Source organism: Schistocerca nitens, chromosome 2, assembly GCF_023898315.1.
Source record: "Schistocerca nitens isolate TAMUIC-IGC-003100 chromosome 2, iqSchNite1.1, whole genome shotgun sequence".
In the NCBI taxonomy this organism is placed as follows: Eukaryota; Metazoa; Arthropoda; class Insecta; order Orthoptera; family Acrididae; genus Schistocerca; species Schistocerca nitens.
Window position 1 is genome coordinate 1,161,071,347 of NC_064615.1, and position 72,089 is coordinate 1,161,143,435.

Below are 72,089 nucleotides of genomic sequence, written 5' to 3' on the forward strand. Positions count from 1 at the left end.
GTATCCAGAAATGGAAAGACGGACGGCGACAGCTTGGAAGGAACTGTTTAAGGGGATTGGGTGATAATGGAGAGTATCATGGAGATGAATCATGAGTCCTCCATGGGCTGGAGTGCCTTCAACAGAGGGGAGGTCATATAGGACGGACTGAAAATGAGGGAGAACAAAGCGGTCATGGGGACGCAGCTTTGTTTCTGGAAGACAGAAGATGACCGGCGAGTAGGATCGTAAGAGGACCGACAATTCGTCCCGATTGGCTCGAATGCCGCGGATATTCCAGTGGATAGTGGACATAGGGTGAACAGAAAATGGAGGAATGTGAGCAAGGGTGCTGTCAACTCAACGACTGCTCAGAGCTTGCGACTGACAGCATGGAATGGCATTCAGCTGAAGGCAGAAGATCCTGATCCATAGGTTGGTCAGTAGCAGCCCCTGCCACCAGCGATCGGCCGGTTGACCGGCAACCAGCAGTGCGCCTCGGCGACACAGAAGACGGCCGATGGCGATTTCCCCCAGGGGGTGCTGTAGATGGGAATCGCCTTGGTGGAGAAGGAGAGGAACTGTGTTTCTTTGTAGCCTTCTTGGAAGTATGATGTTTAGATGGATGAACCGATGGTTGTGAAGTTGCGGTACGTAAAAACTCTTCATGAGTATGCTCTTTTTTCGAAGACTTGGTGTCTGACTTTTGGGCTCGAGATTTAGCAGAACCCGATGAAGGGTGAGCCATAGAGTGGGCAGGCGAAAGTGGTGAGGTTGAACGGGCGATCTTTGCGCTGGCCAATCTGACGACCGTGGTACTGAAGGTGAGGTCGCAAGTCTGCATGGCCGCCTCCTTTGTTGGCCGAGGAGAAGCAAGGACAGTGCTGTATTTTCCTGTCTGAGGCACGGTGGGCTGTCGACTGGCGAACAATTTTCGAGCAGCAAAGGTCGACACCTTTTCCTTCACTCTTATTTCCTGGATGAGCTTTTCGTCCTTAAAAACGGGGCAATCTCGAGAGGAAGCAGCGTGGTCACCAATACAGTTGATGCAGCGAGGGGATGGAGGTGGACAAGCACCCTCATGGGCATCCTTGCCACACGTAACACATTTGGCCGGATTGGAACAGGACTGGCTGGTGTGATTGAACCGCTGACATCGATAGCAACGCGTAGGGTTCGGGACGTAAGGGCGAACGGAAATTATCTCATAGCCTGCTTTGATTTTCGATGGGAGTTGAACTTTGTCAAATGTCAAGTAGACAGTGAGGGTTGGAATGATGTTCGTGTCAACCCTTTTCATAACCCTATGAACAGCCGTTACGCCCTGGTCAGACAGGTAGTGCTGAATTTCTTCGTCAGACAATCCATCGAGGGAGCGTGTATAAACGACTCCATGCGAGGAATTTAAGGTACGGTGCGGTTCCACCCGGACAGGGAAGGTGTGGAGCAGAGAAGTACGCAGCAATTTTTGTGCCTGGAGCGCACTGACTGTTTCTAACAACAGGTTGCCATTCCGTAATCGGGAACAAGACTTTACAGGACTTGCAACTGCGTCGACACCTTTCTGAGCAATGAAAGAGATGACCGTGGAGAAGTCGTGACCTTCATCAGACTGAGAAACAACAAGTAACTGTGGCAATGATGGAAGAACCGTCTGTGGCTGAGACTCAGTGAACTTACGTTTGTGAGCAGACATAGTGGAAAGTGAGGAAACCATTGCGGAAGAATCCCCCATGATTACCGGCGTCTCCGATGGCGCGCTCCTCCCTTGTGGGGGCCCTCATTGAGGGCACTCCCGCCTTAGGTGATTGTTCACACCTCAGGTCACACCTCCCGACAAACTGACGGAGGGACGAATCGGCACTTTCGGAAGGTATCAGCTCGGGTAATCACCCCTCCCTGGGCCTGGCCGTTACCAGGGGGTACGTACGTGTCCTACCTGTCTACCCGGGGTGGGGAATTACGCGTTACCCCGTCACCGGCTACACATGGAAGTGCGTGGGTTGGCCTTCAGACACGCACACTGAGGAAAAAAGAGAAAGGGAAAGGGAAAGGAAAGAAGAGGGGGTCTCAAACGCCGCAGCGGAGAAGAGGGCAAAGAGAAGGACGGAGGAAGGACGAGGACTTGCGAGTGTAGAAAGCAAGGAATTTGGAATAATTTTGGGCGTCCGTCTCCAGACGTAGGCACAAACCATACTCCCAGAGGGGGAGAAAGGGAAGGAAAAAGCCAGTGGTGAGGGGGGGGGGGGGGCGAAGATGGGGGATGGGGAAGGATGCGGATAGGGAAGGTATGCAGCCCGGAAAGGAAGGAGGGCCACATTAGCTCGGGGTCCCGTGCTCGCTACGCATGTGTCCACAAAAGAGTTGTGGACCCCCTGGGGGGGATCGAAAGAGTCGTCAAAGAAGCAAAAATATGATGGGTGGTCGGGCATTGACATCAGTCAGCAGGCGTACCGACAAAGCAACATATCGTGCCGGTAGTTAAGTGCTAATTCAGGAGCTTTGGCATTCAGACTCTCAAAAGGGCTGTTGTAGAATGCTCCAGTCACCAGACTTAACCCCCGATGGTGGATAGAGTTTAGACGGTGTAAGATGGACAGCCGAGCAGAAGAGTAGACAATGCTCCCATAATCCACCTTTGATCGGACAATGGACTGATATAAGCAAAGCAGAACCACTCGATCTGCTCCCCATGACGTACCACTGAGAATACGGAGGACATTTAGGGAATGGGTACAACGAGCAGCCAAATAAGGCCCATGTGGAGACCAGCAAAGTTTCCTGTCAAATGTAAGACCTAAAAATTTTTTTGTCTCCACGAATGGGAGAGCAACACGACTGAGATGTAAGAATGGTGGAAGAAACTGTTTGTAATGCCGGAAGTTCATACACACCATTTTCTCACCAGAAAAACGAAAACCGTTAGCGACAGTCCAGGAATGTAGACGGTTTAGACAATGCTGAAGACAGCGCTCCAGGAGACATGTTCTCAAAGCGCTGCAGTAGATTGTAAAGTCATCCACGAAATGGGAGCCCGAAACCTCAGCTGGAAGGCAATCCATTAATGGATTGATAGCTATGGCAAAAAGGGCCACACTCAAAACGGAGCCCTGTGGCATCCCATTCTACTGGCGAAAGGCATGTGACAGAACAGAACCCACATGTACCCTTACTATTTGATCCATTAAAAATGCATTAATAAAAAGAGGGAGGCAACTGCGAAGGCCCGAAATGTACATGGTGTGGAGAATTCCTGCCCTCAAACAGGTGTCATAAGACTTCTCCAAATCAAAGAAAACAGCCACCTTCTGGCGCTTACGCAAGAAGTTGTTCATAATGAAGGTTGACAAGGTAGCTAGGTGGTCAACAGCAGAGCAGCGCCTACGAAAGCCACATTGGACATTGGTAAGGAGGCGTCAAGATTCACGGAGCCAAACCAATCGAGAATTTACCATGTGCTCCATCACCTTGCAGACGCAGCTGGTAAGGGAGATGGGGTGATAACTGGAAGGAAGGTGATTGTCCTTTCCTGGTTTGGGTATGGGAACAACAACTGCTTCACGCCAGTGTGTGGGAACATGACCTTCAGTCCAGATGCGATTATAGGCGTGAAGAAGACAGCCTTTACCTGCGCGAGAAAGGTTCTTCAGCATCTGAATACGGATACCATCGGGCCCCGGAGCAGAGGATCGGGACCAGGCGAGTGCACTTTCGAGTTACCGCACGGTGAAGGTGGCATTGTAACTTTCATGATTCAAAGACTGGAAAGAAGGAGGCCGTGCATCCACTGCTGGTTTTCAGGGGAAGAAGGCTGGGTGGTAATGGGCAGAGCTTGAAACCTCCATGAAAAAGCGGCTGAAGGCATTTGAGACATCTTCAGCGTCCACAAGGACTTCATTCACTACAGTCAGGCCAGAAATCAGGGAGTGGACCTTGGTGCCAGACAGCCGACACAGGCCACCCCAGACTGCTGAAGAAAAGGTAAAACTGTTGGATGAGCTGGTGAAAGACACCCAGCAAGCCTTTTTGCTTTCTTTGATAACACGATGACATTGTGCACGGAGTCGTTTGTAACTGATACAGATTGCCAACTTAGGGTGGCACTGTGCGTAAAGCATGTCGCCGAGCATGAATAGCATTGCTGCATGTGGTAGTCCACCAGGGGACTGGGACTCGATGTGGAGAAAAGGAAGTATGAGGGGTGGAATATTCAGCAGCAGTGAGAATAACGTCCATGAAGTATGCGACCAGACTATCACAGCTGGAGAAGTTTTGATCATGGAAGGTCGCCAGGGAGGTTGACAAGCCCCCCAGTCAGCTTTGGAGATGTTCCAGCTAGTGGTATGTGGAGAAAAGGTGTCATGCAGGAGATGGATTATGCAGGGGAAATGGTCGCTCGAGTATGTGTCAGACAGAGCATACCATTCCAACCGACATGCAAGTTGGATTGTGGATGTTGAGAGGTCCAGGTGGGAATAGGTATGCGTTGTGTCCGAAAGGAAGGTAGGTGCACCGGTATTTAAGCAGAGAAAATTGAGATGGTTGAAAAGGTCTGCCAAGAGGGAGCCTCTCAGGCAGGATGCTGGAGAGCCCTAAAGGGGATGGTGGGCATTAAAGTCTCCAATCAACAAAAATGGTGTAGGAAGCTGAGTAATCAGTTGTATCATGTCTGCCCTAGTGAAAGCAGACAATGATGAAGTGTAAACAGCAAGAATGGAGAATGTGAAAGTGGAGAGAGTAATCCGGAAGGCAACTACCTACAGATCTGTGTGCAATGTGATTGGATTATAGTAGACCTCATCAAGAACCAGCAACATGATCCCTCCATGAGCCTGAATACATGCCACAGGGAGTAGGTCAAAATGCATGGAGGTATAGTGTGTCAGGTCAATACGATCGCATGGGCGTAACTTCGTTTCTTGGAGACCTACGACAAGCAGGCATAAACTCAACAATTGCGTCTGCCCCCTTCCTGAGCTGGTCGGGAGTGGTGGCTTCCTCCGCCGGTTAAAGGCCAGATGATCGGCTACCAGTGGTGCGGCCTGGCGAAACTGAAGATGGCCGGGGACGGGAATTTGCGCCTCTGCAGACATGGAGAACTCTTTTTTTTCTATGAGCCTTCATTGCAGAACTACGTTTTGCCGATAGAACAGTTGATTTCTGTGAAGTTTGTGTACACAAGAAACCTTCGCGTGTCAGTTCTTTTTTGAAGGTCTGAGCCCCTGATTTAGAGGTCCTTGTCTTAGGAGTAGCTGATGAAGATGTTTGAGAGTTAGGGTTGGTGGGAGGAAGAGGAGACATTGATCAGGTGATCTTAGCACTGGCTGATCTGATGATCAAATTGCTAAATGTTAGATCACATGTCTGTGTAGCCACCTCCCTGGTAGGCCAAGGAGAGCCGAGAATGATACTGTATTTGCCTGAAGGAAGCACAGTGGGCTTCCTGCTAATGAATAACTTGCAAGCAGCTGACGTCGACACCTTCTCGTTCACTCGAATTTCCTGTATACTTTTTTTATCTTTGTAGAGGGGGCAGTCACGAGAGGAGGCAGCATGGTTGCCCATGCAGTTGATACAATGAGGGGATGGAGGTGGACAGTCACCCTCATGGGCATCCCTGCCACAGGTAATGCATTTAGCTGCACTTTATCAAGAATGCCATGTGTGGTTAAACCACTAACATTGGTAACACTTTGTAGGGCTGGGTACATTCAGCCGAACAGAAATGACCTCGTAACCCGCTATAATTCGTGAAGGCAAGTGCACATTGTCGAATGTCAGGAATATTTTTTGGGTCAGTATGTGGTCCTTGTCAACCCTTTTTATGACCCGATGGACGGCTGTCACTCCCTGATCAAAGAGGATAGACAATCTCCTCATCAGTTAGTCTGTCAGGTGACCTGGTATACAACATGCCACGCGACAAATTCAAGGTGTGGTGGGCCTCCACACCTACAGGATCTATGTGTAAGGGAGGGGCTAGAAGTAATTTTTGGGCCTGGAAGGTGCTCTGTCTCCAACAGCAAGGTACCGCTGCACAACTGAGTACATGATTTCACTGGTCCTGCAATCGCATCTACACCATTCTGAATGACGAAAGGGTTGACTGTTGAGAAATCGTGACCGCCAGATCTTGTGACAACAAGAACCTTCAGTGCTGGTGGTAGAATTTTCGGAACAGGAGTTTCATCTAGCTTTCTTTTTTGGACAGAAGACAGAAGACAGAAGAAGAAGAAGAAGAAGAGAAATCCATTGCAGACGGACGAATCCCTCATGATTGCCAGCATCTCCGATGGCGTGCTCCTACCTCGTCGGGGCCCTCTCAGACGGCACTCCCGCCTTAGGTGATTGTGCACACCTGAGGTCATACCTCTCAAGAAACAGAGGGACTAATCAGCACGTTCGGAAGGTACAGCTCAGGCAATCACCCCTCCCTGAGCCTGGCCTTTACCAGCGGTACATGAGTGCCTTACTTGTCTAACCAGGGCGGGGAATTACGTGTTACCCCGCATCACCGGCTATGCGTGTGAACGCATTGGCCTTCAGACATGCACATGGTAGAAAGAAGAGAGGAAAGAGAGAGAGGGATAGAAGAAAGAATCTCAAACACCGAAGCCGAGAATAAGACATGGAAAAGAAGGCAAGGAGAATGAGGAAGAGAGAGAAGTAAGGGCATGAAAACAAGGAGAAGAGTGAACGTAGGGAAACACCAATAGAGGAAGAAAGTGTGGGGATGGAGAAAAACAAAGGAAACAGGATCCCGGATTTTTCAAACATCCATGTCCGGGCGAAGGCTCGATACATTACTCCCAAAAAGAGAGAGTGGGAACGAGGCGGCGTGGGGTAGGGGGGTAGGGCAGACAGGAAAGGAAGGAGAACTGCACTAGCTCGGGGCCCTGTGCTCGCCACGCACATATCCAAAAAAAGAGTTGTGGACCACCCTGGGAGCATAGCCATGTCGAGATGAACCGGAGTACAAAGATTGGGGAAGGAGGGGGCAACTGGGAGTCGGCAAGGATAGGGAGGGAGGGCAGGGTGACAAATGTGGCCAGTAAGGAAGAATTGGCTGCAATAGCTCAGAGTCCCACGTGCGCCATGTGTGAACTCATGAAAGAAGAAAGAATTGCAAGCCCCCTGCAGGAGGAGGGGGTTCTGACTTGAGGGCATCAGAGTGTACCATAAAGTTGCCCACCATAAAACTTCCATCATTCAAATGTGATGTAAAGCGGTTCAGGCATCATTTGTGAGTCTTGTGGTAAATGACGAGGAATTAGAGGACACTGCTAAATAACCACTTGCTTAGTTCAGTAACATGTGCAGCTCACTGCCAATCTTCTTGTGACTACCACCAATTTTAATGTAGCTTTTGATACAGCTTGCAACACATACAATAATCCTAGGCTGATTGCATCAGCACATCTGAAGAATGATGTTAATGTTCCTGTCAGTGACCGGGGAAAGTGCAAATGAACTTCGTGCACTACTTCAAGCAATGTTCATTTGCTGATTGGATTACAACTAAATGTATCCTTTCAAGACTTAATTATATCACTGTTCTTTATAGAAAATGTTGACCTGTCTGTAGGAACAGAATTTAAAATCTGCCTGAGTTTCAATAGCTTTCTGACATTAGAATATAGATGTGCTTTACTCACAAATAAATGCAAATCCAAAATCGTTAAGGCTACAGTACTATCAAGACACAGCACATATTGGAACAAACAGCAGATCACCTGCAACGCCAAGCACATTGGGCATTTGAGATGAATCTAGTCCCTGCTAGTGCTGCATTGGTCAAGTGCAGCAAATTAAGGCAAGCCACAAGTAGCAAACACAAACCTATAGTGATGCCCAACAAACTGATCAACAACTGTCCCAAGGGTGATCGTAGGGCTTCTAGTTGCACATCTGTATGCTGTCATGCTTGTTGAAAATGGCACCACACACTGCTACAGACAGAAATAAAACAACAATGATGGAACAAGGAAGGACTGTCCTAGTGACATGAAACACAAAAACAATGGTATACATTCATCAAATACATTGCGTTATTGCTCACTTAAAGTCATCAGAGACAACCAAATGCTGCTTACGACAGTGACAACACAGTTGACAGATAGCAGTGGCACATGGCAAACTTATGCTCCCTTAGTTTCTGACTCACAGTCATGATTTATATCTGAAGCATGTGCACAGTGCCTCTCACTTCACAGATGGCACAGTAAAGTATACATGCAAGGAACAGGTGGAATCATATCAGAAACGAAAAAGCACATCTCGGTTCAAGTTGAATCCTGTATAAACATCTTCATTTCACCTTCTGTCTGGGATCAAGACAAGATGTCAGTTACCTTCAGCAAAATTAAACAGTGTGTTGGATTTGACACGTATAAAACTAATCGATCTAGAATTTTGGTCACCTGCCAAGATCGACAAGTTGCTGGGAGCAAAAGTTTCTCTGTACATTCAGAAGGCAAGGACTATCTCCATAAGAACTTATCATCCAGTGCTTTAAGAGACAGAACTGTGTTGGGTTATGTATGTCAAAGGAGTATCAAATGGTAGAACACAAAATTTTGTCAAGGTGGCCATTCATGTTATGCTTTGTGAAAACTGACACCGACTTTCTTGAACAAACTGTGGAAGACAGAAGGATTAAATCATGTCTGAGCCATAGCAACATTTGCACGTGTGTGTTGGTTTGGTGGGGCCTGGAGAACAGTTGGCTGTAGGGAATGTGGCTGGCAAGTTGTTGCTTTTGGCAGACTTCCACTGTCCGGTGCAGGTCCTGAGATGCCGCTGAAGGTTGAATCAGTCAGGGCGAGCTCGGTTGGCTCACATAAGGCCAGATAGCTGTGAGCTGCATGAAGACATACAGACATTGCATGCAACCTGATTGGCAAGTTACTGTCTTACTCTACAAGCTTCAATTTTGTGTCTCCTCAATGATCACCTGAGTGTGTAGGATGCAATAATATCCTGGCTCGAATCCTGCAATGCACGGGCCCTTCACAACTGAGTGGAGTAAAGTGTTGTTCTTTTATATTTGAGTGAGGTCATGTCTGTGTTATCTAAAATTGCATCTGTTATATTAATGCACCTATGAGTGACTGAGTGCATGATCATCAGTCAGTGTTATTAATTGCAATTTGTGTTCCAGGTAATATGTCACACAAGTGTAAGAGTATTCCCTGTTAAAGTCTCAGGAAGAGAATCAATTGTAACATGATCTATGTCAGAGGCAAAGTGATCTTGGTACATGGGTACACTTGAGTTATTTAATCAGCAGGTGCTGATATTTTCAATTCTGAATAACAGAAATTTTGAACAGTGTTAATTACATTGCTAGACACTTGTGCCATTTGTTCACATTTTCTACTTCCTGCACCTTCTTGTGTGAAGCTTCATTTATGCAGAATTCTGTTCCCATTGGTGTGTGTTGGCAGGGTAGCTTTGGCAGGAAATGATGTGTTCTTGTTCCCTGTGCCCAGAGCAGAGGCATGTTTGCCTTTTGCCATGGTGGCACCTCTGTCGTCGCACGGCGTCTGAGTTGACTGGCAGTCTGCTGCCCCTACCAGTCACTCGAGTGAAGCGGAGTTGCTCATCTGACATGTTCCATGGCAGTGTGTCACAGTTTGGGCAGGAACCAGTAGTCTGCTCTATTCGGTGAATTTATTTAGCTCAGAAGGCTAAGGTACATTTACCAAGCCTGAGGTTCCTCCTCCTAATAACTAACTACTCACTTAAATGTTGCACCCTTATTAACAATTCTCAATACGTTAAGTTTAAAACCTGTTAGTTATCAGTGTAAACTGTCGATCTTTACCTTGGTGCATAATCATTAGTCCACTTGGGGAATTTAGCTGCTCATTCTTTGTTGACTGTGATAGCTCTCTCCTGTAGCTCGCGATCTGCTCTGAATTTTTGACAACTGTACGTTTATTAAATGTCAGTTTTAATGTTTGTTTGCAATGCATGGTTTGGGATTCATACTTAAAATTCATACCTTCCCATGGCATCTCTGGTATGAGGCACTGTGTATTTTACTGCTTACTGGTTTTCCTTTCTTTTTGTTATGTGTTGTACATTACTAAGAGGCCTTCCAGCAAATACAATCAGTGGTGTGGCTTGCGAATCTTCCTGTATTTTGATGAATGTTTTTCAATTGTGCAACAGTAACTTAAGTTTGCAAATTGTTAATGCATCTAATGTCAGTCACTGCAATTAATTTGATTGATAAAATTGTTTGTTGAACCTGCCCAATTCGTGTGACCTTTCCTTGTTTTGTAAAATGTGTACTTCCAATGTCATGCCCTTTTCATAATGGTACAATTGCCAAAATATGGATTCTAATTAATTAAGCCTGCTAAAGTTTTTACTGCGAGGCTCATGACTGTTTTAATACGCTTTTAAATTGTAATAATATGGATGTTGTTAAGTAATAAATTGTATTACATAAAACAACAAATGAAAAAATATGTGAGTCCACATTCCACTTCTTTTGCTTAAAGCTGTCCAAACACTAGTTGTGTGGTATCAATGACTTAATGATGGAAGAAGAGCAGCAATGTGACTCGCACTTCGTGGAACACACAACTAAAGATTCAACAGATAGGTTCATAGTTCATCTTCCATTTCAGGAAGAGCAAAGTTTGTTATGCAATTCTTTCCACAATGCAGCAAAATGCTTCTCTCGGACTGAACAGAAACTAACAAGACAATCAAAGTTTGTGGAAAGCTACACAGAGTTTATGAGGAAGTATGAAGGTTTACGACACACGGTAGTAGTAGTCATGACAGAAGCCATTTCATAGTACATGCCACTTCAGCTCAACTACTAAATAAGAGCAGCATTTGATTGTCTTGCCAAATCAAACACAAATTTGTCACTAAACAGTCTTCCAATGATATGACCAACCATTCAACATTATTTGTAATCCATAACATTATGCTTCCACATACATCACATTGCCTTCACAGTAGACATGGAGAATATGCATTGACAAGTTCTGGTAGTAGATGAAGATTGCACTTTCCAAAGAATATTGTGGAGGAGTGACAGATCTGCACCACCTCTGGGATACCAATGAAAGACAATCACATACAGAATGACTTGTGCGCCCTTTCTTGCAGCCAGTGGTCTGTTAAAGTTAGCTCACAAAGAGAGTGAGCAGAGTGAGGCAGCAAACAATCTCACTAATCATTTCAATATCGACCATTGTATCTCAGGATGCAATACAGTAAGGGGTGAAATCAAGCTCCAGTAAGATCTCATTAAGATATTGATAAGAGGTGGAGCTTCACTATGGAAATGGTACAGCAACACAGACGAACTATTCAAAAATATCCCCTCAGTGGTGCAAGAAACACAACTACTTTTACTGCTTGATAATGATGAGGATGTTAGAATTTGAGGTTTATTCTAGCATCCAGCTGCTCAACATTTTGAAAGTGTGAACAATTTCAAACCAGCACCTAATATCTACAGCTTCACAAAATGCACTGTACTGTGTGCCACATCATACATATTTGATCCATTTGGATTAATTAGTCCCATTGTGATCACATTTAAGATATTTTTGCAATGTCTATGGCAGCATAAGTTAATGTGGAATGGGCCCTTGTCCTCAGAGTTGCACACCTTGTGGCAGACACTATACATTGAGATTCATATGACAGACAGCATGCGTGTTGATCATATGGTCACTGCAGGAGGGACAGCTACCTGTATACAGGAGTCAGTACAAGATCTGGTTGATCATCCAAAGGTTGATCATTTGATTCTGTTTCATGTATCAGAGACATACCTGAATATTACTGGAAGCAAATCCCAAACAGCGAGCATAGCTACAGAACGTAGCTACACAGTTACTTTTACTTCACACAGCACAACCGGTGATAGATGAGCTACCAAACATGAAGTTAGATTTATTGAATTACTATGCAACCCAAGATAAAGTTGTGATACCCAAAGACAAGAAGACCTCTCTATGAAGTGCACGAGAAATCAATTTAATGACCATGATAATATTCTAAAAAGGGTTTTTTCAAGTTCGTCTGGCTATGATAATAGCAAAAAGAGTGACTCCATTACCATTTTAAAAATGGTGAATGACGTATAATTGCAATAACTAAATATTTTAGACAACTGTAGGTGGTAAATATCATGTTTAATGAATATCAAATGTGGTGTAACCTAGCTCTGGGGTAAAGTTACATATTTTGCGATGTCTATAGTACCAATGAATGATGGTCGCTGCCATAAAGTCACATTCTAGTTCAAATAATGGGTTTAAACTTTTATTCACTTCAGGAATTTTTTCTCTTGCGCATGAAATCTGCTGCAAATGTGTGAAGAGTTTCTGCAGAGTGGGACAGCAATAGTTGCTTCATCAGGCTTCACTGTACTTGCTGATTTGAGTGTTTTATTCCATGCTGTCTCATTCTCATTCAGTGAAGTGCCTTGCCCTAGATCTGTTGCACTGTCACAACGCCATTACATCAGGAGACAAAATATGAAGTTACGATGTCATTAGCCAGTATGCGAGTATTCTTTGATATATTTTTGTAATTGTTCAGTAGGTAATTACATTGTAATATAAGACTTGAGACAACACTTCACTTACCAGTGCAAATGAAGTTGTAAAGGTTGTGGTGTCAGGAAAGATTGGAGTGCAAAAAATAATAAGCATGAAGTGAAGATGAATAGGATATGTAGAAAGGTGTTGATTAATTAAAATCGGGTGTGCAGGGCAGCCCACAGAAGGGCTAAAAACCATGGGCTAATGAAATTTGTTAGCACCCTGGAAGGAGGCTAGGAAACAGTGGGGGGGTTCATTACATGCCACAAAGCCAAACTTCCTTTGCTGCTGGTGAAACTCACCATCTCTCTGTCAGTCTCAGTGGTGCTGCCTCTACTTTCACTCACCTGAGCAATAGGACGCGGGGCTTCCCCCACAACAGGGCCTGATTGACAAAAAAGGAAATTGTGTGTTAATATAAAAAATACTTAATCTGCAAAAGTCAAACAAACAGTTGATAAATGAAGACTGTTTCAATATGACATTATAAAGAACAGAATCAATTATTTCAATCTTTTAGAGACCCTAGTGATCAGCGAATAACTGAGCATCTAATCTAGTCATTTATGTACAACAGTGAACATTACTAACCGAGTTCCATAAAGTCAGAACTTTATTCCAGTTGCAAGCTGGCTATCTGAATACCACCAGGGGCAAATAAACTTTTACTGTCAACATTTCAAATAATAATTAACCAAATTCTATTATTTAAAATCCTGTAGTAATCTGCTTATTAAAACATACAATTTTATGTTACAGGGTTAATTTAACAATTGGGAACTGAGTGTATGACTGTATATGCAGCCTCACTCACTGCAAGCATATGCTGACATTTTATTCATCCAGTATTTGACAATGAGAGCACTTGGTGACTTGCAGAAAACTTCACCAAGAATTTCAAATTATCATTAACTTTTATCAGGGATACCCCACAGAAAGTAATAGCAAGAATGTTATCACTTACCACATTTTTGTTGTTCATGCAGTAAAACTGCACATCAAACAAATACTATGTAATCCTCCTTTCTTTACTTACAGATGATACACATAGCCAGGAGACGGTGTAGCAGATTATCCGGGGTATTTCTCAGGTGCATTCTTTGTAGAGTTGAGGTAGGATGAAATTTGTTGGGTATGGGAACAGGGTGGAGTAGAAGACATAATAGGAATGAGGTGGAAGTGTGTGGTGTACCATATGACTGGTACCTTACAATGCTGTCTTGAGACATTCAACAGAGTGCTGCCTGTTGCTGGCATGTTAATAAATCTGAAACAAACTCAGAGCAGCTCATCTTGCCCATGACAGACATTGTATAGTTTCTGTATAGGGACCACATGACACTGGACAATTTTCCGGTATTCCTGTGCTCTTCACAGCCTTCACAGACCACTGCACAATGGCTCACCAGCCAACCCAAGTCCCAGACTTGACATCCACAATCCACTTCCGAGTGCCATGACTATATTAATAAGAATGTAGCCCACAATATTGACATCACTAGTGCAAACTACTCTTTAGATACCTAGAGCAGTGCCTCTCAGTTGTTACACACAGAGTGCTGAACTGGAGCTTCAAGAATAGTTATCATGTTATCAGATATCTTGTAGTGGATCAGGTCATTCTCTACCTTGCCTTAAATAGAAATCTGTTTCCTTTGCTGCATGTTGTTACATACAATCTGTGTTTCTATGAAGCCCTATTCCTCTTGGCTACTTAGAAACACCTCTCTTTTTGTGGTTTTTTCATTACTACCTTGTCTCTGGAAACTAATTACCAGTGTCTTGTATTCCATTGGGCAGCCTTCATCTCTGTGTTCAAGTGCTTCTATGCTTCTACACAGGGTTTGAATGGTTTTGCTCCATGTTCAAAAAACACTCTTACCATTTCCTTTGAGTTGGATAGTACTCTACACCTTTGTATTGTGATGTTCTCTGATTGATTGTCTTCTTATTACATGTTTTATCTTGCATCTGTTTTCATCCCTCCTTGATGATGATGTGGCCTGGTATTTTTCTTTCAGAACCGTACATCCTGGATGGCACTGCCATCTCCTCCATGGGGATGACAGTTGTCATATTTTTGGCTGCTGTAACAGTCACAACTATTCCTCTGAGCACTACAATATTGGAATATAGGAAATTACCAGTGCTGCTTGCAGTGCTCAGCTTAGCTCATATTAGTGACAACCTTACAGCGTAACAGGACTATTGTTATGTTTTTTTGCACTAGGAAGCCATTTAACATGCCCAACATTATAATGTGCCTTCTGTGTTGCAATGAAGTTCTAATGTTCATGACAACCTGAGCACATTTCTCACCTTGTGCATGGATCATCCACAATAGGTGGGATGAATGACCATGAGAGTGGGTGGCAGATGGGGCAATGCAGCTCCCTACTGGACTCCCTGTAGAGAGGTGAGGCAGGAAGACAAACACATTGGTCTGGGAACAGACTGTAGTGAAAGTCTGAATGGGAAATATATTAAGAGCAAAGGGACAGTGATACTGTACGTACATTATCTTCGGATACTTATTAGAAATTCTCTCCAAACGTGTGTGCACATTTCTCCTATGTGTTTCAGTTGTTTCTACTACACTATTTACTCCTAGCCTCTTCATTTCAGAGGTAATCAGCTCTCATGTGTCATAAAGTAAAGCATAGAAACCTTATTCTTGCTGACTCTATTCATCATAAATCCCCCTCTCCCCCAGTATTCAAAACACATATCCATAAATAATTGTAAACACTTAAATTATGCCAAGAAACTACTAAGACAGCCAAGACAAAATAAGCAAAACAATGCAATTGTTTCCAGTACACTATCTCATGAGGAGGAGGAAAAAGAGTACATCAAAAAACAGTATCTGTACATTTGTGATGGTTAATCTCCAACTACAGTCAGGATTTTGACAGGGTCAGGATTAGTCGATACATGCATTAATTAGCAAAGTTGTTTTGTAAGCTCTATTACTGCAATGCCAGACATGTCATCCAGCCATAGATACTTAGCCTTAGCTGTGGTAGGTATTATAAATGTAAAAACGTAGCTTTGAATATAAAAGGAGTGATCAAAACACTAATTTTTCTGGACACACTAGTTACAACACACAGACATCACTTCTCTTCAAGAATAAGTTATCAGTGAAAATATATGTCTAATAGTATATACCTAGCAAATAATGTAATAAAGATAAATAATATCTTCACTGACTTTGCCACCCACAAAAAAGCAAAATCCTGGAAGTTATTTCTACAAAAGTAGTTAAGAAGCCTTCTTGTGTTGGTGATATGAGGGCTATGTAGCACTGGAATGGAGACAGGGAAGGGTCTAAATGGATGAGAGAACTGACTAATTAAGGTTGAAGTCAGGAGGGTTACAGGAACATAGGATATACTGCAGGGAGAGATCCCACTTGTGCAATTCAGAAAGCTGGGGTTGGTCAGAAGGATCCATATGGCATGGGCTGTCAAACAGTCATTGAAATTAAGGATGTCATGTTGGGCAGCATGCTCAGCAACAGGGTGGTCCACTTGTTTCCTGGCCACAGTTTATCAGTGGTCATTCATGCAGAAAGACAGCTTGTTTCTTGTCATTCCCATGCAGAAAGCAGCACATTGGTTGCAGCTCAGCTTGAATATCACATGACTGGTTTCCCACATATCCCTGCCTTTGGTGGGATATATGATGTTTGTGACCAGACTGGAGTAGATGGTGGTGGAAGGATGTATGGGACAGGTCTTGCATTTAGTTCTATTACAGCGATATGAGCCATTAAGTAAGGGTTGGGAGAGGGGATTGTGCTGGTTTGGACGAGTATATTGTGCAGGTTTGGTGGACGGAGGAATACCACTGTGGGACAGGTGTGAAGGATAGTAGGCAGGACATTTCTGATTTCAGAGCACAATGATAGTCAGAACACTGGCAGAGGATGTAATTCAGTTCTTCCAGTCCTCAGTGGCACCGAGTTATGAGGAGAATGCTCCTCTGTGGCCAGATGGTGAGAATTTGGGGGTAGTGGAGAACTGCAAAGATAAGACACACAAGATTTGTTCTTGTACAAGGTTTGGAGGATAATTATTGTCTGAACACTTCATTGAAACCCCCGGTATATTTCGAGGAGGACCCCTCATCACTGCAGATGTGACAACCGTGGGTGGATAGGCTGTATGGGAGGGACTTCTTGGTATGGACTGGGTAGCAGTTGTCAAAATGGAGATATTACTTGTAGTTAGTAGGTTGGATATGGACAGAGGCAGTGATGTAGTCGTCTTTGAAGTGGAGATCAACACCTAGGAATGTGGCTTGCTGGCTTGAGAAGGTCCTGGTGAGACAAAGGAGGAGAAGCTGCTGAGGTTCTTGAGGAATGTGGTAGGACATCCTCATTCTCGATCCAGATCACAAAGATGTCTTCAATGAATCTGAACGAGAGGAGGGGGTTTAGGATTCTTTGTGTTTAGGAAGGAATTTTAACCTATAACCTCATCAGTTGTATCCCTGTAAAAGACTTAGGTGCAAAACCTGTCCCATACATCCTACCACCACCACCACCACCACCACCACCACCACCACCACCACCACCTTCTTCTCCAGTCTGGTCACAAATATCACCTATCCAATTGAAGGCAGTGCTACCTGTGAAACCAGTCAAGTGCTATATAAGCTAAGATGCAGCTATTGTGCTGCATTATATGTGGGCATGACAAGAAACAAACTGACTGTCCACATAAATGGCCACCTACAAACTGTGGCAAGAAACAAGTTGATACCCTGCTGCGAAGCATGCTGCCCAACACGACATCCTTCATTTTAAGTCTACTATATAGTGAGTAGCAACTTTCTGTATCATAATATTCTTTATTTCAATTCACTTCTTAAGTTTTATGAGTCACACACACACACACACACACACACACACACACACACACACACACACACGCTATCCAATTAAATTACACTGTTCGACAAGAGTTCTATTTCTGATATTAAACTCTGTGCTTCTAACCCAGATTACCAAGGGAAATTGTAATATGTAAACAAAATATCATTCTCAGGGATATGTTTTATGTAGTATGTATGTATATTTACATATCCACAATTCACGGTAAACATAGGGAGATTATAGAGAAATACGGGTATGTTGCCACATCCATTAGTGATGGAACATAATTTCTTGTTCAACAGCAGATGGGAAGAATCAGATGTCATTCATTTTTTGTTTTTTTGTTTTGGTTTTAGGGCGCAAAACTGCTATGGTCATTAGCGCCCGGAGATGTCATTGAGTTATCCCCCTCCACATGTACGTCACTGAGACCACCTGCAATAGCCCATTATCTCTAACATTGACAGCCGATTGATGCATCAAAAACAAGTCTCAGGGGTGTTTTGCTGCATAAAGGAAATGAAGTTCCCTCTGTGCCAGTAGCTTATGCCAACTTGACCAAAGAGAATTACCAATTAGTAGAATGGGTGTTAAATTCATTACTATACCATTGATACAAATGGAAAATATTTGCAGATTTCAAAGTAATTGCGATGGTACAGAGAATGTAACAAAGGTACGTGGAGTATGCCTGTTTTCTTTGTGAATGGGATAGTTGAGACAGAAATTGTCACTACAAGATAAAGAAAGGGCCTAGGCAGAGATGGAAAGTGGCCGAAAAGAATGTACAACATTAATGTCAGGTAGCTCCTGAAGATACGCTACTTCCACTGCTTCACGTCAAACTTGGCCTAATGAAACAATTTGTATAGGCCATGGATTAAACAAGCATTGGACTGGCATATCTAGCTACCAGATTCCCTCATCTTTCAGATGCATAAGCAAATGAAGGTGTATTTGTGGGCCCGCAAATAAAGGATCTACAGAAAGACGCAAATTTTGGAGCATTTTTAAATGACACAGAAAAGACAGCATGGGTTTGATTCAAAAGGGTTTCAGAGAACTTCCTCAGAAGAAGAAAGGCTATTAATTACAAAGCAATGGTGAATGATGTGATCAAAGCATATCAAGATCGGGGGTGCAGTATGTCTTTGAAGATACATATGATGGACTGTAATCTGGACTACTTCATAGAGAGTTGTAGTGGTGTATTAAACAAACATGGCGAAAAATACCATAAAGACATTTCTACCATAGAAAGGCATTATGAAGGGAAGTGGGTACCTTCTATATTAGCAGATTATTGCTAGAATATCATTCAAGAGAAGAAAGATTCACAATACAAGAGAAGAAAGTGATGTGCATTAGAATAGAGTGGTTCATTTTCTTGTCGATTTCCTTTTATTTCTCTTATCAAATAAATGCTACAAGGTGTATCCAAAAATATTTCTGTGTTATATGTTAGAACTCACCCTCCATTAATGTGATGAAATTATAACATCATAAATATGTGAATTTCTCTATTGAATTTCACCTCATGTTTGCTGCAATATATCAGAAACAGAAGAGAAAAAGAAAATTGTGATTATTCATAAACAATCCCTGACAGAAAAAAACTAAGAACAGTTTTTAATTCAGCTATCGAAGTACAAAGAGGATCACAATGTATTTTTTTAGAAATACAAAAGAAGTTATCTTTGTAGAATAGTGTTATTTTGGCAAAGTTGTTGTATTAATTGTTATATTATTCTATTTCTTCTTTAAATATTGTGCACTAAATCCACATTGTGATGGAATTAAACAAATGCTTTCTTCAAATATTCTTGTAAATTCTATCACATTTCCCCAACAAATGTACACATTGGCAGATGTAAAACAACATTACGATTAGGTAGGCTTGCCAACAAAATACAGATCATTGAACAGAGAGCAGAAAGGATTAAATCTGAGGGTGAAATGTCAGGTGAAAAAGTGGGTGCTGATTGACATCCCAACCCAGTTGTTGTATAGTATTTCTTGCAAGTGTAGCAGAATGCCGGTTGCTGTTATTGTGGAATATCATCACTTCACACAGTCTTCCTGGTTGTTGTTCTGGGATTTCATCTGGAAGATATCTGTTGACGACAATAAATGCCAACAGGATAGTTACACCTCATGCGAGCTACTCTTTCTACACCACATATCCACTGTTCCACCAGATGTCCGACACTATCTTATGTGGATGCATCCAAGTCTTCCTTTTGGGGTGAAAATACATGTTGAACATGGCTCAATAAGTTCTTTGCTACAGAACCACATGATTTTTACAGTTATGGATTTAGAAAGTTACCCCAACATTTGCAGATTTCAGTGATCAGTGAAGCAGATTATATTATTTATGACGACTTTAGTCTCCATTATGTATAGTGTGTGTTTTTTGTACTTATAGAAAACATTACAGCCTTATGCACCAGCCTAAGATGTTCTGTTGGTCATAAAAGGGTTAATGTAGAAATAAACAATCAAAGGCTAAGTCTGGAATAACATTTGCCACAGTCTGTCCCTCTGTCAGTCACATAAATTTTTTTAAACCTGCAGGCCAACTGCATGAGGAGTTGTGGTGGACTGATTGATTGAGAATGTCAGTGAGGGGATGGGTTGGAACAGGGTATAATGTAAGAGGCACAGGGGCAGATACAGGGATATGGATGGAGTTACTGCATGGGATAGGGCAGCATAGGGGTAACGAGTACTAAGGTAAGGAGGATTGTGGAACTTAAGGATGAGTTAAGAGGAACTCCCATATGTTTAAATTAGGGAAGTTGATATGGAAGTGGACGGGGTGACAGAATTGGAGATGGGTCTCGAGAATGTAGTACACTGGTTGTGAAGCTATGACCAAGTCAGGCATCTTGTACTCAGTAGCATGTTGTAAATTGCGTAGTCAATTACCCTCTTGGCAGGCGAGGGATAACCATGGCACCCAGGCTACTTCACACGTAAGTCAGGTGGCGAAATACAGCTTTGTGAAACAAGAGGGATTACAGGGACAATATTCTTCATTTCAAGACATGATGATGAGTTTTCAAATCACTGCCCATGCATGTGGTTAACTTGATCCAGTCCCCGATAACATAGGCAATTTTTCTCTTTAAGAAGCTCAACTATGCTGAATAATAGTTGTATATGTAAATATATTTATCTCAAGATGATGATTTTAATATGAGCCACGACTACAGAATAAGGGAACTGTGATCTAAACATTACTACTTATCGTAGTGAGCCAATTTTTAATGTTAGCTCAGCTTTAAAATGACTTATTTTTAAATATCAATTTGGTAGTTAAAAATTTGTCTTCTTACTCTTTCGTCATGTTTCCCTCACACTCTACCAAAGTATACATTTTAAACATAACTGCACATTTGTGACCAACCTTTTTTAGTTACAAAGGCACTGCCAATTTTCAGTATGAATTATGTACCATGTAATTAACATCCAGTGCCAAGTTCAAGTATAAGTAAAAAATTTTGAACAACTGTTTCACTAAAATAGTTTAGCAAGAAAAATATGGAAAGAATACCAAATAATAAAATATTAAAGTGATAACTTTAACATGTAATTAAGCTACTGAAGAAAGCAAAAATCTCACCTGCCAGTACCTCCTCTGTGTGTACCTCTTCCTGCTCCTGCAATTAAATAAAAAAGCTGAATAACTTTACAAGAACTGAATTTAAGCATAAATCAAACACCTTCAAATGTGTCAGTGATATGTTATCTCACTGCACATGCTCATCTCAGTGTTAGTAAGTTGGTAAATTATATAATGACAGATTACGAATCAGGTGCGGTGACAAGTAAATACATGTGAAATTTTATTTTAGTGCAATTGACGAAAACTGCATAATAATACAAATGAAGAATCACAAAATATTTCTATTTCAATTGAGCCTAACTGTCTGAATTCACTAGAGTTGCCAGCTGCCACTTACAGCCACTGCCACAGAGCAGGACAAAGAAGCCCACAAAACACAAGTCAACATGGTGGATATGTAAACTACAGCTGCTAGATCCATGAAGGCTGGTGCAAGGATAATGCCAGTGACTGAAATAGAAGTACAGCATAGTTTGCTGGAAAGAACACCCCTCAAATATGACCTAGTGGAGTAGTCTGAAGGATCATGGAAGGGGAAATGAATAACAGACCATTACAAAATTACAGTTCATAGAGATAGTGATAGGGTTTATTATGCCTATATCTGCTGCTACCAGGGCAGAAATTTGAAATTGATTCTTGGTCCCAGAGAGCCATCTGAGGTTGGCCCACACAACAGAAGAGGGAGTGGAACAGTTAAGAGAGCTAGTAAATGGACATTTGAAAATTGGTGTCAGATGCAGCTTCATCATGTCCGCACTTGCTTAGAGACCTGTGGGAGCCACTTTGGACAGGTTCTCTATCGGTTGTCTAGCTGCAGCATGTTGAGTGCTGTAATGTACTGTACAGGATTTCCGGCCTTGAGTCTGTACGATCCTCTTTGCTCATTATTCTCTAAGGGGTAGTTTGCTGCAGTTTCTTCCCTTCTTCTTCTTCTTCTACTACTACTTCTTTTTCACTTTATGAGTCATGGATTCTTGCCCACTCTGGTTTTACAGTTGTCTCCACAATCTCCTGGGCTGTCCTCCATCTCTTCTGCCGCTCAGCGTGTACTCCTACATTACCTGTGTAAATGTCTGGTTTTGTATCTTTTTAAATGTTTTATTATGTATTGATCCTATATTTAGTGTTTCCTAATATCTTCATTTCGGATTGTATCCACCCTCACACCACCATTAATACTCCTTTAGGATCTCATTTCTGCCGCCTGTATTTTTCTCAGTTGGTTTTGAGTTGACACCCACATTTTATAAAGCAGTGTGGCTATAGCCATTACTTTCTAATTTCATTTTCATTTCTTTTCCAGTTTTATTTTTAATCATTCTTTGAATGGTGCCACATACAGCTTGAAATTGTCTAAATTTCTGATCGATGTCATTTTCATTTTATAAACTTGTGCCACAGCCAAGATATTTGAGATTTGATAGTTGATCTAAAATGTTGTTTTCTGGTACAAATTTTGATCTGGCTGGATCCTTTGCTCAAAAATACATAATTTTCATTTTATTAACTACAGTTTTACAATTATATGATTTCTGTAGGTTACTTACAACATTAATGGGTATGTGTGTCTCATTCACCTTAATCATTATTTGATCATCTTCAAAAGGAAAAGTATTTAACTGAACACTATCTGACAGCCCTATTTCAGGTTCTACTAGCAATTTCAGTTTCTTCATACTGTCATCAATACAGGTATTAAAAAGACAATCCGCTCACTTCTTTTAATTCCTGTATCTATGGTAAAGGCAGTAGTTCTATGGCGACTCATTTCTATCAAAATTAGGTGCATATAGGGTAGTCCCTATTTTCTAGCATTTGCCATAATTTCATTCGATTACACTAACAAACGCCTCCTGAAAAATCTATGAAAGTGAAATTTGCTTCCAAATCACTTTCTCTTGTTTGTACCATTATTTGCCTAATGGTGAAGACATTACTGATGCATGATCCCCCTTTCATACGGCCCACTTTACTCTTCTCGTAACAGACAATTTGCAATAGTTTCTCTGCAATTAGCAAATTCACACATTATAACATCTGAAGTAGTCCTATGTAGGTCAAATATACACAGTTGTCAGAAGCAGTGTGAAAAGACTGTAATTGGGTTGAAGGGTAAGCTGTGCTGAGAAAGAGTTTGAAGAAAAAGATAAGATACGTTGGGCCATTCCCAAGTTACTTAGCATTGACGTTAGCTTATCGGGCTGTTGCATGCACAAATTCAAGCGGTCCGCCACTTATATTTAGAGTCAGTTGTTCCCATGGCATAGATATTAGTGCTGGGGACTGCTCAGCCTTTGAGTCAGTTTCGATCCGTACTACAGTCCCATCTTCAATTTCGCTAAAACTTATGGGCAAGCTGGGCAGTGGAGAACAAGAGTGGTGATGATGATGAGTTGGGTTGAGGTGGTGCTCGACATCACGGTCATCATCACCCTGACAAAAAGTCAACATGAAATCTCATGGGTGGTGACAATGGCTGTCCACACAATCAGAGCAGTTTATAGCGTACTAAAGTCTGCCGCCCTCCCCACCAGTTTAGGGATGAGGCCTAACAGTTCGCAACGTATCACCACTCTGTTTACACTTGTATCTGTATCTGCGAGTATGGTGGGCAGATCTCCAAGAGACCAAGGGGTGGAATAATAACAGTATACAGAACACACATAACCACAATATGCTGAACTGGAAGTGGCAGAAAAACTTCACAGAGAGGTGGAACCTCACGCTGGAAGAGGAAGCCATGTGTGAAAGGGCTATGCCCGACGTGCAGTCTGATAAGCAAAACATCCTTCCAGCAGCGAGGCTGACACAAAGTCTGCCAAGCTTTTGTGGTCTGTTTCAGTGACTGCAGTTAGTTGTCCAACATCTGCTACCATTCAGTCTCCCAATGACGTATGATGCATCTGTCAGAAAGTGAGATAATGGCATGCAATGGGATGAGTCATTGATGGACAGCACCATCCCAACATGCTTCCTCGGTAGCTTTACCAGCCGTGTTGTTTCCGTGTATCCCAACATGGACAGGTACCCAGCAAAAGATCACCACCTTGCCACGACATTCGAGCCACAGTAAGCAGTCATGGATGAGCTGAATCAGTGGGTCTATCAGATGCATTTGAAAGAACAAGAGGTCCGAGTGGGAATCGGTGTGTATGGTGACTGAAAGGAACATTGATGTTGTTGTACTAAGGCAGATGAGGTTGAGTGGATTTAGAAGGTCACTCAAGAGGGAACCTATCTGACAGGTTTTCAAAGAGCTCCAAATGAGATGGTGGACATTAAAGCCACTGAACAGGAGAAGAGGGGCGAGGGAGCTGACCACTATGCCTGAAATTGTGACAGCTAATGATGGAAGGATGTAGACCTTGCTAAGAGAAAAGGTGAAATAAGGAAGGAAAATGTGGACTGCAACAGCTTGCTCCTGAGTGTTCAATGGGAGTGTTTCTTCTGGTCTTTCTGGCCTACCAGTTGGGTAGAAATTGATTTTGCTGCCAGGAGTGAAGATTTGGTGGATTGCTGCACAGCTCTGGGTGAAGGAGATGGGGACACTACCATGATACCAGGCAATTTCAGAAGAGCAGTGCTAAATTAGAGGTTGCAAGTCTGTATGGCCATGTCCTCTGGGGAGCGACACCTAGCAAGAGAAACCCTGTAAGTGCCAATTGGTAAAATGCAGGGCTTATGACTAGCCAACAACTTGTAGCAATGGGGTCAAATACTTTTTCCTTCTCCTGGGTATCCAAAACAGCCCTTTCATTGAGATACATGGGACACTTGTGGGATGAGGTGGCATCATTGTCATTTCAATTGATACAGATGGGAGGAGGAGGTGGCAAATGAACTTCTGAGTATCTCTACCACAAGTAACACATTTGCCTGTGTATCAAGAGGACATGCAAGTGTGGTTACGATGCAGTGGTTTTAGAATGTACAGTCAAACTGTGATAACTCCATAGCTCATTTTAATCTTTGATAGAAGCACTAATTGAGAAAATGTGAGAAAAAGAGAGCATGTAGGCAGTAAATTTGCTTTGACCTCTCATTACCCAAAGGTGTGCACTGGTGCTTTGAGCAGAGAGATAATGTTGGATCCCCCACACACCAGTTTATGAAGCAGCCAGTTGTAAATAACACTGTATGTAGAATTCTTTGCACAATGAGCCTTGATATAAATGGGTCTGCTGTGGGAGAGTGAGGTTGTACGCAGTTGTTGGGCTCGAAAAATCACAGCTGGTCTCCAAAGGCAAAGTGCATGAGAGCAGGCATTTCTGAGTAGTTAATGAATGAACTGTAGCTGAATGTTGTCTTTCAGTACATGACACAAGGAATGGAGGTGCAGATGGGAGACATACTGGATCCATTTACATTTACTAGATATGGACTGAAGGCAAGATGACTGGCCCACTGCAAGAAAACCTGCCTTGATTGGTAGCATATCCAATGGTGCACACCCTTTGGAGGCCTCTCACGGGGACTCAGCCACCTTAGGTAACTGTTTATACCTCAGGTCATGCGTCAAACTCCAGGCTGAGGGACCAATTGGCAATTGGGATCGTAAGAGCTCTTGCAATCACCCCTCCTAGGGTCTGGCCTATACCATGGGGTATGTGCAAACCCTACCTGTTAACCTTGGGCAGGGAATTGCACATTACCTGATATGTGCCATGTACATCGACTGGCCTTCAGAAGCATGCACGGAGGAAGAAGAAAGAAAGTCGTCAAATGCTCAAGTTGAGGGAGGGGAAGAGACAGTGAACATAGAACAGAGGAAAATAACAGATGGCAGACTGAAACTTCCTGGCAGATTAAAACTGTGTGCTGGACTGAGACTCGACTTGAGTCTCGGTCTGACAAACAGTTTTAATCTGCCAGGAAGTTTCATATCAGTGCACACTCCGCTGGAGAGTGAAAATCTCATTCTAGATGGAGGACTGTTCTGATGCCGGACTACCAAAACTTCAGAACACAATTTCAAAAGTAGCAGAGACATGTTGCCCAAGGGAGGGAAAAAAGTTAATAAATATTGGACTTAGCAGACTGTCTTGATCCATAGCTTTCATGGTGGTGTTGAGGAGGAACATACACTACATTTCACAGGACTAATGTTCTCAGATTTCTTACTGGCGTCATTAAAGTTCATTCTGTCTAAGACACCTTAGTATGAGCTAACACAACAGATTTCTGCAATGCTGTAGTGTGTCTGACCACCTTTTACAACTGACTGGAATTTCTTTGACATTTGTGAAACATCTTTCAATAAAATTTAGTTACAGTAGCCATTGAAAGCATCAAACATTAATCTTTTGGCAGCCATCCACAGCAATCTGACATCTCTATATCAATAGATCTATGCTTTGATATATACCTATTATGCACAAGTCTGTTTCTTTGTAAGTTCCTCTACAGATCGTATACTGAAGGCTTTCATGACCGGATGTCTTAGCTGTTAGTACACCTTCTGGGTTGTAAGGTCATGGCACACAAAACTTTTGTTCATAATATTTCATCAAGCATTGCACAGGACACCTTTGGATGTGCTTGTGAAGCTGCTTTACAATTCAGTCTTGGGGTAATGTTTAAAAAAGCATTAACTTGTGAACTGAGGCAAAACACCGCACACTCTCGAGGCTGTATCAAGTTCTCGCAACAGGTGTTCTAATGTCCACAGAACTAAACCAACTAAAACTTTACGCAGTCCATAAACACCTGAAGTACACTTAACTTGTCAAGAGTGCAAACCAAGGAGAGATTCCCCAAGGAAGCAACCATTCATGTGTGGCAAAATATCAGTCTGGTTTCTAAGCTCATGAATACAAAATTACAGAGTGTCAGTGGTCTTGCCTTAGACAGCAGAGGCTTTTTTTCAATACACACAGCCAGGATGCACCATGTCGGGAGCCACCACAATCAGTTCGTTGTATTCCAGCATCACTAGTTCCATGTTCTTTATTGCTATTCCATGATCTGCAGGTGTGGATGACCAACCCCTCCTCCGTTAATGGAGATATAAAGCCAAAGATGGCCATACCTCTGTCTTAAGTATTTGGCAGGCGGGGGTTGAGGGGGAGAGAGAGAGATTTGCCAGAAGCCCAGTCAACATTTCTGTCTGGACGTCAGTATAATCAGATGTAGCTGCTGCCCCAAAATGCAGCTTCGAATGTGACAACTCTTATTTGCCTGGATCAGTGGGTTGCTGATGTGGCAACAGAGGTAGCAAAGCAAATGCTGTCAGTTGCAATTACTGCACCGTGTACAATGAATGCTGCTGTGACATTAAGTAATAATTGTGGTGTGGGGTCCAGGTCCCATAGCCCAATACACTAAAATGAAATACCAACATTCTCTGTACAGGTTGTAGGCCCTAGAGTTAGCTAAGGTAGCAGTTGGCAATGCTTGTGTCACTGTTGTAATGGGTTCCTGTGTATTTTACACCTACTGTCTGCAACAGTGTGCCACAGAGTGGCAGATTTGTGATAGCAAGCATCTTTGACATTTGGGGTGGTGCTATACTGGGCCAGAAACTGGAGCTAGATTCACAGAGTGGAAATCTGCGTAAGTTGGCATGAGGAGACAGCAGGTTGCTTCTGGGCATGCTCATAATCGTTGGAGCTTGGGAGAGATCGGTGTTTATTCAGATTTCCAGGTGAGGTATGTGTATGGAGATACCTTACGACTGTGGCCTGAGATGCAGGTGGTTGGATTTTGTATGACAGTAGACTGCTGGGTGACATATGGACAGCACAGGATAAAGGAATTACCTCTAACAGTGTGTTCTACACCTATATTACTACCGTACAACATATGTCTACATTTCTGGTTATGCAGCCTACATGTATACTAGTGGTGACAACTCAGCATTCTGTCATCATTTTGCTGCTAACTGTTGTGATTCCGTAACAAAATTTACCCTTTTTAGGAACAGGTGTAATTCTTATGTTACATCGAGCTTTTTCTCAATTCACCATGACCTTTCTCATTATATGGTTGGTTGGTTGGTTGGTTGTTTGTTTGAGGTTTAAGGGACCAAACAGCAAGGTCATCAGTCCCTTGTTTCAAATATGCTCCATTCTGCTAATGGGACATCGCAGTAACGTCAGAACATTGAAACAGAAAAAGGGAAAAATGTAAAAGGGCAGTCATGTTGTCATTGGTAAAAACAAAATGAGGGCAGTTGGCAAGAGAACGAAGCCAATACTATGCTGAAGCAGCATAGACAAGACCACCTGTGACTTAAAAGGTACAACTGCTATAATGTAGAAAGTACGTATGGGAATAGAAAGACTAACCAACCCTAAAAAAAAAAAAAGCGGGTAGAAACAGAGTAAAAGGGGAAGAAAAGAGGATTTTGGTCAGGGAGGTGAATCGGGAATCTCCCAACACTGCTTACAGTGGGAGACACCCAAACACTCACCGCCCTGCCCCAACACCAGAGAGAGATTAAAAACCTTAAAACTGAGAATATAAAACACTTTCCCAGAGGAAACCGAGAACCGGAGAGACCATCCGGGAATCGTCAGCCAACATCAAAGGTAAAGTGTGGGGGAGTCTACACTTAGCATGCAGATCCAAAAGGAGGGGGCATTCAACCAAAATGTAGGCTACTGACTGGAAGGCTCCACAACCACATAGTGGGGGTGGCTCATCACGCAAAAGAAAACCATGGGTCAGCCTGGTATGGCCAATGCGGAGACGACACAGTGTCGTCAAGTCCTTTCGGGAGAGGCGAAAGGAAGAACTCCACGGGCCTGGTGTCACCTTAATTGCACGAAGTTTATTAGACAAGGGAGTAGCCTCGCAAGAATTGGCCCATGACTGTGTGAAGTGGGATTTGATGTGAAGCCGTAAATCCGCTGCAGGAGGGGTTACAGAAAACGGGGGGTAAGTAACTGCTCCCCCAGTCAAAAGATCAGCGAGCTCATTACCTGGGATACCCACATGGCCAGGGACCCAAAGGAAGTCAATGGAACAAGCAACATGGTGAATATCAGCGAGATGGTCATGGATGGCAGAGACCAGGGGATGGTGCGAAAAACACTGGTCAATAGCAAGAAGGCCACTCATCGAGTCCGTACATAACGAAACGCAGTTGCGTTGGGATTGTTTAATAAAGGTAAGGGCCCGGGAAATTGCCATCAATTCCGCAGGAAACACCCAACATGTAGGTGGCAGCAGATGACTTTCCGTTCCAACAGAGGATGTGAAGGCTTACCCAACATGATCAGCAGATTTAGAGCCATCAGTGTAAAAAACAACAGCATCCCGAAACTCCCATAAAATTTGGCGGAAAAAGGAACGGAACACCACCGGGGGGATGGCATCTTTCGGACCTCGGCAGAGATCCATCCGAATTCGAGGCCGAGGAACTAACCAAGGAGGGTGGAGGGGAGGGAGCGAGGAAGACAGGACAAAGAAGGAAGCTGAAAATCACAGCAAAGAGACGCAAGGCGCAGCCCAACCGGTAAACCCGCCCGAGGGCGGGAGTCAGGTGGGCGACGTCCATGGTCTGGGAACAGGATAGAATAGGAAGGATGAGTGGGAGAGGAACGAATAGTGAGTGCATAAGACACCAGAAGCTGGGACTGCCAAACAGAAAGGGGGGGAGATCCCAGCTTCAACCAGGAGACTATCAACAGGGCTAGTAGGGAAGGCACCAGTGGCCAAACGGATACCACGATGGTGGACTGGATCCAGCACGTGCAGTGTGGAAGGAGCAGATGAACCATAAACTTGACAACCATAGTCCAAGCAAGACAGAACTAGAGCATGATAAAGATGGAGGAGGAGGGAACAGTCCACACCCCAAGAGGAGTGGGCAAGGAAACAAAGGACATTGAGTTTATGGAAACATCCTACCTTCAGGAGTCTGATATGGGGCAGCCAAGTGAGCTTGTTGTCGAAAAGAAGAACCAGGAAACGAAACTGTGGGACCACAGGCAATTGTTGTGCATCAAGGTAGAGCTCTGGATCAGGGTGGATCATAGTACGGCAACAGAAGTGAACCACTCGCGATTTGAAAGGAGAGAATTTAAACTCATGTGAGAGGGTCCATGCAGAGGCACGCCGTATAGCTACCTGGAGCTGCCGTGCTGCAGATGCCATCGCGGAGGAACTAACCCAAATGCAGAAACCATCCACATACAGGGCAGGGGCGACCAAGGAACCGACAGAGGCCACAAGTCCATCGATAGCAATGAGGAAAAGAAGGACACTCAAAACAGAACCCTGTGGGATGCCCGTCTCCTTGGTCCGTGGAGAACTAAAAGCAGTACGAACTCGAACTCTGAATGACCGATGGATCAATAACTGGCCGATAAAAATCGGGAGTGGGCCCCAAAGACCCCACTGATGAAGGGTATGTAAGATGTGATGGCGCCAGGCCGTGTCATAGGCCTTGTGAAGGTCAAAAAACACTGCAACCAAATGGCGGCGCTGGGAAAAGGCCTGCCGAACTGCGGATTCCAAGCGAAGTAAATGATCAATTGGAGACCGTCTCTCTCGAAAGCCACACTGGTAAGGGGACAATAGATCCCAAGATTCGAGGACCCAATTGAGCCGACGGGCTACCATCCGTTCAAGTAACTTACAAACAACATTGGTCAAACTAATTGGCCGATATCTGTCAACAGATAGGGGGTCCTTACCAGGCTTAAGGACAGGAACCACAATGCTATCCCTCCACTGAGAAGGGAAGTCACCCTGGAGCCAGACACGCTTAAACACCCGAAGAAGATTTTGCCGTTGTGGAGCACTGAGGTGTTGAAGCAGTTGGTTATGAATGGAATCTGGGCCAGGGGCCGTATCATGAGAAGAAGATAGAGCAGAAAGAAATTCCCATTCAGTAAAAGGGTCGTTGTAAGATTCTGACTCACAAGGGATGAAACATAAGGTGGAAGCTTCAGACCACTGTTTCTGATTAAGGAAAGCAATTGGATAGGAGGCTGACGCTGATGCCACTGCAAAATTGGTCGCAATATGTTCTGCAAGAACTAATGGGTCCGTACAAATGCCATCTGGGAGGGGAAGGCCTGGGAGGGTGGACTGCCGATGGCAACCTTGGAGAGAGTGAAGTGTAGCCCATACCCGTGACAGAGGGATAGCAGAACCAAGGGAAGAAACGAATCGTTCTGAACATATCTGCTTACTCTGTTTGATTAAATAACGGGCTTTAGCACGGAGGCGTTTTAAGGTAGTAAGGCTGGCTACGGATGGGTGCCTCTTAAAGTGTTGCAAAGCTCGACGGCGATCACGAATGGCAATGGCAATGGCCGTACTCCACCACGGGACTTGCCGGCGACGAAATGGTCCAGATGAATGCGGGACAGCAAGGGTAGCAGTGCGAACAATCGCGCCAGACACGTCACGTAGGATGTCATCAATACAACCCGACAAGGAGGGAGAAAACACGACCTGTGCAGTGTATAGAGGCCAATCGGCACGTTGGAAAGACCAATGAGGTAACCTGTACATCGGGGAGCAGGAAGGGAGCGTGATAATCAATGGGATATGGTCACTATCACAAAGGTCGTCATGTGGCGACCAGTGTAATGAAGGAAGGAGAGAGGGAGAAGAAAGATCAATGGCAGAAAAGGTACCATGACCAGCACTGAAATGAGTAGGGGAGCCATCATTAAGAAGGCACAGGTCGTGGTCTGCAATAAATTTGTCTATAAGAAGACCTTGTCTAGATGGAAAGGCACTGCCTCACAGAGGATGTCGAGCATTAAAATCCCCAAGGAGGAGGAAGGGAGGAGGAAGTTGCTGAAGAAGTGCGGTTAAGGCAGCAGGTGTAAGAGTCCTGTCAGGAGGGAGATAAAGATTGCAAACTGTGACTGCAGAGTCCAAGTGGACACTAACAGCCACCGCTTCCAATGTAGTCTGAAGAGGAATCCACGTGCTTGCATGTCTGTACGGATCAATGTATAAACGCCACCAGAAGCCCGCAGGGATCCGACCCGATTTCGACAGAAAACACGGAACCCACGGAGGGTCGGTGAGTGAGCATCAGTAAAATGAGATTCCTTGAGAACCACACAAGCTGCAGAGTAGGACAAAAGAAGGGATTTCAATTCCGAAAGGTGATGATAGTATCCATTACAATTCCATTGGAGAACCACAGAACGATGGTTTAAATGGGGGCTGAACACGCTAAATCCAGTCATACCGCTGTGTCCCCACCCATCACCGACAGGGACAGGGCGACATCCATGAACGACAGGTCAGAGTCCGGTTGGGAAGTCGGGAAAGGGACCTCCGGTGACACCAGAGGCTCTTTGTCCCGGGACTTATGTTTATTCTTCTTTTCAGGCTGAGATCGAGGAGGGCTGTGTGGCATAAAGGAGCCAGCTGCAGCAAGATCAGGAACAGAAAGAGACTGGGCGAGCTGGGGGCCGACAGACCGTGGCTCTCGCGGTCGTCGTGTGGCAGCAGACCTTTGGCCTGGAAGGTGCCGGGAAGGGGCATCCCGTGAGAGGTGCCCTTGACCCGCAGACACCGAAGGAGTGGGACACTTCTCCGACTGGGAAGGTGGAGCAGCGCCCATAGGAGAAGGTGTGGGAGCCGCAGGGGAGGGGGCGGGGGGTCCGGGATGTGGGTAAGGAAGGGGGAGGAAGGGGTGAAGATGTAACCAAGGCGTAACTAGATATCATGGACACAGGGTGAAGTCGTGCATATTTCTTACGGGCCTCTGTGTAGGTTAAATGATCGAGGGACTTATACTCCTGTATCTTTTTTTCTTTCTTATATACTGGGCAATCTGGTGAACGTGGAGAATGACTGCCATGACAATTTACACATACAGGAGGGGGAACACAGGGACTCCCCTCATGGAGTGGATGTCCACAGTCACCACAGAGAGGGGCCTGGGAACAGTGGGAAGACATGTGGCCAAAACGCAAGCACTTAAAACACCTCATAGGAGGTGGGATGTACGGTTTCACATCACAGCGATAGACCATAATCTTAACTTTCTCAGGGAGGGTATCCCCTTCAAAGGCCAGGATAAAGGCACCAGTATCAATACAACTGTCTTTAGGACCCTTCTGAACACGCCGAACAACGTGAACACCCCGCCGTCCGAGATTGTCCCGAAGTTCCTCATCACTTTTGAAGGATGAGGTCCCTGTGAAATATCACACCTTGAACCATATTTAGAGACTGGTGGGGGGTAATGGACACAGGAATTGTGCCAAGATGGGTACAGGCACGAAGGGCTGCAGATTGGGCAGCTGAAGCATCTTGCTCAGGGAGTCCACTTTGCCAAACTTGTCTTCAAGGTGTTTCACAAAGAATAAAGGTTTGACACTGGTGAAAGTATCTCCATCACTCCTGGTGCAAACTAGATAACGGGGGAAAGGTTTTGCCCCTAGACAACGGGCCTGACCCTCTTCCCAGGGGGTAGCCATGGAAGGGAAGGCCGAAGGGGCAAGAGAAGCAGCACTTGAGGAATCAGTTCCAAGCAGAGAGACGGCCACAGAAGAACAGCCAGAATTCTGGACCTGCATGCGTTTCATTTGCATAGCGTCTGCCCTGATACCACCCACTCCGATCAGGGGCTCTCCTCACAGGCACCACCCAACCACAGCAAGGGCCGTCTGGTACGGCGGCCATTGCCAGGAGTTCCGATGCTCCAGGATGACGAGCAACTACTCCAAGGCATGCATGAGGATATCACAGCTCAGGTATCAGTGTGATGCCTGTGTGTTCAGGGGGCTCAACCAAAAGGGTACATAGCGACCCCACCACACGGGCTGGCTACCGTGCTGGCTATGCTCCCTAGTATCAGACAACGATGTGAAAGAAAAGGTGGAATGTACTAGGATGGCGCACGTCGGAGACACTAGGTAAGGTGCTCTTCCCCAAATGGCTCACACTATGGAGGAGAAATTTTGTAATGGAGGTCAAACCCCAGAGGGGGACCAAGGAATGCCAAAACGAGGAGATGATTATGAAACAAAGCCGAACCGGAAAACAAACAACACCAGGAGGATAGCTGGGCCAACATAAGCAAGGACACTAAGAGAGGGAGAGGAGAGGGCGAGGGGAAAGGAGCAAGGAGGGTAAGGGAAAGGAAATTCAGCCCTGGAGAGAAAGAAGGCTGCAATGGCTCGGGGTCCCGTGCTTGCCATGCACATATCCACAAAAGAGTTGTGGACCCCCTGGGGGATCTCATTATATGTATGTGAATGCAACATCTGAGCAGATGAATTTCGAATGAGGTGTTCCTGCATGATATAAGCAGAGTGATTTTACAGGTTCACGTTACAGTGACAAACAATCAAATATAGATGTAGGTCCAATTTGATATTTAAATATGCGGAAGCAGTATCCACACAAAAAAGGTGGTTGTTTTATGCATGCTATTAGCACATGATGTTTGAGGTACTTGTGTGTCAGGTGTAAAGTTCTAGTGATGTAAATGATTGGCTAAATTATAATATGCGAGCACTGAGTCACTGTAGAAAAAATTATGTTTAGGGGTCTAGACTGTTAGTGATGTAACTAATTTTCTCACAACTTGGTAAAATCCTGTGGACGTTTTCCCACACTGATATTGGTTTCCAGGAACTAATTAAGGTTGTTTTCAGATTACATAATAAAATGTAATGTTTGTGGACCACTAGTCAATATTGCCAGTAGTTCCAGTCCATTGCCATTTGCCGCTGTAAGCTGCAAAGTGGCTGGTTGTGTAGCAGAACCTGGGTTGCCAAATGACAGATGATTAAAAGAAGTTTACTAAGCCTTTTCAAGTGTCGGTAATTAAGTGTTGTTAAAGTCTACCTTGTTTGTAAAAGTACAAGAGATGCTTATATTGTCTAGTGTGTGAGGGGAGGGCACAAATTTATGAGAAAAGTTCCTTAATCACTATTTCATGATTAATAGAAAATTTTTCTGTTCAAGCAGTTTCAAGTACATTTTAACTGTGTAAATATTCATTACACTTTTACACGTTTTTGATTAAATAACTTTAAGCACATTAAAATTTTAGAAAGAAGCAATTATGCTAAATGTCCACTGGGACATATAATCCACAGAAGGTGGAACCAAAGGAGAGATAGTGATTAATTACTTTATTATGAGTATTTAATTTCAATAAAAATGTGAAAGTGTCAGTCTGTGTTTCCAACACCCAGTCCCCATTAGAAATTCTGTCTGACTATAGCCATTCACCAGGATAACGCAGTATGTGGCTAAGAATTGTGGAAGAACATCATTTACCAGCATCTTTTGCACCACTTTCCACACTTAGGTCATAAATATCCTGACCTTCCACTCCACCTTTAAGTTCAATAGTGGTGATCACGTGCTACATACCACTACTGTGACAAAATGCATCAAACCATGAAGCAGTGACCTGGCAGTTGAGAGAGACCAGCATGGCTGGTGCACCCTCTCGCTGCTGGTGGATCTCATTGTTGTTGACATCCATGCTAGTAGGGAAAGTGGAACCCGAGGTCCACCAGTATCAACCACATTTCCCCATTAAAGGGACAGACAAAATCCGCACGTACTCTACCCCCCTGTCTAAGCCATTGGAGGGTGAGGGGAAAACTTCTGGTGAGTGGCTACTCAGTTCCGTGACAAGGCACGACACAGCCTCACCAGACATTCAACGTGGAGTTTATCTCAAGCCATTATATATGCCATCAACTTAATGCTTTCATGCAAGACGTGCCCCAGTGAGAAGGCTGCAGCAATCAGAGGGTGTGTGGACGAGGTGGAGGTGGAACTACAACATTTCGTTTGTCATGCATTTTAAGCGACAACATTGCCTGGCAGACTGAGCCTCTCTTTCGTACTGAATAAGGTCAAAAATTGAGATGGGCATCTGTGGAAAGGTGAGCAGGTAATCATGACTGATCTTTCAGTGTTGTTTCTAAAATATTGTAAGTGACAAAACAAATTGTTTCTTCCCTATAAAACTCCACATCAGGACTCTCAGGCAACTGGGACAATGAATAGGCATTAGCATGCTGGATGTAGGGCCAAAACCAGATATCATCAAAATAATTGTTGAGAAATATTGCTCAATGGTACTAACTGTTTATGATACATGACAAACAAATTTAGAGACATACAGGCAGACAAAGATTTTTTAACACCACCTCTATCAGGGAGTAATTCTTTTAGGGGGCTTTAGGTCCAAAGATAATTACCTGCTGCAATGCAACAGCAGCCAGTATTAAGGTTTTCTTGGGATTAAAGGTAGTACGGCAAGGAACATAAACTGTGTTTTAACCACAAAAAGTCATTCTGACAGGTGCCTGACCAAACTAATTTTGCATCTTTCTTATGGAGCTGACAGAGGGTGAGAGATCACAAACGCATTTGGTTTGGATTTGTTATACTAGTTCCCCTTGGAAAGGAACAACAGTTCCTTCAAGTTGTGATGTGTGGGCAGCTAATCAATTGTTACGAAGTAGTCATTACTTAAGGTATGGTCTTCATACTTGACACTGGGTGCAAAAAAGTACAATTTCCCAACCTACAATGCACACCATTGTCCTCCACACCTGAAACATCCACTGTAAGTTCTGAGAATGTGGGTGGCATGTCTGAAAATTAAATCATCCAGATAAGATGCACACTTCAGGGTATGGCGAACTCTCTGCTTGATGAAATTCACTAACAGTAGGAATACCAAAGGCAATCTGCTAAACTTATACATTAATAACGAGCAACTGCAAATACGTGTCTCTCAAATCAATGTTTGAAAAATAATTCCCACCCAATGTTTGAAAAATAATGTCCACCGCCCACCTTCATTAGTATCTCCTCAATGACAGGGAAGGGATGAACTTCCACCTCTGTGTTTTAATTGTGGCTTTAAAACTTCCATACAACCCAATTCCTGCATTGAGTTTCTTTAGCCAAAATTAATGGCATTGCCCACTCACTCAATGCTGCAATCAAAATAACCCTTAATTCCTGTCATTTGCCTAATTCAGTGTCAACTACATCTCTCATAGCAAATGAGAAAGTGCAAGCACAGGAAAACTTTGTGTTCACAGGCCACTTAAGCTGAATGTGGGATAGCAAATCCCTTGCTATACCAAGCGTTTGCTCGGCTGTTTCTGGAACTGTGAGAGTGATTCAGTGTCGTGAAAGGAAATGACTGGTGACATTAAATTGTTTTGTGTCAAAATGCTGTAAAAGCATCAAATCCACAATTATTTGTTGCCAAAGAGGAATTGACCACCAAGAATGTTACTTGGTGGTCCAGATTCTCATATTCTGCTGCCATAACCAGTTGACCTCTTAATGGAACTCTTTGGCAACTATATGAGACACTTTTCTTGTTAAATTCTACACAGCTTGTGATACATTAGCACATTTACCAACATGGCCACAGCACCAATATCAAGCTGAAACACAACCTAGTATCTCAAACTGTACTAGATTGTGAGCTGTTTACCAGATTTGTGAGCTAGGCATGGAAAATGTGTTAATTGACAACTAGTCAGCATTGTTAACACTACACTCCGTAGCGTAGACATCAGTGATGCTGCTACTGTGGTTGCACCTGAGACCACCCTCATTTAAATGCAGACATTTCCACCACATATGTTGAGTGGGGCAACTGAGGCATGCCCTACAATCTAAGAAGCTTACCAGTGCCAAGGAGGTGGCCAGTATCTTCTCCTGTACTGGACCACGAATTGTGATACCACTGCACCTTTCATATGAAGACATGTCCAGTAATGAACAAAGTCTATTCCTACCATCTGTTTTATTAAGTTTTATTAAGTTGCTTAACAGAGCTGCAGCAAGACTGCTGTTTGAGAACTAATGGTGGCACATGCAGATCAGCCCCAAGGAACGAGAAGCTGCTGTGTCGTCTGACAGTGTATTACAGGAAGAACTACAATCCTCTTACGCCATGTGGCACTCTTCAAGAAATGCTTCCTGGGTCAGTGCAGACAGCTCATATGATCATACTGACTGTGCCATATCACCGAGAGAAAGATCAGTTAACTGAAGGCTTCACTTGCAACAACTGATCCAAAGCAAACCTTGTAATTATGTCACAGATAATGGCATCTACATAAGACATGTCACACTGATGACATTCAAACTTACAATCTCTAGACATACCCTGTAATTCTGCTATCCACTATTCATCCCGTTTTTTAACGCACTTTGATAGCCGACTTAAATTAAGCTGCATTGCCAAAAACTTGCAATTTACACTCAACATTTGCAGTCATTGCCGTACACTAATCACCAAATTTCAATGAAGTAGACAAGCCTTTCACACCAAATTACACAGAAGGGGACTAGGAGGTAGGAGGTCTGCACTCTCATATAGGGTGTCCTATTTATCTTGGACAACCTACATTAATGTTTTGTCCAGATGCAAATAACATAATGTTTTAAGCAAATGTTCTTTAGCCTGCAGGGGGACATCAATTAATGTGATTGCCTTCATTGTAGCTTTTTTTTTTTTTTTTTTTTTTTTTTTTACAAGGATATGTACAGCAGTATGACTTTTTTAAATGGCACTCTGTATTTTTTATTCAGTAATTCACTTCCTCTCCTAAAGAGCTATTCAAAAATGTATCACATTATACCATTCATTGGAACACAAAGTTATTAATTACATAACACAACAATGACTGTGCCCAGGATCACAAACTGTTCCACTTCCTGGAGTTGTCAGAAAACAAATGAAAACCAAGTAAACACATAACAGATAATTCGCTTTGACTCTCCCGTACCATTGCTCAAGAGAAGAACATTCAGAGGTGCTCAAAGTGGTGACCCTGGACACCAATACACTGGCACACTCATTGAATGGAAGAATTATTTACTGCTTCCAGTATTGGTGCTAAAGAGAATTACAAGCAAGCTCAATACGTTCCTTGCTATTCTCTGGAGTTGTTTGAATATAGCCATAGACAATGTCCTTAATGCATCACCAAAGAAAACGTCTGGACGATTTAAATCAGGAGACCTAGCATGCCAAGTAACTGTTCCTCCTCGACCAACCCATCTGGCAAGATACCTTCGATTCAGAACACTACGTGCATGCAAGACATTATGTGCTAGACTTCCGTCATGTTCATACCACATACGCATTCTGGTACTTAGCAGCACTTCATCCAGAAGTGGAGGAAGAATTCATCTCAGGAAGCTGGTATAAGCTGTTCCATTTAGACTACCATTAATGAAATAAGGGCCAATAATTGTAGTACCAAGCATCCCACACCAGACATTAACTCTCCATTCACACTGATGTTCCACCTATCTAAGCCATTGTGGGTTGATGCTGGATCAATAATGCATGTTCCCTGTATTTACATGTCCTTTTTTTGAGAAGGAACATTCATCGGTAAATAGAATATTGGAGAAAGAGTTTGGTTTGTTGAGGATTTGCTGCTGTGCCCACTGACAGAACTGTACATGATGCTGGAAATCATTCCCATGTAGTTCCTGACGTAGGTGTGCATGGTAAGGATGGAACTGGTGATGTGTAAGAATACGATTTACACTGGTTTTAGGAATCCCAATCTCATGTTCAAGCTGTTGTGTGTTCACATGTGGATTCATAGCAATGAAAGTGAGAACAGTGACTTAGGCAGCTTCCTATGTGGAAATTCAATGATGACTGCATTGTTGTGGGTTTAAACTTCCCATTTCCTGAAGCATCACAACAAGACGAGAAAATATATGTCAGGAAGGTGGGTTCTTATCAGGATATCGCTACCTGTGCAGTTCTGCTGCCTGTGTAGCATTTTGCCTACCTTCGACAACAATGACAACAATAAAACAAGTGTTATGACAATGCAGTCTGTATGAAGAACAGCCTTTACTGTATGTGTACTCTACACATCAGTATTTAAAAGGATTGAAGTACCATACTAAATATACCCTTACAAAAGAGAACATTATTGCAATTACTGTTCTGCTAACTTACACTTCCCATCAATGAGTAGCATTTCTAACTTCTCTTTGTTGAGTATATTCTACTCGCACAACTCCAACTTACAATGGCTGATGGAATGATGGGTGTGCATTTTACTTATTTTTACATTTGACCTCTGTTAACGTCAGCATGTGGATGTGTTCCATTACCCTGAGTATCTCCACTAAGCTCTGGGAGTGACATCATCAGTGTTGTGTTATGTAATTAATAATTTTGTGTTTCAGTGAATGGTAAACTGTGATACATTTTTGAAAAGGTCTTCAGGACAGGAAATTAAGTACCAAATAAAATGCTGCTGCTGCCTCTGTAATTCCATAAAAGAGCTGCCCAAGATTGGGATTGGGAGCAGGGGTTTTGTAAGGATGAACGACGATGTTGTGTAGGTTCGGTGGACAGCAGCATGACACTGTTTATGGAGTGGGAACAATAGTGGTTAGGACATTCTTCATTTCATTTCAGGCCACAACGAGAGCTAGTTGAAACCCTAGCAGAGAATGTGACTGGAATGCTACAGTCCTGGATCATAATGAATCATGAGGGGAAATGACCTCTGCAGCTGGACAGTGGGACTTTGGGAGATGGTGGGTGACAGGAGAAATCTCCCGGGACTCATCTCTCCTTTCATCCCATCACCCCCAGTTAGCCCCACCATCCAGCCACAAAGGAGTGTTCTCCTTCTTACTACCACCCAGGAATGGAACAACTGAATCACATTCTCCATGAGGACCTCTCATCATGGTTGGAAATGAGCAATGTCCTACCCGCTATCCCTCCCACCCTTCCCACAGTGGTATTCTGCCACCCACTAAAACTACACAATAACTTCAACCATCTTACACAACCCCTGTTCCCAACCCCTTGTCTGATGGCTCATATTCCTATAACAGACCAATATGTCCCATACACCACCACCACCACCACCACCACCACGTCTTGTATGAAGCAACAACTATCCCATAAAAGGCAGGGCTACCTGTGAAACAAGCTATGTGAAATAGAATATAAGCTGCAAACACTGTGCTGCTTTCCACTTGGGCAAACAACAGACAAGCTGTCTGTTTGCATGAATGGCCACCAACAAAGTGTCCTGAAAAAACAACAGGGCCTCACAGTTGTTGAGAGCACTGTCCAAAATTGTGTCTTAATGACTGCATCCACCGATGTGCTTCCTACCAACATCAGCTTTTTAGAACTGTAGTGATAGGATATATAGCAGGGTGCGTTACTATGTTCCCATAAACCTCCAGGTGTGTCCTGCACCTACTTAACGCTTTCCCTGTCCCCAGTCCAGGATCACACAATCTTATATTCCTCAAATGCACCCATAGTCTTTACCCTACCATCCTTTCCCCAATGCTCATCCCACAGATCGTCTTAACTCCACATTGCACCTTACTGTCCTACCCTCCCCTCACCATCTCCCTGCAAGAGTCTTGAAACAACATGGGTTGCACTAGTCACTCTGAAATCTGGAAGGTGGCAAGGATGAAATACAGTGAGCAAAAAATTGTTTGCAACTTCAGAAACCAACTGTAATTGTAAGAGAAAAAACAGATAAAGATGGGCGTTGTAGTTGAGGAGAGAGGGAGACAGTATTATAAGCTATCCCCAGTGTTTCTCAGAATACATTTACATCTACAGTTACACTCTCTGCAAACTGTGGTGTAGTGCATGGTATAGTGCAGTTTCCATTCTAAGAATTGTTTGGGATATTTTCATATTCCATTCATGTGTAGATCTTGGAAAGAATAACCTCTTAATTCATCTTCCTCAAAATCTATAAATGATATAAATATGGGTTTGCTTTTCTTCACGCTATTTGGATGGGAAAATTCTAAAGTCATTACTGTCATTTCTGCAGAATAAAAACTAACCTTACAGAGATAATGTTCTATCTGTTTATTGATTCAGTATAATTTTGCAGTTTTAATCTACATTTCATAACAAATTCTGGTCTGCTATCATATCTGTCACTGGAAATGTCAGTTTAAAATGAGGTGTCAAAATATCTATCTCACCATTACATAAATTGGAACTTTTCAGTGTTCCCAGATACAACCATTCTTTATGGTAACTTACATTTCTTCTTTTTCTTCTTCCTCTTATTCTTATTATTGTTCATGTTTTAACATATTCCGGGATTACCCCTATTTAATTCTGTGTTGACAGCTCTGAAATGCCCTGACCAGGTATCCTGTTCTTCCTTCCACAGTGTTTTAATAATTCTCACTACATATATCTTTCCATTACAAAGGAAAATACAGAAGAAATGCTTCTGTTTCCATTTCACACGACGGCAAAGATGAGTGATTTAGATATTAGTGTCATTTTCATTGAGAAACAGCTAAAATCGTCGACATTGAACAAGGATTAAGGGCATGAAGGAATCCTTGTCATATCCTATATACAATTTCCACCTCAGTTAGAGCTTGTTTTCACTGTAATACATTACACTGTAGATACCTTGAGCTAACGAATTGTACCCAGTGATTGGAAGGAAGGACAGGACATGACATATGTATCTACAAAAAGGATACCAGAACTGTTTAACAGACTGACCATACTATCTCATTGACATCCATGCATTACAGAACCTCAGAACAGACTCTGAAATCAATATTTCAACAGAATTACCTACTAGATGCAAACCCACAAAGATTCTGATCATGCATGCTGCGTGAAAATTTGGGTGAAGGATGTAGGGAAAAATGATTACCATAGGTTGAGGTCAGGTTGATTTCTGGAGCAGTGAATGTGTATTAAGGATAGCACCCAGATTCACAATTCAGGAAAGCTTGTGGTGGTGGTGGTGGTGGTGGTGGTGGTGGTGGTGGTGGTGGTGGTGGTAGCGGCGGTGGTGGTGGTGGTGGTGGTAGCGGCGGTGGCGGTGGTGGTAGCGGCGGTGGCGGTGGTGGTAGCGGCGGTGGCGGTGGTGGTAGCGGCGGTGGCGGTGGTGGTAGCGGCGGTGGCGGTGGTGGTAGCGGCGGTGGCGGTGGTGGTAGCGGCGGTGGCGGTGGCGGTGGCGGTGGCAGCGGGGATAAACAAGGTGGCCTCGGCTGTGAAGCATCCATTGAAATTTGGTAGGTTATATTCATCTGCATGCTGTGCATGCTGCTCCATTTTGCTCTTGGCCATGTGTAATTTTTATGATGAGCATCAATCTATCCTTTCTGTAACTGTTGGCTTTTTTTTGTCATCAGTTTTCTGACTGGTTTGATGTGGCCCACCATGAATTCCTCTTCTGATCCAAACTCTTAATCTCAGATTAGCAGTTGTAACCTATTTTTCAATTATTTACAGGATGTATTCTATCTTCCCCTACAGTTTTTGCCCTCTACAGCTCCCTCTAGTATCACAGAAGTCATACCCTGATGTCTTAACCCACGTTCTATCAACCTGACCCTTTTTTTCCACATATTCCTTTCCTCTTCGATTCCAGGCAAATCCTCCTCATTCCTTAGCTTATGGGCTCACATAATTTTCAACATTTATCTACAGCACAATCTCAAATGCATCAATTCTCTTTTTTCTGGTTTTTCTGCAGCTCATGTTTCAATATCATACAAGGCTGAGCTCCAAACATACATTCCCAGAATTTTCTTCCTCAAATGAAGGACTATGTTTGATACCAGTAGACTCCTCTTGGCCAGAGAACACCTTTTAGCCAGAGCTAGTCTCCTTTTGATGTCTTTTTGCTCCTTCTATTATTGGTTGTTTTGCTGCCTACGTAGTAGAATTACTTAACTTCATCAACCTCATGACCATCAATTTCAATCTCAAGTTTCTCACACTTTTCATTTCTTCAACTTTTCACTAATTTCATCTTTTCTTAGATTTACTCACAATTCATATTCTGTACTCATTAGACTGATCACTGCATTCAGCAGATCAGTTGCAACAGCAATGTCATCAGCAATCTGTATCTCTGATATACTTTCACCTTCACCTTCAATTTTAATCAAATTCCTGAATTTTCATCATTGCTGCTATGCTGTACAGATTGAACTGTAGGGGGCAAAAGACCACATCCCTGTCTTACACTGTTTTTATTCCAAGCAATTTGTTCTTGGTTATTCACTTATTATTCCTCTTTGCAGTTGTAAATATTGTATACTAGCACTCTCTTGCTATAGTTTACCCCTATTTACCTCAGAATTTTAAATATCTTGCACCATTTTACATTGTTGAACACATTTTCCGGGTCAACAAATCATATGAATGGGTCTTCATATTTCTTTAGTGTTGCTTCCATTATGAACAACAACATCAGGGATGCCGCCCTTGCGCATTTACCATTCCTAAAGCCAAACTGATCATAAGTAATACATCCTCAATTTTCTTTACCATTCTTACTTTTGTCAATAAGTTGGATGCATGACCTGTTACGCTGATTGTGTGATAATTCTCACACTTCTCAACTCTTGGAGTCTTTGGAACTGCACGGATGATATTTCTCCAAAAGTCAGACAGTATATTGCCGGACTCATACGAGTACATTCTACACACCAACATGAATTATTGTTTTGTTGCCACTTCCCCCAATGATTTTAGATATTCTGATGGAATGTTATCTACCCATTGTGCCTTATTTCATCTTAAGTCTTCCAAAGCTCTTTTAAATTCTGATTCTATTACTGGATCCACTATCTTTTTTAACTAGACTCCTGCTTCTTGTACCACATCTGGCAAGTCTACCCCTCCATAAAGGCCTTCAAAATAGTTTTTCCACCTATCTACTCTCTTCCCTGAATTTATCACTGGACTTTCCATTGCATTCATAATGTTACCATCCCCACTTTTAATTTCAGCAAACATTGTTTTGACTTTCCTACACACTGAATTAGTCTTTCTGACCATCATTTCTTTTTCGATTTCTTCACATTTTTCGTGCAGTTATTCCATCATAGCTTCCCTGTTCCTATTTATTTCATGCCTCAGCAACCTATTTTCGTATACCCGAATTGCCCTAAACAGTTTTGTACTTCCTTCTTTTATTGATCTGTGATTGCCATTTTTAGAGACGTGTGTTCCTCCTCAACAGTACTGCATAATGAGTTATTTCTTATTGCTTTACCTAGAGCCTTTAAGAACTTTAAGCGCATCTCACTCCTTAGCATGTCTGCACCACACTTTGTGTATCGAGTCTTCATAAATAATCTCGTGACTGTCAGCCTATACTTCACAACAGTTGACATTATGAAGTAAGTAACTTCTAGGCCAGTAGATTCCAAATCTTTAGTTAAGGTATTCAAGTAAATGCTTCTGTGATGATATACAGTCAATTTATTCCTCTGTAAAGGGGAAGAAATGTAATTTATGAACTTCGTAGTTTTTCTAGTGTAAATTACAAAGAGTTATTCATGAAGTCACCCTTATTGAATTTAATACAAAATTCAGTAAGCATTTACAGACAGAAATAATGAAGCAAGCAAAATAAATGAAAATTTCCAAATGATATTGAAATGTTCAACTATCACTTTACAGGTAACCCACATAATCTGGACAAATGAAGTTTGTTTATCTTTAGAACATAATTAATCTTTAACTTTTGCTGCTATCCTCTCATGGATGCCGTTAACTCCAGGTGGGTTTTCCAAGCAGGTTGCCTCATTAGGCTGCAAAGTTTTGTTTCTGTGCTTGGCAAATATTTTTGGTATTGTTGTCAACCAAAACATTTTGTTGGTGTTCCTTTTTTTGCTAACAAAAAATTCTAAATCATTTGTCATCAATATTTTGGTACCTGCAGTGAGGAGGTGGTTTTTGGCCATAGTTGTGTTGTAGGTAAAATACCATGAAATGCTATGGCATGTGTATTAGATACTGTGGCCATTTATCTGTGATTCTATGGCAGTGTTCTGTGAATGTTCCTGATCAATTCTCCCTACATTAGATGAGGAACTTAGGGATAACTTAACTGCTGGATAATAAGATATAGCAATCATGGGGGAAATTTGTGTCAATTGGATGCACTGTAAATCCTGAAGGTGTAAATCTAGATTTGGGAATTGCTTGAGGTTTTGAAGGAAATATTCCCATTTCTTTGAAACAGTCAGCTCAGCTGGTGTCATTTCTTTCAGCCAGGCACTTCCAAAAATCACACCTGTGACTGTTTTAACTCTTCCAATTGTCCAGTACTTACGTCTGCAATGTCCCAGAATATTCAAATTGTTTGAAAATACCCTTGTCAAGTAGCAAACATTCACATTTTTAATTTCTTTAGAAGCAATTTAGAATCTGTAGTTTCCTTGAGCAGCAGAGTCAATAAGAGGCATCAAAGATGTCATTTACCTCCATTAACAATGAGGTAAATTTTGTGAGGATAATGGCTATCACTGAGCCTTATCTGTTACTTGAAAACTAAGTGTCATCAGGTAAATTGATATGATTTTCGTCTTTATATGGGAGAAATACTTTCAACTACAGCATTTACATGTTCAACTACACTTACATTCTCAGTATGTACATGAGCAATAATCTAAAGTCCTTATTACTGCAAATGTATGCAGCAAGCGTTGCTAAGGTTTTATTAGAGACTGACTTTTCTGCATTCAGTTACTCACTAGCTTCATACAACTAATAAATTTGCGTATTCAATAACTGTGTTCTAGTAACAAAGAAATGAGTTTTTGAAGCATATATAATGAAAGATTTCTTACAAATTACTTTGGATATCTAAAGAATTCACATTCTTTGAAGCTGGTAAAATGTAGCACTTTAGGAGGGGGCAGAATCACAGCTGAAATACATTACTAGTGCCTCAAGCACTTGCTAGCAGAAGATTCAATACAAGCTGCAACCTTCCACGTCTCTCTCATACTTCCAGAATAGAGCTGTAGGTTTCATTTGAAACTGGAAACATTTCATTATGCCACATTCATTCATAATAATAAATTATTCACAGTAATCAAGTTATAATCATTGGAATCCAAAATAGTGACACTGGATGGAGTGACTCATACTTTTTGTGACCCGTGGCATGAGACAGGCGATCCAGATGTGAACCACTGATTTTCAACAACTTTACATGCACATTTTTGTACCATACAAAAGAGAGAGCTCCCAGTAGTTATATAACAGCAGTCTCTCTACAGTTTATGTTGTACATTGAAACAACAACTAAACGTAGTGAAAGAAGCAGTATCATAATTCATAAACATGGCTACGGTAACAAAGGAGCAAACTGAAAGGCAAATGGAGGATGAGAGGTAGGTAAAAATTTGAGAGAAGGAACTGAAGTGGAAGATGAGGCATTTCATATCAGTTTATGTAACAAGACACTGGCTGAAAAATTGAAGAATGATGAAGTTACACATTTCATTGGATACAGTACTCAAACGACATTTTCCCGAAATATGTTTTTACAGAACCTCCATTTACTACAGTATCACAATGTGAACAGATGAACAACTTCTGTAAACTGCAAGAGATGTCAGGGGAGTCAAATAATAAAAAAAACGAAGATTAAATACGCACAGTAAAAGGCATAAAAGGTTTGACCAAATATAAAAACCGGGAAAAGACAGAAAAAAAGCAAAAAAGTGGGGGGTGATCTTTCCATGGGGGAGTGTTCATGGGAACCCAACCTAAGAAGGCTGGAAAAAGAGGTCCCAACCCTGGCTCCTAGACTGAAGTACAACCTTGTATCTGGAAATAAAAACCACTTTCACAGAGGAAACTGAGGACCACTTCAACCATCCGAGATTCGTCTTCTAATATTAAAATTAAGGAAACAGGAATACTATACTTGTCTCAAAGGGCCAAAGGAAGGGGACATTCCACCAATATGTGGGATACCATCAGTCTGGCTCAACAACCACATTGTGGGGGAGGGTTATTGCATTGGAGGTGACAATGGGTGAGCCTGTTAGGACCAATGCATAGATGGCTAAAAACATTGGACTCCCTCTGAGCAGAGTGGAAGGAAGAGCACCAAACAGCCGTAGACTACTTGATTTTTTTTTATTTTATTTTATTTTATTTTATTTTATTTTATTTTATTTTTTATTTTTTTTTTTTTTTTTGTTTGGGGTTTATGGGCGCTCAACTACTGAGGTCATTAGCGCCCAGTCACAATTGTTAGAGCACATAGAATCTAGTAAAACTCATGGGGGGGGGGACACACCAGAAAGTTCTTACAAAGATGTAGATAAAATAAGTGAAAGAGTTAGATGTCTTTGGACAAGCCAGTCAAAGTAATGAAACGAAGAACACGAGCAGCTGCTTGAGCGTCGTCAGCTAAAATATCCTGTAAAGTAGATGGCAGAGACAGGACAACACGAGATTGACTAAAACGGGGACATGACAATAAAACATGGCGCACTGTTAATGTTTGACCACAAGGGCACTGCAGGGCTGGGTCACCGGAGAGCAGGTAGCGGTGGTTAAACCGGCGATGCCCAATCGGCAACCTGGTCAGAAGGACCTATTCTTGCCGAGATGGTCGGGAGGAGGTTGTCCATGCAGTTGGGAACGGTTTTACTGCCCGGAGCTTGTTCCCTTGAAGTGATAACCAAGTATCCCACCACAACGACACAAGCCTCTTACAAACAACCCCACTAACGTCAGATGGTGGGACACAATGGGAGGCTGGCCGAGGCAGGAGGACTGCAGCCTTGGCTGCTGCATCAGCGGCCTCATTCCCAGGCACTCCTACATGGCCGGGAACCCACAGAAAGCTGACAGGAGAGCCATCATCAGCAAAAGAATGGAGGGACTGCTGGTTCCGTTGCACCAAGGGATGGACCAGATATGGAGCTCCAAGGCTCTGAAGAACACTGAGTGAATCAGAGCAGAGTACATACAAAGAATGGCGGTGGCGGCGGGCATACTGAACGGCCTGATGGAGAGCAAAAAGCTCGGCCGTAAAGCTGGAACACCGTTCCAGGAGCCGGTATTTAAAGGTGACGGCCCCATCGACAAAGGCACAGCTGACACCATCGTCAGTTTTGGAGCCATCAGTGTAAATAAAGGTGTGACTGGCAATTCGCGCACAAAGTTCGACAAACCGTGACCAATACACTACAGCCGGAGTACCCTCCTTCGGGAGCAAGCTGAGGTCGCGATAAATATGAACCAGAGCCTGCAGCCAAGGTGGTGTCGGGCTCTCACCCTCTCTGAAGGTGGTAGGGAGGGCAAAATCCAGTTGTCGAAGCAGGCGACGAAAGCGGACTTCAGTTGGCAGCAGGGCAGACACATACAACCCATACTGACGGTCGAGAGAATCGGCGGAGGAGGACTGATATGAGGGTGGTTGGGCATTGACAACAGCCGGCAGGCATACTGACATAGCAGTACGTCGCACCGGTAGGTCAATGGTAATTCGGCAGCTTCAGCATAAAGACTCTTGACGGAACTAGTGTAGAATGCTCCAGTCGCAAGACGTAACCCCCAATGGTGGATGAAGTTGAGACGGTGTGAGAGGGATGGCCGAGCAGACGAGCAGACGAGGCTCCCATAATCCAGCTTTGATCGGACTATGGACCGATACAAGCAAAGCAGGACAGTGCGATCCTGCTCCCCAAGATGAACCACTAAGTACTCCGAGGACATTAAGGGAATGTGTACAATGGGCAGCCAAATAAGAGACGTGTGGAGACCAACAAAGGTTCCTGTCCAATGTGAGCCCTAGAAACTTAGTTGTTTCCATGAAAGGGAGAACAACGGGACCGAGATGTAAGGATGGTGGAAGGAATGCTTTATATCACCAAAAGTTGATGCACACCGTCTTCTCTTCAGAGAACCGGAAGCCATTTGCCACACTCCATGAGTATAGGCTGTCTAGACAATGCTGAAGGCAGCGCTCCAGGAGGCATGTTCTCTGGGTACTGCAGTAGATCGCGAAGTCATCGACAAAGAGAGATCCTGAGACATTAGGTGGAATGCAATCCATAATTGGATTGATCACTATGGCAAAAAGGGCTACTCTCAAGATGGAGCCCTGAGGCACTCCGTTCTCCTGGAGGAAGACATCGGACAATACGGAACCCACACATACACTAAACTTTTGATCTGTTAAAAAGGAATCAATAAAAAGGGGCAGGCGACCGCGTAGACCACACCTGTGCATTGTGCGGAGGATACCTCCTCTCCAACAGGTATCATAAGCCTTCTCCAAATCGAAGAACACGACTACCGTTTGGCACTTTCGCAAAAAGTTGGTCATGATGAATGTCGACAAGATCACAAGGTGGTCAACAGCGGAGCGGCGGCAACAAAAGCCGCATTGAACATTGGTAAGTAGCCGTCGAGATTCAAGAATCGAAACTAACCGAACGTTAACCACGCGCTCCATCACCTTACAGACACAGCTTGTAAGAGAAATGGGGCGGTAACTAGAAGGAAGGTGTTTATCCTTCCCGGGTTTGGGTATAGGAACAACAACGACGTCACACCAACGCATGGGGACTTCACCTTCGGTCCAGACGTGATTGTAGGTACGAAGAAGGAAGCTTTTGCCTGCCGGAGAAAGGTGTGCCAGCATCTGAACGTGAATGGCATCTGGCCCCGGAGCAGAGGAACGGGACAGTGCAAGTGCACGTTCGAGTTCCCGCATAGTAAAGGGGGCACTATAAGTTTCCAGATTCAGCGAGTGGAAGGAAGGTCGCCGAGCCTCTTCTGCCTCTTTCCTGGGAAGAAAGGCAGGGTGGTAATGGGCGGAGCTTGAAACCTCCGCGAAAAAGCGGCCGAAGGCATTGGAGACAGCCACAGGATCAACAAGGACCTCATTACCTGAGGTCAGGCCAGGTACCTAGGAGTGGGCCTTAATGCCCGACAGCCGGCACAGGCCACCCCAGACGACAGAAGAGGTAGTAAAACTATTAAAGGAGCTGGTGAAAGAGGCCCAACAAGCTTTTTTGCTGTCTTTGATGACTCTACGGCATTGCGCTCTGAGTCGTTTGTATCCAATACAATTCGCCAACTTAGGATGGCGGTGAAAGCTGCGTAAAGCACATCGTCGAGCACGGATAGCGTCTCTACAAATGCGACGTGAAGAAGAGGTAGTACGAGGATTGGAACGTTCGGCAGCATTGATGATAACAGCCATGAGGTATTCGACCTGACTGTCACAACTGAGAAAATCGTGGTCCGGAAAGGTCGCCAGGGAGGAGTAAAGTCCCCAGTCAGCTTTCGGTATGTTCCTGCTCAAAGGACGTGGGGATGGGGTGTGGTGCAGGAGACGAATGACACAGGGGAAGTGGTCACTCGAATAGGTGTCAGAAAGGACATACCACTCGAACCGACGGGCAAGAGTGGTAGAACAGATCGAGAGGTCCAAGTGGGAGTAGGTATGAGTAGAGTCCGAGAGGAAAGTCGGGGCGCCAGTATTGAGGCAGACAAGATTGAGATGGTTGAAGACATCCGCCAAGAGGGAGCCTCTCTGACAGGATGTAGGAGAGCCCCAAAGGGGATGATGGGCATTGAAGTCGCCAAACAATAAAAACGGCGGAGGAAGCTGAACAATCAGGTGCATCATGTCAGCCCGACTAACTGCGCATGACAATGGAGTGTAGACGGTACAAACAGAAAAAGTACAGGCAGAAAGAGTAATACGGACAGCTATTGCTTGGAGTGGGGTGGTCAATGGGGTGGGATGGTAATAGACATCGTCCCGAACGAGCAACATGACCCCACCATGAGCTGGAATACTGTCCACAGGGGTGAGGTCATACCGCTCCGAGGTATAGTGGGTAAAAGCAGTACGGTCAGTTGGGCGCAACTTGGTTTCCTGGAGACCAAGGACGAGTGGACAGTGCAGGCGGAGGAGCAGTTTTAATTCCTCCCAATTAGATCGAATACCTATTATGTTCCAATGTAACAAAGCCATCGCAAGTCAGAAAAAAGGGGGAACGAAACGTGGAAAGAGCTGGTCACCTCGACGGCCACGGAGGGCCAGGTTTCGAGGGAACAACGCTACAACCGGCGGGAGGCGGATCCTGTTCCATCGAGTCGTCACCAGCTGCGGCCGCTGTCTCGGGTTGCATAGGAGGGGCAGCATCATTCGCCGACAAGTGCCCAGCTGAGCGCCTGGCAGCAGAGCGTCCCTGCGAAACTGAGGACAGCCGGGAGCAGCGACTCATGGATGGAGCGTCAGACGAAATGCGCTGGGGTGGAGATGGGGATAAAGACTTCTTCTTGGAGGCCTTCTTGGAAGTCCGATGAGGCACGGGGATGGTGGGCTGGACCCGAAGAAGGTCCTCATGCGCGGGGTCCATTTTCGAATGCTGGACCTCGGAAGCAGGGGTCCGGAACGTTTCCCTGATGGACGCCTGAGAAGGGGATCGCTTCTCAGGCGGCGGAGGGGGGCGAGGAGGAAGGGTGGCCACTGGGGCAGAGGGGCAGGAGCCGCGAGGGAGGAGGATTTGGAAGGGAGGGATTTGGGAGGCGGAGGCATAGACCCCGGATGGGGTGAGGAGGTGGAGGGGGGACAGGATAGGGGTGAGGATACTGTGGAAGGAGGAGACATGACTGAGGCGAACGATATTGTCAACGTCACGGGATGGAGGCGGTCATACTTCTTCCTGGCCTCAGAATAAGAGAGACGATCCAAAGTTTTTAATTCTTGAATCTTCTTCTCCATCTGATACGCAGGGCAGTCTAAAGATCTAGGCAAGTGGATGCCAGGACAATTGACGCACCGAGGTGGTGGGGTGCAAGTATGTTCCTCACAAACAGGACGTCCACAATCGCCACAAAGGGGCTCAGCCTCACACTGTGACGACATGTGCCTAAAGCGCAAACACCGAAAGCAGCGCATAGGAGGTGGGACCTAAGGTCACACGTCGCACCAGTAGCACATCACCTTTACCTTCTCCAGGAGAACGTCCCCCTCAAAGGCGAGGATAAAGGCCCCGGTGTCGATGCGACAGTCTTCGGGGCTGTGCTGGACTCGCCGGATGAAATGCATGCCTCAGCGCTCCAGGTTGGCCCTGAGCTCCTCATCAGATTGCAGCAGGAGGTCCTGATGAAAAATAACCCCTGCGTCCTATTCAGTGCCAGATGCGGGACAATGGATACTGGGATGTCCCCTAGTCAGTCGCACGCCTGGAGCGCCGCCGACTGTGTGGCGGAGGTGGTCTTTATAAGAACGGACCCCGAACACATTTTACTGAGAGCCTCGATTTCCCCGAAGATGTCCTCGATGTGCTGGACAAAGAACATGGGCTTGGATGTGGCGAACGTCCCCCCATTGTTCCGAGAACAGACTAAATAGCAGGGGAAGTATATCACCCCAAGCCTGTCCTACCTCCCAGGGAGTGGCCAAGGGGGAAAGGGCAGGAGAACAAGAACCAGAGACAGTACCTTTCTTTTCAAAAGACTCGGCCGCAGATCGACCTGATACATGTTGACGTTTCATCTGCGAAACGTCCGCCCCAATACCACCCACTCCAACCAGGGGCTCGCCCCACGGGCGCCACCCAAACTCAGCAAGGGCCACCTGGCAGGATGACCATTGCCGGGAGTCCTGATGCCCCAAGGAGAAGGGCATCTACTCCTTGGCCGATGTGGGGAGGGTGCAGTTCAGGTATTGGCAGTACGTTCCCTGTGTTGTCAGGGGGCTACAACCTAGAGGGTACATGACGACCCCACCACAACGGGCTGGCTACCAAGCTGGATTTTGGGTGCCATGGAAAGTCCATCATGATCATAGGTGCAGATGGGGACGCACTATGTGCATAACTTGTGCAACCCATCAGGCGTTTAGGACAGATTTGTGGAATAGTGGGTGTGGTTACAACGCCGTTACAATGCTGAGTGCCAAGGTCTTAGTGCACTGAGGACCAGTGATACACCACGTAAGGCGTCCTTCCCCAAAAGGCTCGTACTTCAGTAGAATTTGGAAAATGGAGGTCAAACCCCAAGGGGGCCATCACATGGAAGGCCGAAACGGTTTAAACTCCTTTCAGTCGCCTCTTACGACAGGCAGGAATACCTCGGGCCTATTCTTACCCCAGACCCACAGGGGGCAGACTACTTGATTGTGGGGAGTTATTACCATGAGCAGTAGCACACCAGATGTCATTCAGATTTTGGGCAAAGAGAGATTTGGCATAGATCCACACATCCACAGTTGGAATAATGAAAGGAAATGGCAGTAAGTCTCTGCTTCTGTAGCCAAACGGTCAGCCACTCCATTCCTTGGGTTGCTCAAATGACTTGGGACCCAGAGAAAGACATCTGAACAGGTGGCACACTCCTGGGCCAAGAGAAGGGTACGTATAGCAGAGACCAAAGGACGAGGTCGATGGCCAGCAGGCTGCTCGTTGGGTCTGAACAGATTAAAACACTGTGGAGGGAGGCCTGAGATAAAAAAGGAGGGCTCTGTGAATTTCCAGAAACTCTGCTGTGAACACACTAATTGATCCTGGCAAAAAATGGTGTTCTAAGGCAGTAGGAGACATGAAAGTGTATCCCACCTTATCTACTGCCTTAGAACTATCAGTGTGAAAGTTTGTGGCACCCTAGAACACTCCAAGGATGGCACATACAAGACGGTGGAGAACCAAAGGGTCGACTGAGATCTTAGGACCCTGAGACAGATCAGTCCTAATTCATGGTCTAGTTACCATCCATGGGTGGGAGGGGAATGGGAGGAAAGATGTGAGGTACATTACAGCGAGTGGAGATGGGGATCCCGACATAAGGAAGTGATACGCATGCCAACCGGCAATCCCACACAAGAACGGGTGTCAGGAGGGAGACAGTCCTCATTGGCGAAGACTGCAGGATACATCGGATGGTCAGGGAATTGGCAATTGACAGCTGCATAAGAAAGTAGTAGTTGGCTCAGTCATATGTGTAGAGGGGGAATCCCCACTTCTGTGAGGAGACTATCAATGGGAGTACTGAGAAAGCCACCAATAGCCAGATGAACCCCACAATGGTGAAGAGGGTCAAGCAGTTTCAAAGTGGAAGGAGCTGCTGAGCCATAAACCTGACCACCACAACAGTCTGGAGAAGACCAGGCCACAGTAAAGATGGAGAAGAGTGACACAGTCTGCACCCCAAGATGCAAGGGCCAGGAGGTGGAGAGCATTAAGCTTCCATATACATACAGTATTTAGGTGGCAAATGAAGGGCAGCCATGTCAGCTGGTTATCAAAAGTAAGGCCCAAGAAACAGGACTGTGCTACAACATCAAGAAGCTGTTCACCTAAAGAAAATTCTGAGTTGGGGTGTACTGTGAATCAGCGATGAAAGTGCATTACCCATATTTTTGAGGGAGAAACCTGGAAGCAATTAGGAGGTGGCACATGCAGAGGCCCATGGGATGGCATCTTAGAGCAGACACTCACCAGATGCTACTTAGTGGGAGCTGCATCAGATCCAAACATCATCGACGTACAACGCCAGAGTAACCAAAGGCCCAACATAGGTCACAAGCCCGTGGACTGCAAGGAGGAAGAGTGTGACACTTACCACAGAACCCTGTGGGATACCATTCTCCTGAATTCCAGGGGTGCTGAGGGGAGTGCCAACTTGAACCCGAAAGAGCTGCCGAGAGAAAAACTCACGGATAAGAATCTGAAGGGGAACATGGAAGCCCCAGTCATGGTTGGTAACTAAAGTGTGATGGGACCAAGACATGTTGTGTGCCTTATGTAGGAGAAAAGAAGACCATGACAAGGTGCTGACAGTGAGTAAAAGCATGTCAGATGGCTTTTTCCAATCCAAGTAAATGGTCAGTTGGAGATCATCTCACTTAGAAGCCACAGAGATACAGGGACAAAAGGCCTGGAGATTCTAGTACCCAACATAATGTGTAGCTAACTATCATCTCGAGACGTTTACGTAGTACATTTGTCAGGTTAATTGGGTGGTAGCTGTCGAGGCCATTGGTTTCGTCCTGGCCTTAAGGACAGGGAGAACTATACTGTTTCATCATTGTGACAGAAAAGAAGCTTTGAACCTAATGCAGTTGAAGATAATAGACCATCTGGTTGCGGACAGAATATGGGCCAGCTGCCATGTCGCATGAAGAGGTAAGAGCCTGCTTGACTATAGCACTCACTCAGTGTTACGTGTTATGAACAGATTGGTTTGGCGGGTGGGGGGTGGGGGGGGCCCATAGTCAACACTGCATTTCTGCTGGAGAAATGTAGGAGGACAGAAAGATGATGCCAATACCATCCCGAAGTGTGTAGCAAGGTGTTCTGCGAGGACCGATGGATCAGTGCACAAATCACCGTTAAGGTTAAGGCTATGGAATACTGACTGTCGCTGGCAGCCAAGAACAGTACGGAGCTTGGACCGAACCTGCAATGAAGAGGTGTATGTCCCCAGAGGGGCAGATAGTGCTCCCAGCATTCCTTTTTACACTGCTTAATAAGGTAATGAGCCTTCACATGAACACACTTAAAAGCAGAGAGGTTCGTCTTTGAAATGTGTTGCTTAAAATGCTGCAGTGCATGTAAGCAGTTATAGACAGTGACTGTGACATCCTTGGCCCACAGAAGTACCCATCAATGATGAGGGGACATGTTGATAGGGGGGGGGGGGTGGCAGCAGTGTGAGGAAAGTGGCAGAGATGCCTTGCAGACCGCATCAATGTAATACGTCAGGGAGGTGTATAGGTGCACAGCAGATGTATACAAAGGGCAATTGGCCCTGCGGAATTCTTAACTTGGGGGCCTGTCTGCCTGGCGGCGGCAGGGGAACAATAGAACCACTGGAAAGTGGTCACTGTCACAAACATCATCATGGGCTGACAAATGTAGGGAAGCAATGAGAGCAGGAGAGGTGATCGTGAGATTGATAGTGGTAAAGGTGCCATTAAGAGCATTGAATTGGGTAGGGGAACCCTCATTGAGGAGACACAAATTCAGGTCCGTAATAAGCTGGTCAATTAGGAGACCCCTACCCATTGAAGTGTCACTCTCCCACACTGGGTGGTGGCCATTGATGTCCCAAGGATGACAAACGGGGTGTGAATTGCTGGATTAAGGTAGACAGTGCAAAGTAAGGAATTATTGTACCTGGAGGGAGGTCGACACTGCAAATGGTGATTGCCAGAGACATTTGCACTCTAACCACTATAGCTTCAAGGTAGGTACTTAGTGGGATCCGGTCACTACGACATTGGAGTGAACCAAAGTGCAGATCCCACCAGATGCTTCCCTGGGGCCAGTACAGTTCCGACAGAAGGTTGCATTTCTGGTAGGTGATGATAGTATCTTTGGCAATTCCAGTACATGACTGTGTGGCCAGAATCCAGATTACACAAAAAAAAATGAGGATACCATGTCACTTGGTCAGTAGCCTTCACCTACAAGGGTGAGGTGACATCCATAAATAAGATAAGATCTCAGGCACAGGTGGCAAGGCAGGAGGTGGCATTACTGTGGACAGCGTTTGGGGGGGGGGGGGGCACCTTGTCTTAGGATTTATGTTTCTTCCTGCTCGTTTTCTCCTCCTCCTCCTCCTCCTCCTCCTCCTCCTCCTCCTCCTCCTCCTCCTCCTATTTCAGAGCTGGAGGAGGGTACAGCACAGAGGGAGTACAGGTGACTGAAAGAGAGCGGGTGACTTTCGGATGAACAAACGCACTGTCTGAGTGATGGTAGGAGTCTTCCAGCCTGAGCTGAGCTGTGCAAAGGGGCCTTGCCAGGGAGCCCAATCACTGGCAGGTGCCAAAGAAGGGGGGTACACTTCTTCGGCTGGGTAGAGTGAGCAGACCCAGACAGGAGGTTGTGGCAACTGCAGGGGTAGGGGGAGGGAGAGCGGATAGGGGGATGGGGCTGGGCATGGGAAAGGTAGGAGGAGGAAATGAAGTAAAAGAGAGATAAGTTGAAGATAGTGACACTGGATGGAGTGTCTCATACTTTTGGTAACCCTCAGTATAAGACAGGCAATTCGATGACTTGTATTCTTGGATCTTCTTCATCTCTTTTACGCCGGGCAAATTTGTCGAGTGAGGGGAGTGGCTTTCAGTACATTTGTCACACACAGGTGTCAGAACACAGGGGCTTCCCTCATGGAATGGGTGTCCACAGTGAGTGTACAGAGGGCCTACCATACACCAGGAAAACATATGCCCAAATTGCAGCCACCAGAAGCACCGCATAGGTGGTGGGGTGTATGGTTTCACGTCACAACTTGAGCACATAACCTTGACTTTCTCTGGGAGGGTATCCTCCAGAAAAGCTAGAATGAAGGCACCAGTATGGATGCGGTTGTCTTTGTGGCCCTTCTCCACATGCCAAACAAAATTAACGCACACTTCTCCAGATTAGCCCACAGTTCATCATCATTTTGCAGGGTGAGATCCCAATGAAAAATCACTCTCTACACCATATTCAGAGATTGTTGAGGGATAAAAGACACTGGGACATTGCCAATATGATCACAGGTGCAAAGAGCTGCCGATTGGACGGCAGAAGATGCTCTGATCAAGAAAGTTTTCCTCAATATTTTCCACAAAAACAATGACATTGTGGCAATGAATGTGTCCCCCTCTGTCCTCGTACAGATGAGGTAATGGGGGAAGTGTATCATCCAAAGATGGCTAGCCTGGCCATCCTCCCATGGTGTAGCCAGGGAAGCAGAGGTTGCTGGGTAACATGAAGCACCATTCAATGATTGTTCACCATTCAAAGAAGCAGCCATTTGAGATCGGCCAGATTTTTGCAGCTCCATACGCTTCATGCATCAAGCATCCCCCAAATACCAGCCATTCTGACCATGGGCTCTCCCGAAGGGTGCCACCCACCCAAACCAAGGGCCACCTAGCATGGTGGCTATAGGTGGGAGTTCTGATGCTCCAAGAAGACAAGCAACCACTCCATGGCATACATGGGGAGTGAACAGTTCAGTAATCAGGAGTGAGATTCCAGTGTTGTCAGGGAGCTCAGCCAGATGGGTACTTAACAGACCCCTCACACAGACTGGCTGTGTGTGCTGGTGACCTACCTGGGTTGAAGGGGGCAACAGGGGGAAGGCAAGAGGAATCCACACTGCAGATGCCAGGGAGCGAGTTGTTCCCCAAACGGCTCACACTAAACGAAAACAGGAAATTTTGAAGTGGGGGTAAAACTCAATTGGGGACCTAAAAACCAAAAAAGATGAATGAACAGGCAGAGGGAAGCAAATTGTAAACAATAAAGGAAACCAGGTGGATAGCCATGTCGAGATGAATCAGAGCACGAAGAAAGGTGAAGGAGGGGCAACTGGGAGTGAGCAAGGATAGGGAGGGAGGGCAGGGTGACAAATGCGGACAGTAAGGAAGAATTGGCTGCATTAGCTCAGATCCACATGTGCACCACGCGTGAACTAACATGAACGAACCGTAACCCCCATGGGAAGGGGGAGGGGGGGGGGGGGGGTATTGTCCACCTTGGAGGAATCAGAATGTAAAGTAGTTCAGGCATTTTAGTGACATTTTTGAGTCTTGTGGTAAATAATTATGAATTACAGGACACTGCTAAATAACCATTTGATACAGTTTGCAACACATACAATAACCCTAGACTGATTGCATCAACACATCTGAAGAAGCTGCTAACGTTTCTGTCAGCGACTGGGGAAGGTGCAAGTGAACTTCATGCACTACTTCAAGCAATATTCATGTGCTGATGGCATTACAACTAAATGTATCCTTTCAAGATGTAATTACATCACTGCTCTTTATAGAAAAAGTTGACCAGTCTGTAACAGAATTTAAAACCTGAATCAGTTTCAACAGCTTTCTGACATTAGAATGGAGATGTGCTTTTCTCAAAAATAAATGCAAATCTGAAATTATCAAGGCTACAGTACTACCACGACACAGCACATGTGGGAACAAACAGCAGACCACATGCAATGTCAAGCACTTAGGGCGTTTGAGATGAATCTATTCGCTGCTAGTGTTGCGTATGTCATGCGTCACTTTACTCAAGCTTTGCTGAAGTGCAGAAAATTCAGGCAAGCCACGTGTAGTGAACACAAACCTATAGTGATGCCAAACAAATTGTTCAACAATTGTCCAAAGGGTGATTGTATGGCTTCTAGTTGCACTTATGTATGCCATCATACTTGTCAAAAAGGGCACCACACATTGCTACACACAGAAATAAAACACACAAGATGGAACAAGGAAGGATTGTCCTAGTGACATGAAACACAAAAAATGGTATACATCCATCAAGTACATTGCATTACTGCTCACTTATAATCATCCGAGACAAACAAGTGCTGCTTACAACAGTGACAACATGGTTGATAGATAGAAGTGGCTCTGACTTCACGGATGGCACAGTAGAGTATACATTCAAGGAACTGGTGGAATCATATCAGAAACGAAGCAGCACGTCTCTGTTCAAGTTGACTTCTGCATAAACTTCTTCATTTCACCTTCTGTCTGGGATCAAGAAAAGATGTCAGTTACCTTCAGCAAAATTAAACAGTGTGTTGGATTTGACACGTATAAAACTTATCGATCTAGAATTATGGTCACCTGGCAAGATCGACAAGTTTCTGGGAGAAAAAGTTTCTCTGTACATTCGGAAGGCAAGGACTATCTCAATATGAACTGATCATCCAGTGCTTTAAGAGACAGAACTGTGTTGGATTATGTATGTGAAGGAGAATCAAATGGTAGAGCACAATATGTTTTAAAGGTGGCCATTCATATTACGCTTTGTGAAAACTGACACCGACTTTCTTGAACAAACTGTGGAAGACAGAAGGATTAAATCATGTCTGAGTCATAGCAACACTTGCACGTGTGTGTGGGTTTGGTTGGTCGTGGAGAACAATTGGCCTGTGGGCATGTGGCTCGCAAGTTGTTGCTTTTGGCAGACTCCCACTGTCCGGTGCAGGTCCTGAGATGCCGCTGAAGGTTGAATCAGTCAGGGCAAGCTCGGCTGGCTCACATAAGGCCAGATAGCTGTGAGCTGCATGAAGACATACGGACATTGCGTACAACCTGATTGGCAAGTTACTGTCTTACTCTACAAGCTTAAATTTTGTGTCTCCTCAATGATCGCCCAAGTGGGTAGAATGCAATAATACCCTGGCTCGAATCCTGCAATGCATGGGTTCTTCACAACTGAGTGGAGTAAAGTGTTGTTCTTTTATATTTGAGTGAGGTCATGTCTGTGTTATCTAAAATTGCATCTGTTATATTAATGCACCTATGAGTGACTGAGTGCATGATCATCAGTCAGGGTTATTAATTGCAATTTGTGTTCCAGGTAATATGTCATGCAAGTGTAAGAGTATTCCCTGTTAAAGTCTCAGGAAGAGAATCAATTGTAACGTGATCTATGTCAGAGGCAAAGTGATCTTGGTACATGGGTACACTTGAGTTATTTAATCAGCAGGTGCTGATATTTTCAATTCTGAATAACAGAAATTTTAAACAGTGTCAATTACATTGCTAGTCACTTGTGCCTTTTGATCACATTTTCTACTTCCTGCCCCTTCTTGTGTGAAGCTTTATTTGTGCAGAATTCTGTTCCCATTGGTGTGTGTTGGCAGGGTAGCTTGGCAGGTAATGATGTGTTCTTGTTCCCTGTGCCCAGAGCAGAGTCATGTTTGCTTTTGCCATGGTGGCACCTCTGTCGTCGCACGGCGTCTGAGTTGACTGGCAGTCTGTTGCCCCTACCAGTCACTCGAGTGAAGCGTAGTTGCTCATTTGACATGCTCCATGGCAGAGTGCCACAATTTGGGCAGGAACCAGTAGTCTGTTCTATTCGGTGAATTTATTGAGCTCGGGAGGATAAGGTACATTTATCGAGCCGGAGGTTCCTGCTCATTATAAGTAACTACTCGCTTAAACGCTGCATTCTTATTACCAATTCTAAATACATTAAGTTAAAAACCTGTTAGTTACCAGTGTAAACTGTCGACATTTACCCTGGTGCATAGTCATTAGCTAACTCCACTTGGGGAATTTGGCTGCTCATTCCTAGTTGAGTGTGATAGCTCTCTATGCTCTAGCTCTCAGCCTGCTCTGAATTTTTGACAAATGTATGTTTATTAAATGTCTTACTTCTCACAGCACAACCTGTGATATATGAGCTATCAAAGATGACGTTAGGTTTATTGAATTACTAAGCGACACAAGTTAAACATATGATACCCTAAGACAAGAAGACCTCTCTATGAAGTGCACGAAAAATCTATTTAATGGTTTGGATAATATTCTAATAAGATTTTTTTCAAGTTCATCTGGCAATGATAATAGCAAGAAGAGTGACTCCATTATCGGTTTAAAAAGGTAATTGACATGTAATTGCATTAACTAAATATTTTAGACAACTGTAGGTGGTAATTATCATGTTTACTGAATATCAACTGTGGTGTAACCGATCTCTTGGGTAATGTTACATATTTCTCAATGTCTGTAGTACCAATGAATGATGGTTGCTGCCAGAAAATCATATTCCAGTTCAAATAGTGGGTTTGAACTTTTATTCACTTTCAGAATTTTTTCTCTTGCATGAAATCTGCTGCAAATATATGAACAGTTTCTGCAGAGTGTGACAATGATAGTTCCTTCATCAGGCTTCAATGTACCTGCTGATTTGAGTGGTTCATTCCATGCTATCTCATTCTTGCTCAGTGAAGTGCCGTGCCATAGATCTGTTGCACTGTGACAAGTTCCATTACTGTCATTAGCCAGTATGCAAGTATTCTTTGATAAATTTTTGTGACTGTTCAGTAGGTAATTACATTGTAATAATAGACTTGAAATAACACTTGAGTTACCAGTGCAAGTGCAAATGGAGTTGCGAAGGTTATGGTGTCAGGAAAGATTGGAGTGCAAAAAATAATAAGTATGAAGTGAAGATGAATATGATATGTAGAGAGGTGTTGATTAATTAAAATCGGGTGTGCAGGGCAGCCCACAGAAGGGCTAAAAACCATGGGCTGATGAAATTTGTTAGCACCCTGGAAGGAGGCCAGGAAACGGGGGAGGGGGGGGGGGGGGTTCATTACATGCCACAAAGCCAAACTTCTTTTGCTGCTGGTGAAACTCACCATCTCTCTGTCAGTCTCAGTGGTGCTGCCTCTACTTTCACTCACCTGAGCAATAGGACGCGGGGCTTCCCCAACAACAGGGCCTGATTGACAAAAAAGGAAATTTTGTGTTAATATAAAAAATATTTAATCTGCAAAAGTCAAACAAACAGTTGATAAATGAAGACTGATTCAACATGACATTATAAAGAACAGAATCAATTATTTCAATCTATTAGAGTGCCTAGTGATCAGTGAATAACTGAGCATCTAATCTACTGAATTATGTACAACATTGAACATTACTAACCGAGTTCCACAAAGCCGGAACTTTATTCCAGTTGCAAGCTGGCTATCTGAATACTGCCAGGGGCAAATAAACTTTTATTGTCAACATTTCAAATAATTATTGACGAAATTTTATGATGTAAAATCCTGTAGTAATCTGCTTATTAAAACATACAATTTTATGTTACAGGGTTAATTTAACAATTGGGAACTGTGTGTATGACTGTATATGCAGCCTCACTCACTGCAAGCATATGCTGACATTCTATTCATCCAGTATTTGACAATGAGAGCACTTTGTGACTTGCAGAAATCTTCACCAAGTATTTCAGATTATCATTAACTTTTATCAGGGATTCCCCACACAAGGTAGTAGCAAAAATGTTATCACTTACCACATTTTTGCTGTTCATGCAGTAAAATTGCTCATCAAACACATACAATGTAATCCTCCTCTCTTTACTTACAGATGGATACACATAGCCAGGAGACGGTGTGGCAGATTATGTGGGTTATTTCTCAGGTGCAATCTCCATAAAGGTGAGGCAGGAAGAAATTTGATGAGTATGGGAACAGGATGGAGTAGAAGACATCATAGGAATGAGGTGGAAGTGTACCATTTGACTGGTACCTTACAATGCTGTCTTGAGACATTCAACAGAGTGCTGCCTGTTGCTGGCATGTTAATAAACCTGAAACAAAGTCAGAGCAGATCATCTTTCCCATGACAGCCATTGCATAGTTTCTGTATAGGGACCACATGACACTGGACAATTTTCCAGTATTCCTGTGCTCTTCACAGCCTTCATAGACCACTGCACAATGGCTCACCAGCCAACCCAAGTCCCAGACTTGACATCCACTATCTACTTCCGAGTGCCATGTCTATATTAGTAAGAATGCAGCTCACAATATTGGCATCATTAGTGCAACCTACTCTTTAGATACCTACAGCAGCACCTCTCAGTTGTTACAAACAGAGTGCTGAACTGGAGCTTCAAGAATAGTTCTCATATTGTCAAACATCTTTCAGTGGATCAGGGCATTCTTTACCTTGCCTTGCTATAATGTTCACAACTATTCCTCTGAGCACAACAACATTGGAATATAGGAAATCGCCAGTGCAGCATGCAGTGCTCAGCTTAGCTCATATTAGTGACAACCTTACAGCGTAACAGGACTATTGTTATGTTTTTTTCCACTAGGAAGCCATTTAACATGCCCAACATTATAATGTGTCTTCTGTGTTGCAATGAAGTTCTAATGTTCATGACAACCTGAGCACATTTCTCACCTTGTGCATGGATCATCCACAATACGTGGGATGAATGGCCATGAGAGTGGGTGGCAGATGGGGCAATGCAGCTCCCTACTGGACTCCCTGTAGAGAGGTGAGGCAGGAAGACAAACACATTGGTCTGTGAACAGACTGTAGTTAAAGTCTTAATGGGAAATATATTAAGAGCAAACGGACAGTGATACTGTACGTACATTATCTTCGGATACTTATTAGAAATTCTCTCCAAATGTGTGTGCACATTTCTCCTAAGTGTTTCAGTTGTTTCTACTACACTATTTACTCCTAGCCTCTTCATTTCAGAGGTAATCAGCTCTCATGTGTCATAAAGTAAAGCATAGAAACCTTATTCTTGCTGACTCTATTCTTCATAAATCCCCCTCTCCCCCAGTATTCAAAACACAGGTCCACAAATAATTGTAAACACTTAATTATGCCAAGAAACTACTAAGACAGCCAAGACAAAATAAAGAAAACAATACAATTGTCTCCAGTACATTATCTCATGAGAAGCAAGGAAAATAGTACATCAAAAAACAGTATCTGTACATTTGTGATGGCTAATCTCCAACTACAGTCAGGATTTTGACAGAGTCAGGATTAATAGATACATGCATTAATTAGCAAAGTTGTTTTGTAAGCTCTATTACTGCAATACCAGACATGTCATCCAGCCATAGATACTTAGCCTTAGCTGTGGTAGCTATTATAAATGTAAAAACGTAGCTTTGAATATAAAAGGAGTGATAAAAACACTAATTTTTCTGAACACACTAGTTACAAGACAAAGACATCACTTCTCTTCAAGAATAAGTTATCAGTGAAAATATGTCTAATAGTATATACCTAGCAAATAATGTAATAAATATAAATAATATCTTCACTGACTTTGCCACCCACAAAAAAGCAAAATCCTGGAAGTTATTTCTACAAAAGTAGTTAAGAAGTCTTCTTGTGTTGGTGATATGAGGGCTATGTAGCACTGGAATGGAGACAGGGAAGAGTCTGAATGGGTGAGAAATTTGACTAATCAAGGTTGTAGCAAGGAGGGTTACAGGAGCAAAGGATATACTGCAGGGAGAGTTTCTGGCCACAGTTTATCACTGGTCATTCATGCAGACAGTTTGTTGCTTGTCATTCCCATGCTGAAATCAGCAAATTGGTTGCAACTCAGCTTGTATATCACATGACTGGTTTCCCACATATCCCTGCCTTTGGTGGGATGTAAGATGTTTGTGACCAGACTGGAGTGGATGGTGGTGGAAGGATGTATGGGACAGGTCTTGCATTTACTTCTATTACAGTGATATGAGCCGTGAAGTATGGGTTTGTGAGCAGTGATTGTGCTGGTTTGGACGAGTATATTGTGTAGGTTTGGTGGACAGAGGAATACCACTGTGGGACGGGTGTGAAGGATAGTAGGCAGGACATTTCTGATTTCAGAGCACAATGACAGTTTGTAAGAACCCTGGCAGAGGATGTAATTCAGTTGTTCCAGTCCTGGGTGGTACTGAGTTACGAGGGGAATAATCCTCTGTGGCCAGATTATGCGACTTTGGGGGTCATGGGAAACTGCAAAGATAAGGCACTGAAGATTTGTTTTTGTACAAGGCTTGGAGGATAATTATTGTCTGAACACTTCATTGAGTCCCCTGGTATATTTCGAGGAGGGCCCCTCATCACTGCAGATGTGACAACCATGGGTGGATAGGCTGTATGGGAGGGACTTCTTGGTATGGACTGGGTGGTAGTTGTCAAAATGGAGGTATTACTTGTAGTTAGTAGGTTTGATATAGGCACAAACAGTGATGTAGCCATCTTTGAAGTGTACATCAACACCTACGAAGGTGGCTTGTTGGCTTGAGAAGGTCCTGGCGAAGCAAAGGAGGAGAAGCTGTTGAGGTTCTGGAGGGAATGCGTATAGGGTGTCCTCACTCTCGATTCAGATCACAAAGATGTCTTCAATGAATCTGAATGAGGGGAGGGGTTTTGCGATTCTGGGTGTTTAGGAAGAACTTTTAACCCATACTTAATCACTCATATCCCTGTAATAGACCTGGATGCAAGACCTGTCCCATACATACCACCACCACCACCACCACCACCACCACCACCACCTACGCCAGCCTGGTCACAAAGATCACTTATCCCATTGAAGGCAGCGCTACCTGTGAAACCAGTCTTGTGCTATATAAGCTACGATGCAGCCATTGTGCTGCATTATATGTGGGCATGACAACAAACAAACTGTCTGTCCACATAAATGGCCACCTACAAACTGTGGCAAGAAACAAGTTGATACCCTGCTGCTAAGCATGCTGCCCAACACGACATCCTTCATTTCAACTCTACTATATAGTGAGTAGCGACTTTGTTTCATAATATTCTTTGTTTCAATTCAGTTCTTCAGTTTTATGAGTCATTCACCTCAGTTGCGTCTAATTCTATTTTGTGTTTAATTTTAAATGAGCTATTTCTTCTTTATAATTTATTTATTTTATAGATTAAAAAATCTACTTGCCTAGCAGCAGCAGAAACACACACACACACACACACACACACACACACACACACACACACACACACACACACACACACACACACGAAAGAATGTGATGGGTGATTAGATGTTTTTATCTATACAATTAAATTAGACTGTTTGACAAGAGTGTGAACTTAGCAAGGGCTCATCACATGGGCATGCTTATGTTTTCTTTCTGTGAAATTATCATAATTAATTACAGTGGAATTGGCCAATACATTTTTAAATGTTATTCAAATCTGTAGGTAATAGCAAAATCTAATACTGACTGAAAATGTGTGTTGGTACCAGTAGCATGGATTCAGAAAATGTGCTTTGAAAAAAAAAAAAAAAAAAAAAAAAAAAAAAACAATACCTATTGGAGGCAGCAAATTTAGCTTTCAGTGTCAGTTCTGTAATTAGGATGCCTGTCCTTCCATACTATGAAAAGGAAAGTTGCTACTCACCATGTAGCGGAGATGCTGAGTCACAGATAGACACAACGCAGTGACTATTGTTGATGAAGGTCTTAATGGCAGTCTTTTTGTTGTGCCTATCTGCAACTCAGCATCTCTGCTATATGGTGAGTAGTGACCTCCCTTCCCATAATACTGTTACATTCCATCCTGGATTTTTGTCTTTCCACACTCTCATAGACAAACACTTATGTATTTTTATGCCTGAAATGAAATAAGCAAATTTTACACAAGATACTAATTTACCTGATGCTTTGTTTCTGTGGGAAGAAACACAGATGAAGCAAAAACATCTAAAATCAGAGTGATGAACATTACCTTTTGTACAGAAAATGAAGCATTAGCAGGCACTGTATTATTGATAAGTAATGTTTATTACATCCCTGTCCTCTACTCAATGAGAAGATTAAGCACTTCAGTGTCCACATGTTCCACAATACAGGTTAGCTTTCCATGCAACATGCAACCGAAGGTAGTGCAGTCAATAGTGGCTCGACAATACGCTTTTTTAAACTACCACATTCTCTCATTCAACCTACTACATCACCAACAACAAACAAACAAACTCTAGTTCCACCAGCAGTATCTCATGCAACACATAGTACCATAGGGCAAACAACTGGTAAAATGCCCCTGTTGGAGCACATGAAAGATGAACATGTTCCTCTTTAAAATACTGACAGTAGAGTGAGGAACCAGCTGCCCCAGTCTACATTTTGCCTTCCTCACCAAACGTTTTTGCAATGTGAACATATTCCCACTGTTTTAACACACAATTACCTAAATTCATCCATCTGGTCTCTCCCTCTAGTGAAGCCTTCATACTCAGCACCTCCCCCTCACTGTCACTGTCACTGTCTATGTATATGGCTGTTCCCCACTGTCTCATTTTTCTCCCACTGATTTACAGTATATCCCACTGACAATGTCACCTCTCTCAATTACACTGTCTGTTTTTGTCTCTCTTTGATAAGCTCACTGACTCCACAACTCCTTAACAGCTCAAAAATAATTCTGGGGCATCCAAGTTGTTTTTCCTTATACACTAGAGTGTAAGACTTCAGACCAAAATTTTCTCTCTCCCACACCTATGTGTTCATGTATACCAAGAAGCTGATTTATGGTGTCCCTAAGTCTTCCTTTTTGTCTACACAGGCTCCTGTCTCTTTTCCTCCCACTGATTCTATCTTCACAAATCTCTCCTCCTCTTTTACTAACACTGTCTCACTGACTACCAGTATCTCATTTACCTTTCTTTTTAAAGAAATTTCCATGATTTGAATATTACTTGTTCATTTGTTTACACAGTCATGATTTCAGCTTTATACCCATTCTGAAGATCATGTTGAAATATTAAGATTGTTTGACTAGTCTGTGAGTTACCGAAAAAATATATTTTTGGAATTGTAAGGTGTGTTCTATTGCAGGATGTGAGTATGTGTGAAAGATATGTGATGTGGCTGATATTTTGCACAGTTGAAAACTACAAATGGGTCTATAAAGTTAGAAACATGTTTTTTTTCCCTTCAATAACAGAACAACACAGCATGACACACATATTAACATTTCAACAGGCATTCAAGAATGGCTATGAAGCCAATGGCATTATTGTGCAAAATAAAAGCACACTCTTAAATCAATTGATGGAAATTGGTTTTAAAACATCCCCCACCCCCGCGATTGTGTCCCTCATGCTCATTCCCTCATTGTGGAGCATTTGAATGCAATGGAGAAGGTTCAACAATGAAGAATATGAGAACCACAAGCCAAATCAGAAAAATTACTGGTTGGCCTTATGTGCATCATCCACTTGCTTGTCATCGATTAGTGTGTGAACACCACTGATCATTCCTATCCTGCACCGTTACTGATGACTAGAAAATGTGCTTTGTGCTCATTTAAGGGAAGGAATAGAATGGAATGCTTTAGTCTAAACAAGGCAGCAATGCTACAAAACCACGTGATTTCTACTGTTGTGGATTCAGGAAGTTACCCCAACATTGGCAGACTGCAGTGATTAGTGGAGCAGATTATATTATTTATGATGACTTAAGTCTCCATTATGTATAGTGTGTGTTTTTTGAACTTACAGAAAACATTACAGTCTTATGCACCAGCCTAAGATGTTCTGTTTCTCATGAAAGGGTTACTATGGAAATAAGCAGTGAAAGGCTAAGCCTTGAATAACATTTGCCACACTCTGTCCCTTTCTCAATCAGATAGATTTTCTTAAACCTGCAGGACAACTGTGTGAGGAGTTGTGATGGACAGATTGAGTGAGAATGTCAGTGAGGGGATCGGGTGGCACAGGGTGTAATATAGGAGGCACAGGGACAGATACGGGGATATGGACGGAGCTATGCTTGGGGAAGGGCAGCATACGGGTAATGAGTACTGAGGGAATGAGTATTGTGGAACTTAAGGATGAGTTAAGGGGAACTCCCATATGTTTAAGTTAGGGAAGCTGATATGGGAGTGGATGGGGTGACAGAATTGGAGATGGGTATCGAGAATGCAGTACACAGGTTGTGAAGCTACGACCAAGTCAGGCATTTTGTACTCGGTAGCATATTGTCAATGTGTAGTCAATAACCCTCTTGGCAGGTGAGGGATAACTGAGGCACCCAGGCTACTTCACACGTCACGTCAGTGAGGTTGCAAAATACTGCTTTGGGAGAGAAGAAGGATTACAGGGACAATATTCTTCATTTCGAGACATCATGATGAGGTTTCAAATCACTGGACATGAATGTGGTTAACTTGATCCAGTCCCCAATAACATTGGCAATTTTTCTCTCTAAGAAGCTCAACTATGCTGAGTGATTGTTTTATACATAAATATATTTATCTCAAGGTCATTATTTTAATATGAGCCATGACTACAGAATAAGGGGACTGTGATCTTAACATTACTACTTATTGTAGTGTGCCAATTTGTAATGTTAGCTCACCTTTACAATGACTTATTTTTAAATGTCAATTTGGTACTTAGAAATTTGTCTTCTTTCTCTTTCATCACATTTCCCTCACAATCAACCACCGCATACATTTTAAACACAACTGCACATTTGTGACCAATCTTTTGTAGTTACAAAGGCACTGCCAATTTTCAGTATGAATTATGTACCATGTAATTAACATCCAGTGTCAAATTCAAGTATAAAATTTTGAACAACTGTTTCACTGAAATAGTTTAGCAAGAAAAATATGGAAAAAAATACCACATAAGAAAATATTAAAGTGATAACTTTAGTATGTAATTAAGCTACTGAATAAAGCAAAAATCTCACCTGCCAGTACCTCCTCTGGGTGTACCTCTTCCTGCTCCTGCAAAAAAAAAATTAAAAAGCTGAGTAACTTTACATGAACTGAATTTAAGCATAAATCAAACACCTTCAAGTGTGTCAGTGGTATGTTATCTCACTGCACATGCTCATCTCAGTGTTAGTAAGTTGGTAAATTATATAATGACAGATTACGAATCAGGTGCAGTGACAAGTAGATACATGTGAAATTTTATTTTAGTGCAATTGACGGAAACTGCATAATAATACAAATGAAGAATCACAAAATATTTCTATTTCAATTGAGCCTAACTGTCTGAATTCACTAGAGCTTCCAGCTGCCACATACAGCAACTGTCACAGTGCAGGACAAAGGTGCCCACAAAACACAAGTCAACATGGTGGGAATGTAGACTACAGTTGCTAGATTCATGAAGGCTGGTGTAAGGATAATGCCAGTGACTGAAATAGAAGTACAGCATGGTTTGCTGGAATGAACACCCCTCAACTATGACCTGGTGGAGTAGTCTAAAGCAGCATGGAAGGGTTGGGTTGTTTGGGGAAGGAGACCAGACAAGCAAGGTCATCGGTCTCATCGGATTAGGGAAGGATGGGGAAGTAAGTCTGCCGTGCCATTTGAGAGGAACCATCCCATCATGGAAGGGGAAATGAATAACAGACCATTATAAAATTACAGACTATAGAGATAGTGATAGGGTCCATTATGACTGTATCTGCTGCTACCAGGGCAGAAGTTTGAAAATGATTCTTGGTCCCAGAGAGCCACCTGAGGTTAGCCCACACAACAGAAGAGGGAGTGGAACAGTTAAAAGAACTAGTTAATTTAATCCAGCCAATCTCTTGCTATCCTGAAGGGTGTAATGACACTGTTGAAGGAACAGTTTGCAATGTCTGCAGTTTGCTTTCATAGAATTTTAAAAACATGTAGAGCACATCTCTGCATATGAGTTGAGTCACAACATGGCTCAGTCAAACAAGGGTCTGGGACACAGCACGGTAAAGATGAAGTGCGAGAATGGAACATTGTGTGGTGGTAATGATAGAATTTTTAAGATTTTCTACTTGGGCATCACAACTGGGGAAACAATGTTTCCTGAAGGGTGCCAGGGAACAGCAAATCTCTAGACATCCTTAGAAAACTGCCATTTGGGTGGGCACGTAGGTGGGGTAGGAGTCAGAAAACGGATAGCTAATGGGAAATGGTCGCTTGAGTGCATAACAAACACAATGATGAGATGATGGGTAAATTGGGCAGTGCACGAGAGG